This window comes from Budorcas taxicolor, chromosome 8 (genome assembly GCF_023091745.1).
Source record: "Budorcas taxicolor isolate Tak-1 chromosome 8, Takin1.1, whole genome shotgun sequence".
NCBI classification, from domain to species: domain Eukaryota; kingdom Metazoa; phylum Chordata; class Mammalia; order Artiodactyla; family Bovidae; genus Budorcas; species Budorcas taxicolor.
Genome location: NC_068917.1, coordinates 40,225,561 through 40,297,649, shown reverse-complemented (window position 1 = coordinate 40,297,649; position 72,089 = coordinate 40,225,561).

The window sequence follows — 72,089 nt, the reverse complement described above, 5'->3', positions numbered from 1 at the left end:
ATATTAATGCATGTATGTGGAATTTAGAAAGGTGGTAATGATGACCCTATATGTGAGACAGCAAAAGAGACACAGATGTAAAGAACAGACTTTTGGACTCTGTGGGAGAAGGCAAAGGTGGGATGATTTGAGAGAATAGCATTGAAACATGTCTATTCAGTTTAGTTCAGTTCAGTCGCTCAGTCATGTCCGACTCTTTGCGATCCCATGAATCGCAGCACGCCAGGCCTCCCTGTCCATCACCAACTCCCGAAGTTCACTCAAACTTATGTCCATTGAGTCAGTGATGCCATCCAGCCATCTCATTCTCCGTCGTCCCCTTTTCCTCCTGCCCCCAATCCCTCCCAGCATCAGAGTCTTTTCCAATGAGTCAACTCTTCGCATGAGGTGGCCTAAGTACTGGAGTTTCAGCTTTAGCATCATTCCTTCCAAAGAACACCCAGGACTGTTCTCCTTTGAATGGACTGGTTGGATGTCCTTGCAGTCCAAGGGACTCTCAAGAGTCTTCTCCAACACCACAGTTCAAAAGCATCAATTCTTCAGTGCTCAGCTTTCTTCACAGTCCAACTCGCACATCCATACAGGACTACTGGAAAAACCATAGCCTTGACTAGACATGTATATTACCATATGTGAAATAGATTGCCAGCCCTGAGACTGGGTGTTCAGGGCTGGTGCACTGGGATGACCCTGAGGGATGGGATGGGGAGGGAGGTGGGAGGGGATTCAGGATGGGGAACACATGTACACCCATGGCTGATTCATGTCAATATATGGCAAAAATCACTACAATATTGTAAAGTAATTAGCGTCCAATTAAAATAAATAAATAAGTTTTTAAAAAAGGCACTCCCTCACCCTCCCCTCAATTCTCTAGGAAAGTCAATGAACCAGAAATAGCTCAGATTTCACTGTACACATGTAAATGTGATATTAACATTACAAGATTAATAATGAGGAAAAAAAACAGGAAGCAGCCCAGACTTTTTTACTCAGTATATGCATATAAATAAATATAATATGTCTATCTGTGAAACTGCACTAAGTCTCGACACATGGAAATCTAATGGAATTTTGATAGCAAAGAACATGAGGATCAGTATGGAATGACAATGCTACTATACTCACGAATACCAAATGCATTAGTTACAGTTAATACTGTTACCATTACTGGCTAAAGAGGGGTGTCACGCCTCTAATAATTTGCTGAACAGGTTTCAGAGACTTTCCATCAAGCAGGAATAAAAAGCAAAATGCTTCCTGAGGTTCCAACTAGAGAGAAAGATAATGATGTTGGAATTGTGAGTTAAGCTTGAAGCAATGTTCATTTCCTGTATTATGTTTCAACTTAAGTAACACAGCCATGGGCAAGCATGTGAGAGGATCTTACTCTGTAGTCTTGAAATGGTTGAAGAAGGGTCATCCACATAGCTGAACTGTGGATGTCAGTTCTGGTTCCATATTCCCATACATTGCCTGCCACTCCCTGTTATTAGTGGGAAGCCGTATGGCCACTATATCATAGTTCTCATGTTGCCAAACAGCGGGGTTCAGGACAAATCTTGCCCCACCGCTGGGCTGATGCTTTTGGACTTTATAGAAGTGCTGGTGCTAATGCTCTGCAGTCCTATTCCTGCGTCTGTACCCCATGCGACATCCCCATGGGAAAGCTGAGCTGTTTTTCTGATTCTACCATGCCACAGGAAACTGAAGGTTTTGGCATTTTATGATACTGGTGTTTACCCATTTTAAGTATGAGAAAGTTGAAAGGCTCAGAAATTTTAGTAATCTATGACAATAAGGAAATGACAAAGCTAGGAGTCAAATGCAGGCTGACTTCAACATTCACCTACTAACTACACTCCTTTATATTTCTCCCTGTGTTCCGGAAACTGGGGCGCCTATATCATTGGTTCCCAGGCCTGACTGCCCAGGAGAAGCACCAGCAGGCTTATGACAAATGCAGATTCCTGAACAGTCTTCCTCCCTCTGTGTTTTGAGTAAGTAGATCTGGAGTAGAGCCCTGGAATCTGATATATTTTTAAGTTCCTGCCAAGAATTCTGAAGGATACCCAGGTTCAGGACATTGAACACAAAGTTGAGATTCATTCATTGTTTGTTTCAATAAATAACTGTTGAATGCTGACTGTCTACCAGGTACTGTTCTAGATGCTTAAGACAAGTCCCTGTGTTTGTGAAATTTACACTCTAGTTGGAAGAGCCAGAGATGAGAAAAAAACCAATATGTTCTACCAAGTAGTGATAAATGCTACATAGAAAAGCATAGCATTGATTGTTGTTGCTAAATTGTGTCTAGCTCTTTTGCGACCCTATGGACTGTAGCCCACCAGGTTTCCCTGTCCATGGGGTTTCCCAGGCAAAAGTACTGGAGTGGGTTGCCATTTCCTTCTCCAGGGGATCTTCCCAAGCCAGGGCTCCAACCTGTGTCTCCTGAATTGCAGGCAGATTCTTTACTGCTGAGCCATCAGGGAGGCTGCATAATATTCCACTGAGCATATGTACCACATCTTAAGTCATAAAAAGGAACAGAATTGGGTCATTTGTAGAGACTCGGATGGCTCTAGAGACTCTCATGCAGACTGAAATAAGTTAGAAAGAGAAAAGCAAATATTGTATATTAATGCATATATGTGGGCTCTAAAAAAAATGGTACAGATGGACCTATTTGCAGGGCAGGAATAGAGATGCAGATGTAGAAAACAGACGTGTGGATGTGGCATGGGGTGGGATGAGCTGGGAGAGTGGGATTGACACATACTGCCACGTGTAAAATAGATAGCTATTTGGAACCTGCTGTATAGCACAGGGAGCCTGACTCAGTGCTCTGTGGTGACCTAGATGGGTCACTTCATTGTACAGCAGAAACTAACACAATATTACAAAGTAACTGTACCCCAATAAGAAAAGAAAAACAGCATGAAATCTTGAGGAGATACTAACATTGTGACTGATGATAAAAATGAGCACGACTATAGGGAAAATGATAAGAGATGAATTTGGAGAGGTTGGAAGAAGTCAACAGATTCATGGACAACTTCCAAATAGGTTGATATTAAAGATATTTCCAGAAGAATATGAGGATGGTCTATCTTTTTTTCTCCAGCTGTTGTGGTGACTATAAAATGACAATACAATCTGTTCTTGTTGGGGAAGTAGGCTTCTTCGCATGTGGAATTCTGGACCCCACAGTCTCATCTCTGCCTTTTCAGGCAGCAAGAGAGAATTAGCTCAGCAGCACTGATGAATAACCACCCTTTGGGATCAAAGATAAAGTTCATTTTCTGACCAAAGATCCTGAGGGTGTTTTCAATGCCATTTGATTCTAAATGCTACTGAGAATCCTTTAGGTCTCCAACACAGCAGTGAATGAATCTCCACAGAGTGGTTCACAAATAGATCTTGGGAGATGCTCCTTCTACCTCATGGCAAACCTGGAGCCTATGCACACCCAGTCAGCACTTTCTGTAAGCCAGGACCCTCCAAGTACAAGTTCACTGTTTCCCCAAGGCATCTCCTGGGGTGTATCAGTAGTAAGCCTAATGCTTTGAAACTCAGTTTCTCCAAGATCCTTGGGGACTGAAGTCATCATGTATTCCTGAAGAATTTTGCAAAGTGTGTTTCCTCAAATTATTTCAGGTTGAGACTAGCAGCAAGTTATTTTAGTCCACATTTACTCAAGGCTGTGGCAGGTATATATGCAACTTCTCTGAGGTCCTCTCTGAATTTAGGGGAAGGATCAGGAAAAGGTGAGCCTCTCAGAGAGAGAGGAATGCATGTGATGAGGTGCATGGGTCACACACAGAAGTGCCTTACTCTCAGATTTCTAGCTGTTTTGCTGAGAAGACTCACAGACTAGGATGACCAGCATGTTGTCCCCAGGACTAAATTTGAATTTCATAAGGAGTTAACCTAAGTAGTAACACTGCTTTCTGCCAACTGGAAGTGGCAATGCTGTGGTAACTAAAGGGTAGTAGTCTTCATGGGAACTGGAAAAGGGGGAAATGGGGAAGAAGGATAAGGCTGTTTCTGATCCTGTCCAAGGAAGAGCACTTTGTCCACCTAGCACAAGCAACCATCTAACCTTTACCTGAAAATGGGTGTGTCTGGCCTTCAAATCTTGAAGGTTTAAAATCGTTGAGCTCCCTTGACTCTGAGCCAAGCACATGACAGTCCCAGAAGATTTGGGCATTCACGGAAAGGAGAATACACTGAGTGGTATCCTGGTTATTCTGAGCTTCTTGAAAGTTTGATTTTTTAAATCACTGAATTCATAATTTCTCAGTGTCAATTAATCATGTGTTATTTGATAAGAATGTGTCAGTCCCAAGAGCCTGAAAAAGTCTGACTGATAAAACTGGACTTCTGTACCACAAAGGAAATGATCCTATCTGAGGGCAGCTGGTCTATCTCTTTAACGTCATTCATCCAAATTTTACCTGGATCATTAGCTATGACCTACTCCAAGGCAGTTTTAGATTCAATTTTATGTATAATAATGTATGTAGTATATATATATTTGCACATATAATGATAGTGATTATATGTTCACAATAGTAACCTAAAGAAAAAGTAACACTGACTTTAGAGTCTGAAAAGGACTTTGCTATAGTCAGGGTAAAAGCTACACATACACACACGCATTCCAATACATACATATAAGGTGTATATACTGTTGATACATACATGCTGAGTGACTCACACATTATAATAAAATTGCATAGTGGAAAACTTGATGTTACGATCCAGTTCTCTGATCATCTAGCTAAATATCCTTTCTATTATCTCTACCATATTATTATAATCACACTATTCACTTTTATTTAGTCTGCTAGGGAAACAGACTTGACCAGAGACATGTATGCCATTTTATTACTCTTAGTAATGTAATCTGGAAGTCAGCTGCAATACAGATTCTATATACCAAGCAAGGAAGATTAATAAAGACATTTGAAAAAAAGAAGATAACCACTTTTATTTTTATCTTTATTTCAATCTTATTTTCTATTTTTCAGTTGATTTCGCCACCATTTTTTCCTTTAATAAGCTCACTTGCCAATTTTATCTTTTAGACAAGTTGTTTGTACTATCTGTTTTTTTTTAAAGTTCTCTCAAATGTTTATTACCTTTTAGTGCAGAATTATTTAGCCCCAGATTCTTTTGTTTGTGAATATAAGCACTTGGGTTATTTTAATGATTTGTCTTTCATAAGTTTATTTGGATTTATGTCAGCAGCATCTCTTTCCCAATTAAACTAAGTCACCCCAAGGTTTCCAAAACCATAAGATCAAGCTTATTGATGACTTCAATTCTTAAGAGCCAATCTTCTATTGCTGAGTGCAAAGCCTCAGCCCAGTAACAAGATCTTATTACAAAGAAAATGCATAAAATGGTCATTATAATGAATATTGCTGTGATAAGTTATTATAATCCCTGAGAGAATTGCAGGAATTTGTTTGGAGTTCTGCCATCAGTAACCTGCTTTAGATAAGCAACTGATTTAAATGGGACCAAAGTATCTAGTACATAGATGATATAGTGAGTTGTCCCAAAGAAAATATGAAATATGAATGGAAATATGAATGTGCCTTGAGTGATCAAATCAATACTCAGTGAATAAGGACAGAGATACAGGAAATCATCTTGAAGATTTAGAGATGATATAGAGTGATTCCCAGGATAGAGAGAATATCCTTACTGATTAGCACACTTGATAACAGTTAATACTGTTAGTATTAACACACTTGAACCATGGCTGAACCTAAGCAAAGGGATTGTTTAATCATAAAAATATAAGAAAGGGAATTTTCAAAGCCAGCAGTGCCCAGGAAGAAGGGAGTATGTGAATTGTACATCAGGTTTGATAGGCAGTATCCTGAGAAGCTCCCAAATCCCCATTGGCATAGAATTCTACCAATCTTATCTTTTAAAATGGAGATTAAGAGTGTTGTGGCCCAGGTACTTCAGCAACAACCAGTGAAAGAGGGACCCTTTAACACTCTTCTCTGTCCTCCTGAAAGCAGGATATAAATCTTTCCCTGTGAATGGTACACTCCCTGCACCTGGAGTTAGGACACCCTTATCACCAGAGATCAGAGACTTGGAGCCGAGAAGTCTGTATAAACAAACCTCATTTCTTCTTTAACTTACTACCCCAAACTTAAACTCTGTTTAGATTCTTCATTTATTAAGCATCCAAAGCGTAAATTTCTTTGTCCCATCAATTCCTCACAAATTTATTCTTTCTTTGTCTAAAAGCTAAAAGCTGACTGCTTTGGCAAGTTCCTGGGTCCTATTTCCATGAGACCTCTGTGTACAGAATTGAGATTTGTTTCTTTTCTCTCTTGTTAATCTGTCTTGTTTTCATTTTATTGTTAGCCCAGCCATAAGAATTCAAGAGTAGTTAGGGGAAAAATTTCCCCTCTCAACAACAGTATCAACTTCACAACATTGTAATAAAGTTCATATGAAATCCTGTATTAAAATTAGAATGATCTGAATGATATGTGTAAGTTCATTCTCTAAGTTTCCCTTTCCCATAAATCAGTTGAGCGCCTCTGTTGAGATTTTTACCATCGTAATATACACCTCTCCTATTACTTACTTGAAAATAGTTTCTTCCAGTTTTACTGAGAAATAATCAGCATACATCACTGTGTAAGTTTGAAGTGTGCAGCACGATTATTTGACTTATACATATCATGAAATGATGACTGCAGTAAGTTAGCATCCATCATCTCATATATTTATAAAATATAAGAAAAAGAAAAAAACTTTCTGTGTGACGAGAACTCTTAGGATTTAATTTATTAACTTTTATATGTAACATGTAGGGGGCTTGTATATATTTATTATCTTGTACATTACATCCCTAGTACTGATTTACCTTTGTTGTTGTTGTTCAGTTGCTAAGTCTCGTCCAACTCTTTGTGACTCTGTGGACTGCAGCATGCCAGGCTTCCCTGTCCTTCACTGTCTCCCAGAGTTTGCTCAGACTCATGTCCACTGAATCAGTGATGCCATCCAAACATCTCATCCTCTGTTGCCCTCTTCTCTTCCTGCCCTCAATCTTTCCTAGAGTCAAGGTCTTTCCCAGTGAGTTGGCTCTTCTCATCAGGTGGCCAGAGTACTGGAGCTTCAGCTTCAGCATCAGTCCTTCCAATGAATATTCAGGGTTAACTTCCTTTAGTATTGACTGGTTTGATCTCCCCACTGTCCAAGAGACTCTCAAGAGTCTTCTCCATGACCACAGTTTGAAAGCATCAATTCTTTGGCACCCCGCCTTCTTTATGGTCCAACTCTCCTATGCATACACGACTACTGGAAAAACCCTAGCTTTGACTTTATGGACCTTTGTCAGCAAAGTGATGTCTTTGCTTTTTAATACACTGTCTTGGTTTGTCATAGCTTTTCTTCCAAGAAGCAAGCATCTTTTAATTTCAGGCAATTTGTACATTTGACTACCTTCATCCAGTTCCCTGTCCTACCACATTCAACCTCTGGGAACCACAAATCTGATCTCTCTGAGTTTGGTTGGTTGGTTGCATGATTTTTGGAAGTATAATTGACCTATGACACTCGTGCCCAACGTAGTCATTTGATATTTCTGTACATTACAAAATAATCACCATGATAAGTTCTAGTTACCATCTGTTTCTATACAAAGATATTGCATTATTATTGAATAAGTACTAGGAATGTAATGAAAGGAAAAATATCATCCAGCAGCTTATTAGAAATGTAGAACCTCAGGCATTTTTTAGTTGATGAACTCTTATGTTTACTCCTTTATTGTAGTTCTTTGTTTACCAAGCAACCTCAACTGGTGAGTTGGTGGGAAGTAATATACTAGTAAATCATGCTACCTTCATGACAGAATATATACATTCCTATACATTAGTGAATGTATTAATAAATGAAGCCATTAATAAATGGCTGTCTGGGGAGGCCTTACAAATAGCTGTGAAAAGAAGAGAGGCAAAAAGCAAAGGAGAAAAGGAAAGATATAAGCATCTGAATGCAGAGTTCCAAAGAATAGTAAGAAGAGATAAGTAAGTCTTCTTTAGCGATCAATGCAAAGAAATAGAGGAAAACAACAGAATGGGAAAGACTAGAGATCTCTTCAAGAAAATTAGAGATACCAAGGGAACATTTCATGCAAAGATGGGCTCAATAAAGGACAGAAATTGTATGGACCTAACAGAAGCAGAAGATATTAAGAAGAGGTGGCAAGAATACATGGAAGAACTGTACAAAAAAGATCTTCACGACCCAGATAATCATGATGATATGATCACTCATCTAGAGCCAGACATCCTGGAATGTGAAATCAAGTGGACCTTAGAAAGCATCACTACGAACAAAGCTAGTGGAGGTGATGGCATTCCAGTTGGGCTATTTCAAATCCTGAAAGATGATGCTGTGAAAGTGCTGCACTCAATATGCCAGCAAATTTTGGAAAACTCAGCAGTGGCCACAGGACTGGAAAATGTCAGTTTTCATTCCAATCCCAAGGAAAGGCAATGCCAAACAATGCTCAAACTACCACACAATTGCACTCATCTCACATGCTAGTAAAATAATGCTCAAACTTCTCCAAGCCAGGCTTCAGCAATACGTGAACTATGAACTCCCTGATGTTCAAGTTGGTTTTAGAAAAGGCAGAGGAACCAGAGGTCAAATTGCCAACATCCGCTGGATCATGGAAAAAGGAAGAGAGTTCCAGAAAAACATCTATTTCTGCTTTATTGACTATGCCAAAGCCTTTGACTGTGTGGATCACAATAATGTGGAAACTTCTGAAAGAGATGGGAATACCAGACCACCTGACCTGCCTCTTGAGAAATCTGTATGCAGGTCAGGAAGCAACAGTTAGAACTGGACATGGAACAACAGAGTGGTTCCAAATAGGAAAAGGAGTACGTTAAGGCTGTATATTGTCACTCTGCTTATTTAACTTATATGCAGAGTACATCATGAGAAACGCTGGACTGGAAGAAGCACAAGCTAGAATCAAGATTGCCAGGAGAAATATCAGTCACCTCAGATATGCAGATGACACCACCCTTATGGCAGAAAGTGAAGAGGAGCTAAAAAGCCTCTTGATGAAAGTGAAAGAGGAGAGTGAAAAAGTTGGCTTAAAGCTCAACATTCAGAAAACGAAGATCATGGCATCTGGTCCCATCACTTCATGGGAAATAGATGGGGAAACAGTGCAAACAGTGTCAGACTTTACTTTTTTGGACTCCAAAATCACTGCAGATGGTGACTGCAGCCATGAAATTAAAAGACACTTATTCCTTGGAGGAAAAGTTATGACCAACCTAGATAGTATATTCAAAAGCAGAGACATTACTTTGCCGACTAAGGTCCGTCTAGCCAAGGCTATGGTTTTTCCTGTGGTCATGTATGGATGTAAGAGTTGGACTGTGAAGAAGGCTGAGCACTGAAGAATTGATGCTTTTGAACTGTGGCATTGGAGAAGACTCTTGAGAGTCCCTTGGACTGCAAGGATATCCAACCAGTCCATTCTGAAGGAGATCAGCCCTGGGATTTCTTTGGAAGGACTGATGCTAAAGCTGAAACTCCAGTACTTTGGCCACCTCATGTGAAGAGTTGACTCATTGGAAAAGACTTTAATGCTGGGAGGGATTGAGGGCAGGAGGAGAAGAGGACGACCGAGGATGAGATGGCTGGATGGTATCACAGACTCGATGGATGTGAGTCTGAGTGAACTCCGGGAGATGGTGATGGACAGGGAGGCCTGGCGTGCTGCGAGTCATGGGGTCGCAAAGAGTCGGACACAACTGAGTGACTGAACTGAATTGATACATTAATGAAGCTGACATCCAAGTTTTTATAGTAATCTCTGGGAACCTAGTTAATATCCATGTAGAGACTTATATATACTCTAGGTTTGTTGTCAAATCACATTTTTGAGCCTACAAGACCTCAAGTCTCACTGTGAACCGTGGTAAATGAACCAGGAAAATTCCACCTGGTGAAACCTGTTCTAAAGAGATTGACAGCCAACCTCTTCTTGTGCCACCCTGACCACAAATGTTCTTTTCTCATAAATAGGAACACCAAATCTACCTGGTTCTGAGATATGCCACCTGCAAATGATAAATAATTCATCAGCTTTGAGTTTCATGTAGAAGTATCAGCCTTCTTAAATTTTCAGTGCCGTGGCAACCCTAAAGTCTTCTGAGGCTTTGACTCACAAAGGGAGAGCTGGACCATCTAAAATACTCGTCCCAGTCATCTCAATTTAGGCTACTTAAAACAATGGGTCTTCATTGACTCCTGCCTCCTAAGCCAGCTTCCTCTATTAAGGTTTTGGGGACTGGCAGATCTGAGAAATCCATTTGGGCTGCACCTGTGATAATCAGACACTAAGGAAGGTAAATTTGGGTAGAAAAAGACTTTGGAGTCAAGAATAAGAGAACCAGAGAACCCAGGAGCCAGGACGGAATCTAGAAATCAGCCAAAGGAACCCCTTGGGGAACTGAGACCCAGAGAAATGAAAATATTGGCAAAGGTCATTGAGAGGGTAATTAAGTAACAGAGGTGGCATTACAATTAAGTCCAGTGACAGGCTCACTGCAGTGTATTCTTCATCACATAAGTGCATTGAACTGATTGCTGTTAAATAAAGCAGGAGAGGTGGTAGAGAAACCAGGCAAGTAGGAAAAAAAGAGGATAAGATTTCTGAACTTGATTTTCCCTGAAAAAACCTTCAGAGGTTGCTCTCACTTTGATACAGATAATGTATTCCTCTAGCAGTATTCTAGCTTCTCTTTTCCTTTCTCTGCTGCATATGGTTTAGCTGAAGGCTCTGGGACTTTTCTCCCATAACCATGGAACTATTTCCTAATCGCTATTCTGCATTCCTTTTCCATTTATCAAATAGTTCCACTGAGCATTGTCTGCCTCTCACTGAACTCTTTATCAGCATTCAGCCTTTCTTTCCACCTACTCTTCACCATATCTGACTGCACTATTTCATTGTTTCTTATGGCCTGTGGGCAGTCACCTATTCCCATCCCTCAGTGTCCCAGTCCCTGGTAGAATGTGACAGGGGATTTGGAAGAGAGGAGGGCACATAAATGAGAAATGATCCCTCTAAATTTCACATCAAAATTGGAATTTTCTATGGGATTTATGTATTATATAGGAATAAAGAGTTCATTCTTTTTGCTTATTGTTCCTAACATGATCTAAAATCAGAATGTTTTTGCAAAGCTTAGATACATAAATTGTTAAAAAAAAAACAAAAAAAAACTAATACTGAGTTTCCACTGGGTACAGACTATCTTAAATTCATTTCCATTTAAGGGATTAAAAGGAAAAAAAAGGAAAATGAAATCCTTTAAAGAAATTTGTCTTCCTTATCCTAGCAGATTTAATGCTCTGGGTTCTTTTTCTAAATTTTAGAGTCTTCAGTGTAATTCAGGAAATCCTGGACCTATTACATTTAGCTTTTCCAACCTCAAATGACTCCCATTAGGGCTTTGTGGCCCAAATGAAGTAGACGAAGCCAACCCTCAGAATGAGTTCTGTTCTATAAAACTCTTAATTTATACTTCATCAGCCAGAAATAGATGATTTAACTTTTTCCGCAATGACAGATCTTTTGGGTTTTGAGGAAAAAGATGCAATCACTGTGCTATCACTTATAAGACCCATCAAAATCCCAGTGGTTAGTGTTGCCCAGTAAATGAGTGGGAGAACCACAGGGGGCATGTTGGACCTGGGGTCATTCTGAACATAATCCCTCAGGAGAGATAAAATGGCACTGTAAAGAATTTAAAGAATGGCCATGGAAAATAAATATAGAGAAGAAAATGCAAAAAAAGAGAGAGAAGACTGAAAATTGAATAAAATTAAACAAATCAATATTTTGCCTAGAAAGATGAAACTAGATATATTTGAGGTCTGAAACATCAGTGTGGAGAGTACAGATCCTCATTTGATGAAGCATGTTACATGTCTGCTCAGTGTAAGGCTCTATGTTGAATCTGTGGGGGAAATAGATGAGTAAGACAAGGTTCATGCCATGGAGCTGTATGCGTTTTAGTGTTTTTTAATTTAGAAGTGTATTGGTAACATAAATATTGATAGAACATGGCACACGTCTTAAGAGGCATAGATAAAGCATTAGAGTATTTCAGGAGAACAGTGCTAAGTGAAAGCGTTGGGAAGGGAATAGTGAATAAAGTTGTATCTCAGTGATTGAGTACAATCAGACATACATATCTTGGAGAAAGGGGCATATGATATAGAAGAACTATAGCAGACAAATATACATCAGTGTATTAGTTAAGGTAAAGTTTGCTGGTATAGCAGATACACCAGAAAATTTTTAGAGAATAGAAGCTTTCAGAAAGCTTCTTTTCATTAAGATTTTTAAATTCTTGTTTTCATGAAGTCCAAAGGGGGCCTTCCTATTCATTGGGTGACTATCTGCAAAGTAGTGATTGAAGGACTAGGTTCTGTCTGTCTTTTGGCATCACCAACATTAACACCTCCAAGGTCACTATGTGCATCTTCATTAAGTTGGTAAAAGGAGAAAGAGAATGGAAGAAATGCTTGGGAGATTTACGTGGGGCAGGTCTGGAAGAGGAACATCACTTTGGCTCGAATTCTGTTCACTGGAACTTAGTCATATGGCCACACTTGACTGTGGGATGCTGGAAAATGTAGTATAGTAAGAATGGGTTTCATGAATGAATAATGAGTATATCTTTTCCACAGGTAGGGAAATCTAAATGGAGATGCAATTCAATTTGGTTGAAACAGAGGATAGGATATAAAAGTAAAGAAATGGGTGAAGAACATACTCATTTTTGATTTTTCTTTTATTCATTCAGTAAAATTTATTTAGCACCCACTATTTGCCAGATACCATACTAGATGTTGAGGATTTAATAAGGAATATGTCTAGTAGAGAAGACAGTTATAAGGGTAAATATTATAAGCACTGTAATAGAAGTATGCGTGAAATGCCATAAAAACACAAAAGAGAGGCAGTAACATGGCTGGAGGAATCTAGGACTGAAGCTCAATCAGAAAGTCTTTTTATGTGAGGAAGGTGGGCACTGGGGGTGTGAAGGGACTGTTCCTGGTAGAGGAGGCATCGTATGCAAATGCACAGGTACATGGAAAGGCATGGTGTGGTCACAGAGTCATGGGGAATATCAAACTTCTCACAGGATTCTAGGTTATTAGGAACTGGACCAACCCTGCAAGTCTGAAAAATATAAATTCAGGGAAAAAAGGAAAGAAATAACAGAAAATGCTGTATTTCACAGTGGATAATAAATTTACAAACTTTTTTTCCTTAAGAGGAAGGAAAAACTTTTTTCATTAAGCAGCTGGTGATGTACACACTTACCAGTAGGTTAAAGAGATAAATTCACAGTTGATATATTCACAGGATAGGAAGGGTTTATAGGTTTATCTGATCCCTTGCAATTAATGGTTTGCTCAGAATATGTTATTTGGAGTTGTTGTCAAGGACATGGGCTCTGAAGTCAGACAGACTTGAATTTGAATCATAGGTGCAGCCCTTGATAGTTGTGTGGTCTTGGGAAATTTTTTTCTGAGTCTTAGTTTTCCTTGTCTGTAAAATTGGGACATTGATATTATATACTCCAGTGTAACAGACTTTGTTGACCATAGTTCAGTAGCTTTAAAACCATTGGTTATCTCATGGTTCTGAGAGTTGACAATTTGGGTTGGGTTCAACTAAACAGTTTTTCTGCTGGCCCCACCTGGACTCATGCATGTGGCTGTATTCAGCTGGGGGATTGGTTGAGGTCTACAGTGGCCAAGTCCAGTGATTTGTCTGGCAGCCATTTGGTGCTGTTGGTCGAGGTTATGGGGATGGATGTATACATGTACCTAGCAGACTAATCTGGGCTTATTCATATAGTGGCACTCTTAAGATTTCCAGAAGCATCAAGATAGGGTAAGCTACAATGCTTAGAATCTTTGCAAGACTCTGTTTGTTATGTTATTATCCCACCAACTAATACAAGTCCTATTAGCCAAGCCCAGAGTCACATAACAGTTGACTATCCAAAGCCATGGATACAAGGAGATAAAAACAAATTGGAACTGCAGCAGTCTACCACATCCAATCATGGTGTTGCTGTATAGATTAAATAATATTATGTTTATCAAATTTATGGATGTAGTGAACAATTAATAAATGGGAATGATAAAGATAATGATGATTATGCATGGATCACTGCCAATGTAGAATATCTAATTGCCATTTACAGTTGAGGAAAATGTCTAATTGGGGATAGGAGATCTGCATACTGGTCTAGCTTTGCTGTTGTATGATCTAACGCAGAGATGTGAGACCAGAGGGACTAGGAGTGGTTTAGCTACAATAGTTGGCAAATGAATAACATTTCTTTGTTAATTGTGACTCCACTGCAATTCTTCCACCATCACTCCTACTTCATATCACATCCCACCATACTATATTGTCTCCCAAAACCCACCCCTTGCCCAGTTCACCACAACCACCCTTTTCTGCCCACCATTTCCACCACGGTACACATAGCTTACTATAGAACCTCTCACTCCATGTCAGATTTCTTGGGTACTTTTTCTTTCTGAATCTGTAACTGTATTTATTAGAATATTTATAGTTTCTTGTAACTAAATTATGAAGTGAAATGGCTTAAACAGTGAGAAATTATTGCCTCATGTAACAGCTATGCAGGAAGCAGTTACTGAGTTGACTGACTGATTAGAAGGCTGGATAAATGGTGTCAGTGCTCAAAGATGGCTTCTCTGAGATCCTCTTTGGTTTCCCCTCACTATTATTGCAAGACAGCATCTATAACTTCCTAGCATCTTCTCTCACAAGAAAATAGCTAAAGAAAAGAGAGAAGGACCACTTCCCAGTCTCCGCTTCTGGCCCTCACTCCCCTTTATTTGTCAAAGAGGTAAACTTCTCTCAAAACCTCCTCTCTTATTTCTCATTGGCTATAATGTGACCACATCTCCAAACCAATCAGAGGCAAAGGGGAAAAAGATTTTCATTAGCATGATTAGATCATATTCATCATAGTTTGTCTCCTAAAATTCAAAAGGGACCCATGTTTCCTGGATATATTGTGCAGAATGCATTGCTCAAGGATAATAATTTTTTAAACTATTTTTTTATATTGGGGTATAGTTGATTAATAAACAATATTGTGATAGTTTCAGGTGAACAGTGAAGGGATTCAATTGTTTTTTAAAGGTTAATCATGACTCTCATAAGGATATGAAATTAATAGGTGTCAAAGATTTAATTAAATTAATTAATTAAGGGGAAAACTATAAAAGAAGTTATCAGTTCAGGTCAGTCACTCAGTTGTGTCTGACTCTTTGCGACACCATGAATTGCAGCACACCAGGCCTCCCTGTCCATTCATCAACTCCTGGAGTTCACTCAAACTCATTTCCATCGAGTTGGTGATGCCATCCAGCCATCTCATCCTCTGTCATCCCCTTCTTCTCCTGCCCCCAATCCCTCTCAGCATCAGAGTCTTTTCCAATGAGTCAACTCTTTCCATGAGGTGGCTAAAGTATTCGAGTTTCAGCTTTAGCATCAGTCCTTCTAATGAACACCCAGGACTGATCTCCTTTAGGATGGACTGGTTGGATCTCCTTGCAGTCCAAGGGACTCTCAAGGGACACCACAGTTCAAAAGCATCAATTCTTCAGCGCTCAGCTTTCTTCACAGTCCAACTCTCACATCCATACATGACCACTGGAAAAACCATAGCCTTGACTAGACAGACCTTTGTTGGCAAAATAATGTCTCTGCTTTTTAATATGCTATCTAGGTTGGTCATAAAAGAAGTTATAGACAGTTCCAAGGAGAATCCAAAAACCAAGACAAATATTTATGATCTCATGATTTTTGAAATGCATTTATTTAATCAGTTCAAAACTGTTTTCCTGCACTGAAGAGGAAGAAAGTCAATTGACCCTTATGAAACAGAATTTATTTGCATATCTAGAGACAAGAAATACTTGTTTTACACCAGTTTTATACAAGTTAACTTCTATCTCTACACAGCTGTAGAAAACAATGAAAAGCACAAGTAACGTAAAGTCAGATGCCTTTGAGAGAGTGAGTTTCAATCAATACCCAATTTTCAACTGAAGACATTTTCTAGTCTTTCGGTCCACTTAGAGACCTTTCTATTTTTCCTTACAATATGCACAAAATCATGATTCATTAGCAAAGAATAAAGAGGAAATGACTGTTGTTGAGTAGACAACCAACAGTATCTGCCAATCACAGTGCTGAGAAGTAGGAGAAAAATAAGTGTATCATAATTTGCAGTGAGACTTTCATACTACTTTACAGGGATTCCTTTGGAGGTGAATGATAAGCCAGGAGGTACTGGTTGAGGCTGAGAAGGCCTGGCCACTTTCCCTGAGCCTAAACCTGAGCTTATAGTGGGGATGGGACAGCAGCTCATATCTTCCCTCCTGAAGAGTCGCTAAAATCATGTGTTAAGTAAGAGCTGTGACCAGAGGCACTTCTATCATGAAGGATGAGACTATGAATAATTCCTTTATGGAAGGTGCAGTTTTTAATTTTTCTAATGTACATGACCATTTTCTGTTCCCATTCTACCCCCTCCCTTGGTTCTTTCTGCATTTATTGTAAATTAAATTTCAAGGGAATAATACCAATAATCACATACAATTCATTTCAGTCTGTTGACAGGCAATTTTTCTGTAGTACCCTGCTGGGGATTTGATAGTGAGAGGGGGTGGTGTGAAAATGTGATATCTGATATTCGTACAGCCTTTGTCCCCAATCTGGTGTTTATGAGCTTCTTTTTTCCTGTTATACAATTTAGGATACTATATTTTTGTATCTTAATTAGTTTCAAAATTAATAAACCAAATGTTTTATATATATTTTAAAGTTCCAAACCACATAGTATGCTTGCTGGTACTGTTAGTGGCTCAGTAAGTCTGTCATGAGAAAAAAATCTAGTCAGGATTTTGCTAAATGCTACATTTCACATGTATACATTTTGCATATATAGTTCTGAGTTTGTCTGTGAGCAACCCCCTGGAGAAGGAAATAGCAACCTGTGCCAGTATTCTTGCATGAGAAATCCCATGGACAGAGGAGCCTGATGGGCTACAGTTTATGGGGCTGCAGAAGAGTGGGACATGATTTAGCAGCTAAATAGCAACAATTGCTCCTTGAGAAGGAATTGCTCACATTTTAGAGAAATAACATTTTTTACATGGTTCTGTTGTAACTACATATAGGTTCATTGGCCATTTCCATGACAGAGTTCAATTCTACCTGTGAAAACACTGCTTTCTCTTGGCTGCTGGCTCTTAACTATTAATTCCCATCATAATCACATGGCAGGGGCCACTTGTTACAACACAGATGGCTGTTCCCCACACCAGAGTTTCTGATTCAGTAGAACTGAATAAACCTAAGAATTGGCATTTCTGACAAGTTCCGAGGTAGTGCTGATGCTGCTGGCCTGGAGAAAATCATTTAAGAACCCGTGCTCTGGGCCATGTACCTTCAGGTTAGAAAAGATTCTCAGTCCAGGAGACAGCCACAATCTACACATGACAGAAAAGGGAAGATATTTTGTTAATACAGGGAAATATTTTTCACCCTTCAAAGGAACCTATTTGCACTTCCAATATCTTCATCCAGTGAAAAATTGATGTGAATAACTCAAAATGGGAGGCCATTAAAAAAAAAATCACATTGGAATCAATCTAGGAAAGTCACCTGATGACTCAGATGGTAAATAATCCACCTGCCATGTTGGAGACCTGGGTTCAATCCCTTAGTTGGGAAGATCTCCTGGAGGAGGACATGGCAACCCACCTCAGTATTCTTGCCTGGAGAATCCCCATGGACAGAGGAGCCTGGAGGGCTGCAGTCCACGAGACTGCAAAGAGTTGGGGGTGGCTGAGCAACTAAGCACACAGTCTTAGTGTATCCTGACTGTATCACTTAGGCCAACCAGTGATTGTAAATTTCATTAGTAGACAAAGATTGTGGACTGTTGATTGCTAAGTTCCTTTCTAGCCCTATTCTTCCACGAATCTGACCCTAACCAGATGTCCAAAGAGTTCCCCAGCTTTATCTGCTGGTGTGGACATCTTGAGCCAAGACATGTAGCAGAAGAGGGGGCAGCATCTGCCTCTGAACCCACAGCAACAGTTTTGCCAACCCTGATGTCATAGAGTAAAGTTCAGTGGAATTTCAAGGAATTCAAGACTATGTGACCCAGGCAAAATTGATCTGATGAGCAGGGTATAAAAATTCCTCTTCAGGAGAGCTGTCAGGGGGTTACTCCTGACCTCAGCTGCCTGACTGCATTGTATGCCTTTCCACAAGTATGTCCTCAGCGTTTTTTTCAGAACTAAAGTTCCTTGATTAAGAGAAAATCGCCATCTCTACCTTTTCACTGGAAACTCTGGGGAATCTTCCCATGATGTGTTTTGGGTAACTGCAAGCATCTGAAAGGTTACAAGAGAGAAACAGATTGCTTTCCTTTTTTTATTTTTATTTTTTTAATTTTTAAATTATTTATTAATTATTATTATTTTTATTTTTAACTTTATAATATTGTATTGGTTTTGCCACACATCAACATGAATCCACCACGGGTGTACACATATTCCCAATCCCAAGCCCCCCTCCCATTTCTCCCCCCACACCATCCCTCTGGGTCATCCCAGTGCACCAGCCCTGAGCATCCTGCACCCTGCATTGAACCTAGACTGGTGATTTGTTTCTTACATGATATTATACATGTTTCAATGCCATTCTCCCAAATCTTCCCACCCTCTCCCTCTCCCACAGAGTCCAAAATACTGTTCTATACATCTGTGTCTCTTTTGCTGTCTCGCATACAGGGTTATCATTACCATCTTTCTGAATTCCATATATATGTGTTAGTATACTGTATTGGTGTTTTTCTTTCTGGCTTACTTCACTCTGTATAATAGGCTCCAGTTCCATCCACCTCATTAGAACTGATTCAAATGTATTCTTTTTGATGGCTGAGTAATACTCCATTGTGTATATGTACCACAGCTTTCTTATCCATTCATCTACTGATGGACATCTTGGTTGCTTCCATGTCCTGGCTATTATAAACAGTGCTGCGATGAACACTGGGGTACACGTGTCTCTTTCAGTTCTGGTTTCCTCGGTGTGTATGCCCAGCAGTGGGATTGCTGGATCATAAGGCAGTTCAATTTCCAGTTTTTTAAGGAATCTCCACACTGTTCTCCATAGTGGCTGTACTAGTTTGCATTCCCACCAACAGTGTAAGAGGGTTCCCTTTTCTCCACACCCTCTCCAGCATTTATTGCTTGTAGACTTTTGGATCACAGCCATTCTGATTGGCGTGAAATAGTACCTCATTGTGGTTTTGATTTGCATTTCTCTGATAATGAGTAATGTTGCGCATCTTTTCATGTGCTTGTTAGCCATCTGTATGACACTAATAGATGGAGAAATGTACCATGTTCATGGATTGAAAGAATCAATATATTGAAAATGAGTATACTACCCAAAGCAATCTATAGATTCAATGCAATCCCTATCAAGCTACCAGTGGTATTTTTCACAGAGCTAGAACAAATAATTTCACAATTTGTATGGAAATACAAAAAACCTCGAATAGCCAAAGCAATCTTGAGAAAGAAGAATGGAACTGGAGAAATCAACTTGCCTGACTTCAGGCTCTACTACAAAACCACAGTCATCAAGACAGTATGGTACTGGCACAAAGACAGAAATATAGATCAATGGAACAAAATACAAAGCCCAGAGATAAATCCACACACATATGGACACCTTATCTTCGACAAAGGAGGTAAGAATATACAATGGAGTAAAGACAATCTGTTTAACAAGTGGTACTGGGAAAACTGGTCAACCACTTGTAAAAGAATGAAACTAGATCATTTTCTAACACCATACACAAAAATAAACTCAAAATGGATTAAAGATCTAAACGCAAGACCAGAAACTATGAAACTCCTAGAGGAGAACATAGGCAAAACACTCTCTGACATAAATCACAGCAGAATCTTCTATGACCCACCTCCCAGAATACTGGAAATAAAAGCAAAAATAATCAAATGGGACCTAATTAAAATTACAAACTTCTGCACAACAAAGGAAACTGTAAGCAAGGTGAAAAGACAGCCTTCTGAATGGGAGAAAATAACAGCAAATGAGGCAACTGACAAACAACTAATCTCAAAAATATACAAGCAACTCCTGCAGCTCAATTCCAGAAAAATAAAGCAACCCAATCAAAAAATGGGCCAAAGAACTAAATAAACATTTCTCCAAAGAAAACTGGTTGCTTTCTATTTCACCTCAGAGTCTTAGAGTTCTATGCAAGCTTAAGGCAAGTAGATAGGAGAAAGCAGGCTATTGGAAAGGAAAACTGTTGCTGCATCTTGTGGACAGTTGCGTATGTGTGCATATGTGTCTCCTCTGCAAAACTCTGGGCTTTTAGCTAAAGGGCTGTGCTTTTTCTCCCTCTTTGCCTTATTAATGAGTTTGTCTGTTGAGAGGACTTGGAACAGAAGTGCTTCATAAGGTTTGCTGAGTGGATAAATATGTAGAATATTGCTGTGTGCATGGAGTTATTTTGTTGGTTTACATCTTCTTTCAGAAAAGTCTCCAAGGTCAATAAAAGTACTAGAAAAAAAGAAAGTGAAGTCACTCAGTCGTGTCTGACTCTTTGCAACCACATGGACTGTAGCCTACCAGGCTTCTCTGTCCATGAGATTTTCCAAGCAAGAGTACTGGAGTGATTGTCATTTCTTTCTCCAGGAGATCTTCCCGACCCAGGGATTGAACCTGGGTCTCCCGCATTGTAGGCAGATGCTTTACCGTCTGAGCCACCAGGGAAGTCCAAAAGTACTAATGAATGAATAAATAAGTGATTTTTAAATATATAAAACAAAGTTATGCTGAAGGCTCAGAAACTACATTGCCTCAATAAGGAGCCACTGTGTGGATGGGTGAATGAATTTTTTCTATAGAAGCATCAGTGAAAATGGGGTTGTTTCATGGCTTGCAAAACTAATATCTGAATTTCTAAGTCTTGATAAACTTTCAGTGGGTTCCAAAGGCAACTATGCTGTAATACATAAATAAGTAAATGATATCTCCCTGATCTTGATTCTTTGAGTCATATAAATTTTTATTCCTCCTTATAGTTTAATTATTATAATAAAGCAGTAACAATAATGATAATAATAGCTAACTTCAATTAGGCAGTGAGACTCAAACTCTGTGCAAGCCTTTTTGTTGTTGTTATTTAATACTTGTAGCAATCTGAGAAGTAGTTACTATATTATCCTCAGAAAGACTGTGTAGCTTACTCAAGGGCATCTAGCTGGTGATGGGTGGAGGCAAACTTTTTGCCAAGGAATTCTGACCATAGTATTCTGCTTCTCATCACTGCACTGTATCAGAAGCACGGATGATAAATGAACCTTTGGAGAAATAGCTTGTGGTAGATTGAATAATGGCCTCCAAACATTTCTATGTCTTCCTGCTTGAAACTTGTGAATAAATGACCTCACATGGAGAAGGGGACTTTATGGTTGTGATCAAATGAAGGACCTTGAGATGAGGAAATTATCCTGGATTATCCAGATGTGTTTGCAATCACAAAGCTCCTTATAAGAAGGTAAACAAGGGGGCCAGAGTAAGACAATGCAATGTGGTGACAGAAGCAGAGGTCAGAGTGGTGTGCCAGAAGAAAGGTACTTCTGCTGACCCATTTGGGACTTCTGACCTCCAGAACTGTTAGATAATAAATCTGTGTTGCTTAATGCCACTAAGTAGTTATTATTGCAAATATTCTTTTTTTTAGTTTGTTAGAGTAGGTGAAAGAAACTGATACCCAGTCTATATAACCTGATGATGGTCACCCTCTGCCCTTGGTGGGAAGATGCTAACACAAGGCCCCATATCTGCTATAATGGCGTCACAGACCTTACTCTGCAGAGAAACACTCTGTTGGTTTTGAGGTTTTCTGGTTTGCCTGCTGCTGTATTTATCAGTACATAAATACATGCCATTTCAGAAAGTGGGTGCCGTTCCCCAACATATTCACAGCAATCGAAATAGCAAAACAGACTGAAAATTGCCATAATAGCGCTTTATTCTTGTCCTCACATTGGCTTATAAAATGACATGCTCACAAGATTTATAAAAATCTCTGCTTCTCTTTGCTTCTCCCCACCCCTTCCTTCTAGATCTTTCTTATCTCTCTCTGCTAAGAAATTAAGCCCCTTAGTGGGTTTTCCATTCACGGAAATATATTGCGAGCTTTGTTTTTCTTACTTTTTAAGTGAGCATATTTTTTCCCCTTTAATTATTTTTATGACATGTGTTGGGTGAGCAACAAAAGGGAACTTTGAAATGACAAACATAAACATGAGAAATGCAGACTCTAAATTAATTTCCCCTCTGATTCAGAGGAAACCATGCTTGGTCCCTATTTGAGTTTATGAAAATTATGCAGTATGGGAAGTAGAATTGTTTTAAACATTCAAAAGAAGAGAAGGAAACTAATGTCTTTTAGATATTTGCTGTAGGTTTAATGCTTTATGTGGGCTAGCATGTATATGTCTTACAACTTGTAAATGCTAGGTATTTCCTCCATTTTTTTTTGAAGAAGAGTACATAACTGTGCAAGGGCTCCTTTCATCACAGGCTACCATCAGATAGCTTTTGGAGAACTTTCTGGTGCCTGGGAGCTGGTGAGGGTCCTGCTTCTTGTGTTGCTGCCATTTCCCTATTTGGAAGTTTTCTGCCCTCAGATCCGTTGCTTCACATCTAAGCCTCCTCTTGTCCTCTAAGTTGTGGAAGGTGCTCCTGCTCATTGATTCAGATTTTTGCCTGTGCTTTTCCCTCTCATGAATATGTCCTGATTGATGGAGATGGAATGTTTGGCAGACAAGGCTTTTGTGATATTACCATGGCAAACCTGGTCCATCCATATCATGTTTCATCTCCCAATATGATGGTTTCTCACCCACTGGTGAAACAAGATTGTTCTCCTTAGTGTCTCTTGGCATTAGTTTCAAATGTTGGTGCCCATTACAAATATACCTGGTAAAGATAACTCTATTGTTATAATGCTATCTAATATTGATATATATACTGGGTTGGCCAGTCAGTTTGGGTTTTTCCATAAGATGTAACAGAAAAACCTGAACAGACTTTTTGGCCAATCTGATATAAAGAGACAGAGTATAATTTAGGATAAGCAAGTATAGGGGGATAGAAACAGAATACTGGGATACAGGAAAGTCATAAAGGGAGACATAAATAAGAAAAAGAAAATCATGATTTCATGTTAATCAAAGCTAGATAAGTTAAAACTAAGCATATTTGGAGATGTGGCAAATAGTCTCCTGAAAAGGGTGGGATCTCATTCTCCCATTGCACTTTGTAGGTATGGACTTCATTTGCTAACTAAAACTGAAATGGAATCCTGCTGAAGACAAGAGAAAGAACATTTGATGGACAGTAGATTGTCTCAGTACAGTTGCTCTTCTCCTTTTGTCCTATCACCTCTCCCTGATTCACTTTCTGTCCTACTCTGAGCTCCTCCAGCCTGAACCTTTGGACCACAGCCTCCAGACTTCTATGGCTTCATCTTTTCATTGTGTTCTGCCAATGACGGTTACTTGTGGGAGATTTTAGGATGGAGGAAAAGAAGAGTTAGGGAATTTCTTGCTTGCTTTCTTTCTGTTAAATGTTACAGGTCTTGTGATGTCTACACTCTTCAGTTACTATTGGGTTGTTGTTGTTTAGTCCCTAAGTTGTGTCTGACTCTTGTAACCCCATGGAATGTAGCCCACCAGACTCCTCTGCCCACGGGATTTCCTAGGCAAGAATACTGGAGTGGGTTGCTCTTTCCTACTTCAGGGGATCTTCCCAACCCAGGGATCGAACCCACATGTTCTGTGTCTCCTGCATTGGTAGGTGGATTCTTTACCACTGTGCCATCTGGGAAGCCCTAGATATTGGGCCCTTCTGCATAAATCTGTCACTCACTGGGCTTCACAATCTCTTTCTTTTGCCCCTTTATATGCACAAGTAGTCATGAGTTTCCACTATTGCTGAGCTTTGGGTACCTCAGCCTCCCTAGCTGGTCACCTAAAGCTGCCCGCTTTTAATGCAAATAGTCCCTTCATTAAAATCTCTTCAACTCAACCATCTGTTATGAATTCTGTTTCCTGCTGACACCTCAACTGAGGCACAATTCCCTTTTCAGAACCTTCTGAATAGAGAATTTTCCTGCAAAAAAATGATTATTTAGTTTCCCTGTTTTGTCCCAGTATCAGAGCTAGCCATGTTTTTAAATCTTAAGTTCCTTTATTTGCTTGTTTTCTTTTGTAAATGGAGAAGTGATGCTGGCTGTTCCTTAGGAAAAAATAAGGAAAAGTAATACCTCTTTAAAAGTGGCATGAGTCTTTGTTCCCCTGGAGGGCCTAATCAGTGCATCTCTGGAAATAATTTCCATTTTTCATACAGGACCCTGCAGTATGCGCTCTTACCTTAGTGCCACATCTCTTGGGCAGAGGTTTTGTCTTATAACATCAGGGTGACAGTGAGACTCCACCATGCTCAAGTATAGGCCCTACAGTGTCACTCTTAAGCACAATACCTATGTCCCTAAATGTCCCAGATAGTTTTAGAAAATTTAACATAGCCATCTGTTATAAAATGTTATAAAGAGTTGGAGTCTTACCTCCACCAGGCAAAAGCCTGATTAAAAAGATCTTGTGCTGGCCCTGAAGGTCAGTATTTATGGCACTATATTATTTATAAATAATGTGAGAATTATTATAGTAATAAAAGTTGGCATTCCAAAGAATGGGCATATTAGGGATGGCTAAATTATGGTGACATTGAGATCGTGGGTCACATCTGAAGCTTTCTTTCAAACCTATGGAAAATTAGCACCAACTTGACTGCAAAGGCATAAAAAACAGTGGGGAAGAGTAAGGACAGCTAGGTTGATCCAAGGGGCTGGGAGTTTCTTACCAAGAAATGAATAATTCAGCACCCTTTCTCAGTCTCAGGATTGGCAACATTTCTACTTAACTCTATCCTCTCTGAATCTGAGTAGAGTCCTGATACAGTCAGAATTCTAGAATCTCAAATAGAGATACACAGCTGAAGGAACCCCTGTAGGAGGATGAGATTGGATGCTGTGTGTTTCATCCTTCCCAAAGAAAAAATGCTAGCTTAATCACAAATCACAAATTGGACCTTAGCCTACAAACCTCTCCTCTTCTGTAAAAGATTGGTCAGATGCATGGCCAAGGCTCAGACAATTGATAAGTTTAAAGAACACTTGGGGGGAAGTCTCTTACTTCTTAAAGGAAAGTTCTAGAACTACATAATGGTTGGAACACTCTTTGGAACTCTCTCTAGGAAGATAGGGTCCACTTGATAGTTGCAGAACACAATTTTATCACAAGATCTATGAGTTTTAAAAAGTAACACTCACAAAGAAAGATTGTCCTTTATGATGTTCCTACTTCACTCCTTTGCTGATTTAAATACCTCAAACCCAAAGATCAGTTTTCATTCAAAAATGGAATTTACAGGTGTTTATTTCACTAGAAATCAAGTCAGTTTTCGCAGTTCAACTATGCTTCTGACTGATTCTGAAACTTCTGAGACGGGAAGGAGCCCAGAAAAGACTTTTCAAAACCAGTGTTCTAATCATACTGTTTCTGGCTATGGGCAAGAGATTGATTTAGTCAAGAAAAATCATTCTTGTGGCATCTGTAATCTGCCAGTAGGGTCTCTCTCTGCTGGACAATCTCTTTGCCCAAAAAGCATCAGAGATGCAAGCAAATTTCTGAGCAGTTGAGGGGAAGCAAAATAAACCTCTAGTCTTTTAATAGACCGCCATTTCCCTATTTTGTTTTTCTTGTGCTTTGGCATTCTGAATGTTTGTTTTCTTTTCTTGGGGTTCATTTCACACAGTGTAAAATTTCTGTAAATATTTTTTCTTTCTTTAGGGAAAATTCATACTTCTTATAGGTCTGGTAAAGTTCTTCAGCAACCTTTAAACTACTAATTATGTGGAGATTATAGCAGGTAGATTCAATTCAAGGATGATTACCATGTAATCTGGAGAGCATAAATAATAATGTACTTAGTGCAGAAGAGTTACAAAATGCGCAGCCACTTCTTGGCTCTGTGTGCCTGGGGAAAGAATAAGAAACTAAATGTTTGTGATTTATAATTCCTTCATCTCTGTTGGGAGTTGTCTTATATATATTTCTAATCTTTTCCCCATGGGGATAAAAATAATCTTCAGCATTGCATCTTTCTTCTTCTCTTGACTTTCTGTACGCGTGAGGTCAGGTCAGGCTGCTCAGCACTGGAATTTGAGGACAGCATTGTGAGAAAGCAGAAGCAGAGGCTCTAGATTTGCTTGGCTGGAGGGAAAGCTGTACCCTGTATTTTTATAAACTGTATTCTATATTATTTTCATGTTCTTCTATACGTTTTTTTGCACTGCGGAGATTCAGAAAGCTCTGGTTTCTTAGATTCAGGATGTAAGGTTTCACTGTTTGCAAATTCATTGTGCGCACTCCTGTGGTTTCAAATCCCTCTGCTCAAATTAATAGTGGATTGAGATACTAAGGAAAGGTGTTTAAAAACTGGCAGTCAATTGAGACTCCTCTCATTATGGAATGTGAAGAATTCCAAGGTATTGCAAAGAGAAAACTGACAAGTCTGTCAAGTACTGATACATTTTTATGGATTTTCTAATCTTAAGAAATCTAAATAGTCTCTCTCATCTCACTAAAATAGAGAGGATATAATGCATAGTGTATTATTCTTAATTGTGGTGACATTTAATTGATCTTGAATATATGGATTATTTCCCCGATTGCTTCATAATATTTATAAACCAGATGGCCTGTCTTTCATTTTCTTCTATCTGTACCTCAGTGCTGTACGTATGTTTTTATGTATACAAAACTGACACAAATCTCTGAAGACAAATTATAGTTCATTGTAATAATTCAGAAAATGTACTGTCAGTCAGAATAGGCTAGGATATGCTGCAGCAACACATGATCTGAAAATATCAGCCGCATCTAACAAACATCCTCAACTTCACCCTGGTTGTCACCCTGGGATTTAAACAAATATCCCTCAAAGAGAGGGATTTAAAATGCTTCTATATGAAGCATTGCTTATGTCATAGTAGGGAAAATGAGAGACACTTAACCAAGTGTTGGCTCTTAGAGCTTCTCCTTCAAGGGGATAAGCATCACTTCTACATATATTTCATTGGTCAGCATAAGTCTTGTGCCTACTAACTGAAGGTAGAGAAAATAAAATCCTGGGAAAATCATAATGTAATCTTCCACAGGAGACTTAGGAGTTGAAAACACACACACACACACACACTGGAACATTATTATTGTATATATCCTCCCAGTCCTAAGCCAAGCACTTAGCAGCCATTTTTCACCACTTTCTGTCTCTCCTAACCTTGGGTATGATTAAATTAATTAGTTAAGGAAAGCTGGTATGTATTTCATATGATTAATGCCTTGGAAAACAATTGTAGTATATTGCATTGATTTGTTTCATTTTACATGCTTGAAATTAGAGGCTTATGAAGTCTACATGCAAATTTATGCAAAGTGGGATGCAAATTCATATTGTGAGCCAGGAGTCCTGGCATTCCCCTCCCCTCTAGAAAAAGAACTGCACCATTGAATATGCATGTGCTGCATATGGTACTGCTCTTTTCAAATAGCAGCTCAGAGCCAGCAGCCAAATAAATCCCAGTGACATCAACCAAGCAACAAACAAAAGTTTAAAGTCATTTAGAAACAAAAATTGAGCTCCAAAGTCTCAATATTTTCAGGGTCAACATTTTCAAGCAAAATTTAAGTTAACAAATGCACTGTCCTTTAGCTTTCAAACTCTGTATGGGTAGGGGGCAGAGGCCTACAATACAAAAAATGTATTGGTGGAACCCACTCTGGAATTTTGTTCTCTTGATTACTTGCTTCTGGTGATCACTTGGCTGGCTGAATCAAATAAATCTTCATTGCCACGAGCCAGTGCCCATGTGTGCTGACATATTTCTCCCTCATTTGTACCCATCAGTGGGGGATTCTGGTTCCAAGATTCAGACAGAGAGTTATTATTAAGATAGTCTCAAAGAGAGGAACAAATTTTGCACCTGAGTGCTTGGAAGTCAGGCATAGGGGAAAATTAACCACTTGTAGGAATGCCAATTAGAATCAATATCTTGATTGGCCTGCAGGTGGTACTCAGATTATTCACTGAACTCATTCTGCTCTTGTGAGACCCCAATTTTGCTTTGATACTAAATACATGTAAAATATTTTGGTGAATGTTTATAAATAAACAGATATGGGGCACAGTCTCATGCAGATTCTTCTAATTTGATGCTAATGAATTCAGCATGTAGTTATTCACTCATTTATCAAGTATCTTTTTGGTTATCCTCCAAGAACTGGGCAGGGACCTGAGGCATATCAGAATGAATAATAGGCATTCCCTGCCCTTGGGGAGCACCAGCCCATCTCCTGAGCTCCTGGAGCTTTGTGTAGTGTCAGGGACACTGTCTCTGGATGACTTTTCACAGTAAATGCATGTGAATCATGTTGAGAAATACACCAGATGGGAGGAGGGAATAATGAGATCCTTTGATGTGATGGAGCCCTTCATTACAGCAACTGCTTTTATAAAATTCTAGTCAGGAAAATATTTCTCAGCCATGGCTTAGGTTTCAAACAACATTTCATACAACAAAATTTCAATACAACAAATGCACTTCAAATGTCCCTTGGAGTTTGTCATAATGGGGTTTGCGCTATGAATTTTAAAAATATGCCCAGTGGTTTAGATATTTTACTTATAAAACTTTCCTGCAGCAAAGGTAAAAGGGAAATGCAGAGACTGTGTTGGAATTATAAAGTGACCTAGGGGCTAAGGGACCTATTCTTTTTTTATTTACCCTTGGAGTGTGGCCTTCAAAATTATTCACAATAATTGGCATGCCAGTAACAAATGTGTCAGGGTTCCCCATGTATCAGTGCAAAAGAGTAAAGTCAAGTTTCCATATAGGTGGGGATACTCAATAAAGAAAATGACAATCATCAAAAGATGGATAATAGAAATAATAGCAATCATTATAATGGCACTGGGTCATATTTATCAAATGTTTATGCAGTAAGCACTGGGATAAGAGCATTTATTTGTTCCATCAGCTCAGTATTCCTATTTTACAGATTAGGACACTGAGCTTCAGACAGTATGTTAATGACAAAACCTGGTATTTGGTATAATAGAACCCACAGCTTCTTCTTTCCCTTGGTGTTAAACCTCTGCTTAGGAGAGCCTCCTTCCCTCAGCTGCAATAAGGAGGCTGTCAGAGCAGGCATGTCCACATCATCTTACTTTCAGTGAAGGGCAGCCTGAAGAAGGCTGCTCACATCTGGCTTGTCAATGAGCACAGCTGATTCAATCCAAGGACCAAAAGAATTGCTTCTTTTATGCCTGTGACTAGAAAAAATCATGGAAGCAGGAGATTGGAAGGGACCTCTTTGTGGCTTCCCACCCTTAGCTTGTTTCAAGTTTGTGGATAGTATATAGAGTGGATTAAATTTTCAGGTCTTAACCCTGGTACCTGTGACTGTGGCCTTATTTGGAAATAGAAACTCGGCTGATGTGATGAACTAAGATAAAGTGATACTCAAGTAGAGTGGACTCTAAATCCAGTGACTGGTGTGTTCCTAAGAGAAAGCAGATGGAGATCTGAACACAGCAGGGAGAAGGCCAGACAGAAACAGAGGCAGGGACTATTAACAATGCAAGTGACCAGCACGGAACAGCAAATATGGCTGACAACAACCAGAAATTAGGACAGAGATGTGAAAGGATTCTTCTCTAGAACCTTCAGAGAAAGCAAGGCTCTACTAACACCGTGGTTTTGAACTTCTACCTTCAGAGCTAGAATAGAATAAATTTCTGCTCTTTTAAGCCACATGGTTTGTGGTACCTTTTTATGGCAGCCCCAAGAGTCTAAATACCATACCTCTTATCTCTCCATTGAATCCTATTTTGTTATCATGAGCACCACCCAGCTTAGACCTTTGTCTCCATCAGTTGAACTCTTGCAGTGGTGTTTTGTCTTGTCTGGCCATAAAATATTTCTACCCTTGTGCAGTACATCTTTCCCAGTGCTGCCAGAATCATTTTTCAGAAGTCCAGTTCCAATTGTGTTACATTGCTGCTGTGTGAAGTTTTCAGTCATCCCCCAACATACAGCACCCACAGCCTGGGACCCAAAACTGTGTGCTAGCTTCCTTGGTCTTCAGTTACTGTAATGGCTCTTCTTATTGTCTCATTCTGTACTAGATTTTGAGCTCCTCAAGGTTGGGGTCTGCAATTAACTCACCTTTGATTTCTCTGCAGGGCTTAACGTAGTGGGAAAGGCTCTGGGTCAGGAGACTGGATGTGTGAGTTTTAGACTTGACTCTGCTATGAAGCAGTACTGTGGCTTTGACCAGTTGTATCACCTTTGTAACTCTCTGCAAGCCACTCTGACTATACATGGCAACTATTACAATGGCTCAGAGCTCAAACTTAGGAGAACAACGTGCATTGATGTAACAGAAATTAATTAAGAGCAAGTCTAGCCATGGTCAAAACACTGAGACAAACCAGAAGACATGGGTTCATGGATGAAATGTCCATTTGATTAGTTGTTGTTTTGTTCAGAAACATTGCTTTAAGCTTAAACACTCTCATATAAGAACCCCCGTAAAACAGAGACAGATTATTTGCTAAAAGCAAGTCTGCTTAATCTTTCTCTATTGTCACTTTAAATCAGATGGGCTTTCTATTTTTAACAAGTCTTCTTTTATTAAAACAAACTCCCAACATGTGATGTAAGGCATAAGATTTAGCAGTAGATTTTAAGGCCACTTTTAAGACAGCTTGGGTAGTATTGAGATGTTTGAAGATCATAATTAAAATTAGACATTAAAAACAAAAAAGATTTCTCAGCTCTTCAACCATCAAAACATTTGGCATTCCTTTCTTTCCTGGGCCCCAAATAGCCATGTAATCATCGCTCTGTGTTTTACATGTAATTCTGCAGCTAAGTACATCATTATTTAGACTCCACAGATTATATGGTAATCATGGATTTACTGTAAACCCAATTTAATTTCTACGGAATTACTGACTTTAAGGTTGCAAAACAATATTGTTTACAAGGCAGTATAATAGCACTCAGAGTGAATGCTGATTAGAGCTAATAAAGAAAGGAATGTATAGCTCTCAGGACTAAGCCTAAATAGTTAAAATGATCGATATGGTAATCAAGTGTTTTTAAGAGAATACCTGTTGAATACCTACTACAGTCTCCACACAATAAAACTAAAAAGGTGGACAAAAACCAAAAGTCATTAAAAAATTCTAGAATAAATTGCTATAATGGGTCATCTCATTTTTTTAAAATTTGCTTATTCTAACTAATAACTCTGAGAATACATTTGGGATTTCAATTTTTAACTAATAACCAAAATGTTAAATTCTTGGATAGGTTAGTCATAGATGCATCTCTTTGAAACCTAAATGGTGCACAGTCAATTCATTGCACATTGAATTTGCTCCTGTTATACTTTTCCCTGTAACCAGTTAAATGTGTCTGAATTAGATGTACAGGTGGGGATTTGCATAGATAAATGAATACTCCCCAATTCAACAAACTTTGAGGTGTAGTGGACAAGAGGAAGGACATTGTTTAAAGTTCCTTGTGCTTATTGGTCATAATCTCTGGTGAATAAACTTTGATTGCTGAACAGAGGTGAGAAGTAGCCTAAGGCATGGGCTCAGCCTTTTGATAGGCCTAGCTAGAGATGCGGTAGGAGGTGTAGGAGGAGCACTTATGTAAACATTACGGTACAAACAGAACTTTAGCAGACTTCAGAGTAATCTAGATTGTAATTTAAAGAAATGAAGAAAGGTGGAAGTTTCCAAAAAAAAAAAAAAAAAAAGGAGATGAGGAGATGCAATTCTATGATTTTGTTTTCCTAACCTTTTTCCTTGTGATGGGAATTGTATTCAAAAAGTATCAAGCTATTGGGAAATGATGAACCTTTTTTTAATTTAGTAAGGATTGCATATGATAGAAAAAAGTTGCCAAGAGGTCAGAGGTGGAGAGAAGGAAGATAAGCCTCTTTTGGAAACAAGTTTTCCTTCAGACTTTTCCACTCATCAGGCTAAAAGTGTTAGTCACTCAGTCATGTCCATCTCTTTGTGACCCCATGGACTTTAGCTCACCAGGCTCCTCTGTCCATGGAATTCTCCCAGGCAAGATATTGGACTGGATTGCCATTCACCTCTCCAGCTTCCCTTCTCAGGAATCAAACCAGGTCTCCTGCATTGCTGATAGATTCTTTACCATCTGAGCCACCAGGGAAGCCCATCATCAGGCTTAAATGTCCCTGGAAATTCATGTCAACAATCCAATTGACTCCAGATAGTGAATCAGTTCTAAACAAAAAGTTCCTTGAGGAGAAGCATTCTACTGTGTGTTATTTTTTCCATGCATTCACTCGACCAATATTTAATAAGCTCCTCAGATCAGTTCAGTTGCTCAGTCATGTCCGACTCTTTGCGACCCCATGAATTGCAGCACGCCAAGCCTCCCTGTCTATCATCAACTCCCGGAGTTCACCCAAACTCATGTCCATCGAGTCAGTGATGCCATCCAGTCATCTCATCCTCTGTTGTCCCCTTCTCCTCCTGCCTCCAATCCCTCCCAGCATCAGAGTCTTTTCCAATGAGTCAACTCTTCGCATGAGGTGGTCAAAGTATTGGAGTTTCAGCTTTAGCATCATTCCTTCCAAGGAACACCCAGGGCTGATCTCCTTTACAGTGGACTGGCTGGATGTCCTTGCAGTCCAAGGGACTCTCAAGAGTCTTCTTCAGCACCGCAGTTCAAAAGCATCAATTCTTCCGTGCTCAGCTTTCTTCACAGTCCAACTTTCACATCCATACATGGCCACTGGAAAAACCATAGCCTTGACTAGATGGATCTTTGTTGGCAAAGTAATGTCTCTGCTTTTGAATATGCTATCTAGGTTGGTCATAACTTTCCTTCCAAGGAGTAAGCATCTTTTAATTTCATGGCTGCAATCATCATCTGCAGTGATCTTGGAGCCCCCAAAAATAAAGTCAGACACTGTTTCTGCATGGCAAACACTGTGCTAGATGCTGGGGATTTAAAAATCAAAAGATATATGTGATTTTTCCTTCCTCAAAGTCTTCAGCCTTATAGAGAAGGCAGATAACCAACAAGTTATGTCAAAAAATTGTGTATGTGTTGGCTTTACTCATGATTCTTTTAGTTATAAGAGACAAAGACCAAATTCTAATTGGCCAGATCAAAGAGCATAAATGGCTCACAGATAAAAACAGGGGGTTCAGGATATATATTCTACCTTGATCTCCCTCTCTCCACTTTTCTTCTGTAATGGTTCTGTACTCAGGCAGACTTTCTCCTGGGGTGACAAAATGGTTTCCAGTAGCTCTAGCCTTAGATTTATCTTCTTAGATAATTCTCTTACCCTCACAGAAATAATTTCTCTTCTACTGAAGTTTCACAGAAATCTTGGGCTTAATTTGTGTTTTTCAAAATTGGGTCACTCACCCATTTCTGAACTGGTCATTGGAGTTAATGCAATGCTCAGAACAAGGACCACCCTGAACTAGAGTGTGAGCAACTCCAATCAAATGTTATAACATGGAGAAAGGAGGGATGTTTTCATAAGGTAAATTTGGGTGAATTACTAGAAAAGGGTGGAAAAACTAGAAATGATAGGGATCCAGCCCAAGTCTCATGATGTTGAAGTAATGGATGTGCTCTTACCTCTTTCTTCATGCACACAGGAGGTGTATTTTTGATGCTGGTTGTATCAAATCATTCTAAAAGGTACTTTTGAGCATTTCTTGTGATCTGTGATGTTAACTTTGTGTCAGCCTGGCTGTGCAGATGGATGTCCAGATAGTTGATAAAACATTATTTCTGGGTGTGCCTATGAGAACATTTCTGCAAGAGATTAGTATCTGAATAAGAAGACAGAATGAATAAGATCACTGCCTCTTGGAGGAGGTCGTTGAGAAGACATGATGGCAGGTTGACCCAAGGGCTGGACCACACAATGGGGGTCTCCTTACCACCTGCTCTATCCTTAGAATGTGCATCCCCTTGCCCTTCCTGAACACAAGAAGCTCCAAAGACTTAGCCTTGAGATATATTCTTGAGACCATCTGGACTGTACATGTAACTGAATCCAGTTAAGGCCTCTATATAAATTTTTAAGATTCTGATGAGTTAGTGCCAAGATCTATTTATCTCACAGTTGCCCAAGATAGCCTTATATACAGGTTCCCTTGCTTTTTAAAACTGCCACCTATCACCCTGGAGTGGTCTTGCCTCTTCCTTCAGTCTTTCCTTGCTCTCCATGTATGGGGGCATTTTGCAAACCAGCACCCTCACCAATGTGGGTGGGCATCACCTAACCTATTGAAAGTGAAAGTATTCATTGCTCAGTCGTGTCTGACTCTTTGTGACCCCATGGATCGTAGTCTGCCAATCTCCGCTATCCTTGGGGTTCTTTAGGCAAGAATACTGGAATGGGCTGCCATTCACTTCTCCAGGGGGATCTTCTTGACCAGGGATTGAGGGCCTGAATAAAAAAAAAAGGCAAAGGTCAGGCAAATTTGCTCCTCTTCTTAAGCTGGGCATCCATCTTATCCTGTCCTGGAACACTGGTTCTCTCTGCTCTTGGGCCTTTGAGTTTGGATCTGGACCATTGACTTCTGGTTCTCAGGCCTTTGGGTTTCGACTAGAACTACACTCCACTGGCTTTCCTGTGCCTCCATAATCACTTGAGCCAATCTCTCATAATACGTCTCTTTCTTTGTATCTATATGAATCCTCTTGGCTCTGTTTCTCTTCATGACTCTGGCTAACACATAGAATATGATTTGTAAGATACCAAATGAAGAAAAGCCAAAAGCTTGGAGTCTGTTTTAAACACAAAATATCAATATCACCTGCAACAATCTAAGAGTTCCAACTTGTGTAAAGTGATGCATTACAGTTTAAATCCTTGAGTGCAAGTAAGGCATGGAGACATTATGCTTCACTCTAATAATTAAACTTAGCAACTATTATTTGTCTAGTATGTCATGTTTTAAAAGCATTTTTGTGCCTAAAATCTCAGTTGATTTTGATGTGATCTCTGTCAGCTTACTGGGGGCTATTTTCATGACCTGCCTTTTTTATATGAGACAGCTGAAAGGAAGGGGCACACAAGTTCTCAGTGAAGCTGAACAGATCGAGGGGTGTGCAATTCTGACTGTTGATGTTTCCTCTTGTTTCAAGAAGGATCTGCTCCCAAAACCTCCCAGCAGTGGACATTCTTAGAGTCTGAGAGTCTGAAAGCATAGCCAGAGTGCCCTGTCACAAAAGGGTTCCTGTTTTTCTTTTAAAAGCTCATGTTAGCTTAAAAATACATGTTCAGCTTCAATTCAGTTGCTCATTGTGTCTGACTCTTTGCGACCCCATGGACTGCAGCACGCTAGGCCTCCCTGTCCGTCACCAACTTCTGGAGTTTACCCAAACTCATGTCCATTGAATCGGTGATGCCATCCAACCATCTCATCTTCTGTTGTCGCCTGCTCCTCCCGCCCTCAATCTTTCCTAAAATCAGGGTCATTTCAAATGAGTCAGCTCTTCCCATCAGGTGTTCAAAGTACTGGAGTTTCAGCTTCAATATCAGTCTTTCCAATGAACCCCCAGAATTGATCTCCTTTAGGATGGACAGGTTGAATCTCCTTCTAGTCCAAGGGACTCTCAAGAGTCTTCTCCAACACCACACTTCAAAAGCATCAATTCTTCGGCGCTCAGCTTTCTTTACAGTCCAACTCTCACATCCATACATGACCACTGGAAAAACCATAGCCTTGACTAGACGGACCTTTATTGACAAAGTAATGTCTCTGTTTTTGAATAAGCTATCTAGGTTGGTCATAACTTTCCTTCCAAGGAGTAAGTGTCTTTTAATTTCGTGGCTGCAGTCACCATCTGCAGTGATTTTGGAGCACAAAAAAATAAAGTCAGCAACTGTTTCTACTGTTTCCCCATCTATTTGTCATGAAGTGATGGGACCGGATCCCATGATCTTCGTTTTCAGAATGTTGAGCTTTAAGCCAATGCTTTCACTCTTCTCTTTCACTTTCATTAAGAGGCTCTTTAGTTCTTCTTCACTTTCTGCCCTAAGGGTGGTGTCATCTGCATATCTGAGGTGATTGATATTTCTCCTGGCAATCTTGATTCCAGCTTGTGCTTCTTCCAGCCCAGGGTTTCTCATGATATACTCTGCATATAAGTTAAATAAGTAGGGTGACAACATACAGCCTTGATGTACTCCTTTTCCTATTTGGAACCAGTCTGTTGTTCCATGTCCAGTTCTAATTGTTGCTTCCTGACCTGCATACAGGTTTCTCAAGAGGCAGGTCAGGTGGTCTGGTATTCCCATCTCTTGAAGAATTTTCCACAATTTATTATGATCCACACAGTCAAAGGCTTTGGCAGTCAATAAAGCAGAAATAGATGTTTTTCTGGAACTCTCTTGCTTTTTCGATGATACAGCAGACGTTGGCGATTTAATTTCTGGTTCCTCTGCCTTTTCTAAAACCAGCTTGAACATCTGGAAGTCCATGGTTCACGTATTGCTGAAGCCTGGCTTGGAGAATTTTGAGCATTACTTTACTAGCGTGTGAGATGAGTGCAACTGTCTGGTAGTTTCAGCTTCTTTGGCATTGTCTTTCTTTGGGATTGGAATGAAAACTGACCATTTTCAGTCCTGTGGCCACTGCTGAGTGTTCCAAATTTGCTGGCATACTGAGTTCACTTTCACAGCATCATGTTTCAGGATTTGAAATAGCTCAACTGAAATTCTATCACCTCCACTAGCTTTGTTCATAGAAATGCTTCCTAAGGCCCACTTGACTTCACATTCCAGGATGTCTGGCTCTAGGTGAGTGATCACAACATCGTGATCATCTGGATCATGAAGCTCTTTTTTGTACAGTTCTTCTGTGTACTCTTGCCACCTCTTCTTAATATCTTCTGCTTCTCTTAGGTCCATACCATTTCTGTCCTTTATTGGGCCCATCTTTGCATGAAATGTTCCCTTGATGTCTCTAATTTTCTTAAAGAGATCTCTAGTCTTTTCCATTTATTGTTTTCCTCTATTTCTTTGCATTGATCACCGAGGAAGGCTTTCTTATGTCTCCTTGCTATTCTTTGAAACTCTGCATTTATTTGGGTATATCTTTCCTTTTCACTTCTCCTCTTTTCACAGCTGTTTGTAAGGCCTCCTCAGACAGCCGTTTTGCTTTTTTACATTTCTTTTTCTTGGGGATTGTCTTTATTCCTGTCTCCTGTATAATGTCATGAACCTCCGTTCATAGTTCATCAGGCACTCTATCTATCAGATCTAGTCCCTTAAATCTATATCTCACTTCCACTGTATAATCGTAAGGGATTTGATTTAGGTCATACCTAAGTGGTCTAGTGATTTTCTCCACTTTCTTCCATTTAGGTCTGAATTTGGCAATAAGGAGTTCATGATCTGAGCCACAGTCAGCTCCCGGTCTTGTTTTTGCTGACTGTTTAGAGCTCATATTTAGTTGCTTTTTTTCCATAATGTATCTGCACTCCTTTTAATGCTGTAAACATTTTGCTTCTAACTCTGACCCTGGCTAATTTGTGCCTGAGTGTCCCTAGTGCACTCTTTGCCATGAACTCACACAGATTCACAAAACACGGCAGACAGTTGTAGGGATGTTGTGGTGACCAGTGATGTGATTTCTTGACTGGGGGTGGGGGTGGAGCAGGAATTGTCATTTTCAAACTTGGGGAATGTGTCTAACAGAGAAATCATTTTAGGTCACAAAGTAGTGCCATCTCTTGAACAGCAGTAACAAGAGAATAATTCAAGTCCCTTCTCATCCTCAAAAGTCCTTGAAAAGGAAGCTCAAGCCCAGTGGGAGAATCTGTATTTAGCGAGTTTCTACTATTTTGTATGAAACATCCATATGCTTCTTTGTGTTATCACGTTTGCTCCCTTTCACAAAGAGATAAATCGCACAGTATGTTCTACAGGTTTCAAGTTCGCTAAAAACAAACACAATTTCACAGCTTTCCAGAATACTTTATTGTTTCGTATCTTCCAGGACTTTGTATTCACTAAGTATCTTACAGTTTATTCCTTAATCATCACAGAATCCTTGAAGCAGTTTGGCCTGATATATTGCTAGTTCTGCTTTACGGATGGAGAATCTAAAGGGAAATGATGTTCAAAGTTACATACAAGGACCAAAGTTAGAACCCGTAAGTCTCAATTACAAGTATGTTGCATTGACTCTGGCTTCCTTCCTGCATTTCAACCTTGGGTTTTTCCATAACCTCTTTAAGTTAGGTCAAAAGGACAAGTCTGTGTCTGATTCTACCTGACCTGTGTTCTAATACTGTCACTCAGTAGTCTAGTGACAAAGGATATGTCATACAACTTAAAACAAGCCTCAATGTTGTTACCTGTAAAAGGGCGGGGGGGGGGGGGGGGGGGCGGAGATTAAGTCTGTGTTTCAAGTTGTGATTATCTGTAACAAATGATCATTGTTGGAATTAAAAGTCAACATAATTTCTCCAATTTTCTTATTCTTCCTTGTGATAGAGCATAAACCCCTGGGGACACAGACTGCCACTTACAAACTGCTTTATAACAGTGATTCTCAGCCTTAATTGCACTCAAGAATCATTTGGGCAACCTTTTGAAATTATCCATTTCTTTTTTTTTTTTTTCACTGCAGATCAATTAAATAGAAATAAATAAGAGGTGGTCTCAAACATTATACTTTTAAAAATCTCCCCAGATAGATTCTGTCATGCAGACATCATATAAGGTGAATGATGACTTACAGAGGTGATTTTGACTTCCCTCTATTTTATATACTAGTTTTAAAGTACTTATAAACTCTGGCATTTTATTATTCATTTCAGTTCAGTTGCTCAGTTGTGTCCGACTTTTTGTGACCCCATGAATCGCAACACACCAGGCCTTCCTGTCCATCACCATCTCCCAGAGTTCACTCAAACTCATGTCTATCGACGGTGATGTCATCCAGCCATCTCATCCTCTGTCGTCCCCTTTTCCTTCAGCCCCCAATCCCACTCAGCATCAGAGTCTTTTCCAATGAATCTACTCTTCGCATGAGGTGGCCAAAGTACTGGAGTTTCAGCTTTAGCATCATTCCTTCCAAAGAAATCCCAGGGCTGATCTCCTTTAGAATGGACTGGTTGGATCTCCTTGCAGTCCAAGGGACTCTCAAGAGTCTTCTCCAACACCACAGTTCAAAAGCATCAATTCTTTGATGCTCAGCTTTCTTCAGAGTCCAATTCTCACATCCATACATGACCACTGGAAAAACCATAGCTTGACTAGATGGACCTTAGTTGGCAAAGTAATGTCTCTGCTTTTCAATATGCTGTCTATGTTGGTCATAACTTTTCTTCCAAGGAGTAAGTGTTTTTTAATTTCATGGCTGCAGTCACCATCTGCAGTGATTTTGGAGCCCCCAAAAATAAAGTTTGACACTATTTCCACTGTTTCCCCATCTATTTCCCTTGAAGTGGTGGGACCAGATGCCATGATCTTAATTTTCTGAATGTTGAGCTTTAAGCCAACTTTTTCACTCTCCTCTTTCACTTTCATCAAGAGGCTTTTTAGTTCCTCTTCACTTTCTGCCATAAGGGTGGTGTCATCTGCATATCTGAGGTGATTGATATTTCTCCTGGCAATCTTGATTCCAGCTTGTGCTTCTTCCAGCCCAAGGTTTCTCATGATGTACTCTGCATATAAGTTAAATAAGCAGGGTGACAATATACAACCTTGATGTACTCCTTTTCCTATTTGGAACCAGTCTGTTGTTCCATGTCCAGTTCTAACTGTTGCTTCCTGACCTGCATACAGGTTTCTCAAGAGGCAGGTCAGGTGGTCTGGTATTCCCATCTCTTTCAGAATTTTCCACAGTTTATTATGATCCATACAGTCAAAGGCTTTGGCATAGTCAATAAAGCAGAAATAGATGTTTTTTTTTTTCTTGAACTCTCTTCCTTTTTTGATGATCCAGCAGATGCTGGCAATTTGATCTCTGGTTCTTCTGCCTTTTCTAAAACCAGCTAAACATCTGGAAGTTCACAGTTCATGTATTGTTGAAGCCTGGCTTGAAGAATTTTAAGCATTTTATTATTAGCAATAGTAAATTATTTTGCACCTGATTGATAGAATAGTCAACTCAGTTGGAACTGTTCATTCCTGGATAGGGTAACTAATCCTGGATGGGGTTTGGGAAAGGATGGGTGGGGAGAAGTAGTTGATGCAAATTTAAGTACCTGGATGCATGAGATGGAATTAATAGAGATGGGGAATGCAGCAAGAACATTATTTTGTTATGATGAATCAGTGAACACCAGGTATAATCTGCTAGGGACTTTGAACTATATTTAAGAATCAAGACCCTAAAATCTTCAGAGTATAGATATGAATCAGCCCATAGCCTGAGTCTCCTTTATTTATTTAAGTCTATTCAGGAGAGTGCAGTAGTTAGAGAGTCACTGGAGTCAGAGTGCCTGAGTTTGAGTTCTGTCAATACAGTTTCCTAGCTTTGTGACCCTGCACAATGACTTAACATTTCTGTGCCTCAATTTCTATATCTGTCAAATGGGGGAAATTATAATATCTGTTTCCTAGGTTACTTAGAGGGGAAAAAAATGAGCAGATTCTTTCCAAGTGCTTAGAACAGTTCCTGGCATATAATAAGTAACTAGTTAGTGCTATAATTATTTATTTATTACAGAGATATTTAGTGTTGATGGTACGCTAGGTACCATACAAACAGTGCTGAGCAAAGCACATTTATTTCCACCCTCATAGAGCTTAGAGAGGAATGATGAGATCTAAAATAAGAAATACTGACAGCAGTCATGATTGATTCTGAAGAGGGAAAAATGGGAATCTGTATTACCATACTGGGAGTTTTCTTATGAGTTAATGTGCTTAAATATATGCAAACAATTAATGTATATAAAGATGCATGTGTAGGGGGAGAGAAGTGCACATCATAAAGGCAGATGTATAAAGAAAATAGTCAAGGAAGCTAAAGACCTGAATGAGGTGAGAACTGCAAAGCTTGCAAAAACAGCTAATGGGGACATTTTCAGAGCAAAACAGGTGACGAAGTAAAATAAAAAACAAATACCCAAACCAGACAAAGATACCGTAAGAAAACAAAAACATAGACCAATATTCCTAATAAATAGAAATAGAAAAATCTTCAATGAAATATTAGGAAATAGAATCCAGCAATACATTAAAAGGATATTATTCCCCATGATTAAGAAATGCAAGTATAGTTCACATTAAAAAAGAAAAAAAGATCTATCAATGTAATGCACTGTGAAGGGGAGAAATAAACCCAATCATCTCAATAGACATGGAGAAGCACTTGAAAAAATTCAGACCCTTCATGATAAAAATACTTAGCAAACTAAGAATGAAAAGTAATTTTCTTAGCACGATAAAGAGTATCTATGAAAAATCCACAGTTGACATCATACTCACCTCCTATTCAGTGGTGAAAGACTAAAAAGTTTTCCCCTAAGCTCAGAAATGACATCCTCCACTTCCTAGTTAACATTTCATTGGAAGTCCTAGCAAGGGCAGTAAGGCAGTAAAAAGAAATGAAAGACATTCAGATTGGAAAGGAGAAAGTAAAACTTTCTCTATTCCCAGATGAAATGATTCCACGTATGAAAATCCCAAAGAAACCACAAAAAAATTACTAGAGCCAATGAATGAATTCAGCAGAGTTCTGAGGTAGAATATCAACACATACAAAAACTTGGTTGTGCTTCTTTACACTAGCAAGGAACAATTCAAAAAGGAAATTAAGAAAATAATTCCATTTATCATTGCATCCAAAATAATAAAATATCTAGAAATAAATTTAATCAATAAAATGTAAAACTTACATGATGAGAACTACAAAACATTACTGAAAGAAATTAAACAAGGCCTAATTAAATGGAGACATCCCATGTTCATGGATTGAAAGACATACTATTTACTATTTAAAATGGCAATACTCCCCCAGACAATCTACAGATTCAGTGTAGTCCCTATCAAAATTCCAGTGCCCCCCTTTTTTTGCATAAAGGAGAAACCCAACTCTCATATTTATCTGGAATTACAAGGAGTTCCAAATAGCCAAAACAATACTGAAGAATAAAAAGTTTGAGGACTCACACTTCTCAATTTTAAAATTTACTGCAAAGCTGAAATAATATCATACTGACATATGGTAGATATTTGGACTGATGGAATACAATTATGAGCTGAGAAATTAATTATCTATGGTCAACTTATTTTTGATATGGGTGCTCAGTTCAGTCCAGTCGCTCAGTTGTATCTGACTCTTTGTGACCTCATGGACTGCAGCACGCCAGGCCTCCCTGTCCATCACCAACTCCCAGAGTTGACTCAAACTCATGTCCATTGAGCTGGTGATGCCATCCAACCATCTCATCCTCTGTCATTCCCTTCTCCTCCCGCCTTCAATCTTTCCAAGCATCAGGGTCTTTTCCAATGAGTCAGTTCTTTGCATCAGATATATGGGTGCTAAGGACATTCAATAGGGAGAAAATAGTCTCTTCAACAAATGATCCAGAGATAGTTGGATAAGCATATCATAAAGAGTAAATTCGGAGCCTACTTCATTCCATTTGCAAAAAATCAACTCAGCATGGATCAACAGTGTAAGTGTGAGAGAGGGAAGGACTGGATGCCTGCTTGGATATAGATAATGCAAGTGAATAAGGAGTGGTGAACAGCCAGGTTTCTTCAGTTGTAAAGTATAAGACAGACATTTTAAAAAGAGAAATGGAGGTCAGGTTGCTAAACTAGGTGATGATCCCCAACAGAATTTCCCAGTAGATATTATATAGGCAGTTTATAAGAGGTGGCATATAGGAACCAACGTGGACCACCTAAGCAGAGTTAACAAGTCAAACCATGATTTACATTTTGCAAGTAGTTTACCAGGCCAGAAAATTAGGGGAATGCTATAGATCTGAGAAAGCTAAATTTATCAAGGCATTAAAGAAGACTTATCTTTCTAATAAAGTGAAAAAAAATATTTGATGTGGGATAATAGTAGGTTAATTGCTGGTAGAATAATTGTTAATTTAATTGTGTTGAATATTCAAGAAGTGTTGATTAATAGATGGACACCAAACTGAAAGGAGACCTCAGTGATCATGTTCTGGGGCCCTATTCTATTGCTTATTCCAATTCAACTTATAATTTAAGTTCTAAGAGTATAGGATTCTAGTAAAAGAGCTCATTGAAAGAGTAAAAAGTTTTTAGTTCAGATTTTAAAAACTAATCAGTGCAATTACAAATGGGAAAGTTTTACTCAATAGCCTTTCTTATGAGAATGCTTTCATTCCTCACATGTTCCATGAGTGTCCGGTGTTTGCCAGGCACTCTACTAGCTGGTCAGCATGTAAAAATGTGGTTGCTCCAGGAATCTGCAGCAGACTAGCCACCACAGAGCCTTCCCTGAAATCTTAGTGGTTTGCCTCTTGCCCAAGTCCGATAACAATGTAGGTCAATAGAGACACTCTTTCAAGTAGGCTTTCAGGGAGCGGGGCTTCACCATCCCTAGAACCTCCAGTCTCCCTCCATCTGGCCAGCAGACAAAGAAGGAAAGAGCATGTGGAGGATCATGGCCCCTCCTGCCTTGCCCATATCACTCTCTGTCACTTCTGACTACTAAGGAACCTGGGAAGTAGAGTCTTGCTGTGTGCCTAGGAGGGAAAGTGAAAATCTGTTTGGGCAACAACTTGCCAGTCTCTACCACAGGGGAAAGACAGACACATAAAACAACACAGTAAATAAAACTGGTATTAGAGATACATACCAATTTTATTTACTGCGTTGTTTTATGTGGTGTGCTTTCCCCCAGGGGATCTTCCTGACCCAGGGATGGAGACCAAATCTCCTGCATTGGCAGGTGGGTTCTTTAACACTAGCACCATCTGAGAAGCCTCATTAGAGATATATAGAAGGTGCTTAACACATACACACACAGCACACAGACACAGACACACACACACACACACCCCATATACACACCAAAAAGCCGCTGAAGCATCTTGGGCCAGAGTAATCAGAGAAGATATCCCTAAGGGGAGATCTTATGGGTGCCAGTGGTGAATCTCTGACAGTTGTGAAATAATAGATAGGGGTTAGCCACACAAAGAGGAGAGGGCATTAAAAGAGAGAAACTGAGAAACTACCAACAAAGGAGAAAGACTGTGGAGGAACTCAGCCCAAGGGAACTGGCAGCCTGCCCGGAGTGGACAGTGGTTCCCTTGGGTCTCCTGTAATTCTCGGCATTTGAAACAAATGGCTGCTTGAATAGGCAGGGGGCATACTCTTCTGTTCTACAGTCCAGTTCCCAGAGCTCCTTTTGGGGACAGCCACCGGGACACGGTCCCTTTCTATGATGTGTCTTGTCTTGTAAAGTATCGTGTAACTGCTCCCACAGCACTGCCCTGTGGGTGTCAGTGGCTGCTGTTCCACCAGCCAAAGCCTGGAAAGCAGCTTGACACAAACCCACCATTATGTTCTGTTGAGAACAGGGTTTCAGTTTCCACTCCCCAAGGAGAGGGAGTAGAGATGTGAGCTCCGTTGAAAGCCATAGTATCTGTGAGAAAAGGAAATCTCAAAGCGGATGAATCTATACTTCAGGTCCACAATCCCTGATGACAGAAACTGAGATGAGACTACCCACAAGCCCCGGGAGAACGAGCCAGGACCCATGGAGCTCTACCCAGTTAGGACGGCCTGGGCAGCTCTGTCCCAGGCCTAGGAGTCTTGCTGGGAAGCACAAAACTGAAAGCCATTCTGCTATACTCACACCCTCAGACAAAAGGAGACCAAGGCTAGTGCTGTTTCCACACCAGGGCGGTCTCGCTAGCAAGCAGTGCTGCTGGGACAGTCTCCACAGCTCTTGGCTTTGAGGTCATTTCTTGGTCTCCTGGTCTTAGTCACTCAGCTGTTTGCTGTATAGAAAGGAATTTTAAGAACAGATAGGAGCTAGGCAGCCTCAAAGTGGATGCTTAGACCTTAATTTCCAAATCCTACTGGTTCCCAAATGGAAAACCAAGGTCCCAGATGTCGAGGTGCATGCAGAACTTTCATGTCTCAAGGCCTGGAATGGTGATTCTTGGCTCTATATCAAATAAAATATAAATGGTATTTTTATACAGAATGGAGACTACAAGATTAGATGCTTAAAACAAAAATTAAACATCACGTATGCAGACCTCATCAAGACCCATAGTCCCACTTTTTGTTCCTTTGCCCTGACAAAGGAGGCAGAGAGTAGTGGAAACGGCACATATCTCAATGTCAGGGTGACATATGTTCAAAGCCAGGTCTTTTGAACTGTATGACTTTGGACAGGTGACTGAATTTCTCTCCATTTTGATTTCCTGGCTATAAAATGGCAATGAGAATACCTACCTCATTGTAGCACTGTGAATACTGATAAAACAGCTCTGCTTCAGAAATGGCATACTGTAATTCTCAATGAAAATTATTCTGCCCTTTTGTTTCTCCTTGTAAACCTTCAATATCCTCTATTGCACCAGTTGTGGGAAACTCCCAAATCTCTGTCTCTTGATGGCATCTCAGACTCAATAGATCCAAAAATGAGAGTGTTCCCTTTACTTCTAAACCAGCTCTCCCTCTCAACATCCGTCTGTAAATGGTATCACCATGGTCTCAATTAATTAGACTCAGTTTTATTGTCCCTCTTCACTCACCAAGACCTGTTCGATTTTCCTCTCTGGTGTCTGCAACAGCCTCATTACACCTTGTAAATCCATACTTTTAAAGTTATGGAAACATTACAAATGTCATAGGAGTCACTGAAGTGTTTGGAATAGAATCCTGACCTGGTGAAGTCAGTGTTTAAAGATTTTTTTTTTCTCCCAGTGTGCTGCCTTTAGAGGTGTGACTGTGAACTGCTAAAGAGATGAGAATCAGATTGAAAGAATCAAACAGAAACAAAGCCAGACAAATGAGAAAATGATAACAAGGAAAATTTTAGTGGAAGTTGAGAGTTTGGATGGGCTTTGGACTTGTCAATCCAATGGTTCTGAGATATTCTTCCGTACAGTTGCACCCTACCCTTTGCTCTGAGCTTTTTGCCTGCTGAGCTAAGGATCATCACTTTATTTTCATCTGCCACCCCATTTAATATTTGAGAGTGCCAAAGTCCAGAGAATTAACAGGACTTGTCCAAAGTTATCCAGCAGGTCAGTCAATGACACTTTATTTGTTCTGTGTGTCCTCTCCTTGGAGCTTTGCTCTCTGCAAGCCAATCTAAAATAAATCAAATGTCTTACACCTTAGTACTTTTTGAGTACAAATGCTGACCCACCAACATTAATGCCCAAATTTATATAACCTATTTCCTCACCTGAATAAATTGTAGGACCTTAGCTGACATCCCCCGGAAGATTCTACTGGTTATTCCTAAGAGAACCAAGGGAATAGTCAGCTTACATAAATGCAAGGACAGTTCCACTCTCGTCTGTGTTCAGTTAAGTCGCTCATTGTGTCCGACTCTTTGCAACCCCGTGAACCACAGCACGCCAGGCCTCCCTGCCCATCACCAACTCCTGGAGTCCAACTAAACCCATGTCCATTGAGTCGGTGATGCCATCCAACCATCTCATCCTGTCGTCCCCTTCTCCTCCTGCCCTCAATCTTTCCCAGCATCAGGGTCTTTTCTAATGAGTCAGCTCTTCGCATCAGGTAGCCAAAGTATTGGAGTTTCAGCTTCAACATCAGTCCTACCAATGAATCCCCAGGACTGATCTCCTTTAGGATGGACTGGTTGGATCTCCTTGCAGTCCAAGGGACTCTCAAGAGTCTTCTCCAACATCATAGTTCAAAAGCATCAATTCTTCAGCGCTCAGCTTTCTTTATAGTCCAACTCTCACATCCATACATGATCACTAGAAAAACCATAGCCTTGACTAGACAGACCTTTGTTAACAAAGTAATGTCTCTGCTTTTTAATATGCTGTCTAGGTTGGTCATAACTTTCTCCAAGGAGTAAGCGTCTTTTAATTTCATGGCTACAGTCAACATCTGCAGTGATTCTGGAGCCCAGAAAAATAAAGTCAGCCACTGTTTCCCCATCTATTTGCCATGAAGTGATGGGATTGGATGCCATGTCTGTGTTAGATTGTGTCAAACTGCCTGCCAGGCATTTCAGAGAATCATGGACCTTGTGCCACTGCTGAGTGATGCCTTTCCTCCTGCTGGTTCCCAGGACTCAGAAATTCACTGCTGGTCTTTCCAAGCCTTTAGGGTGTGGTGGCTACATAAAACCAACAGTGGCATATGGATGATGATGAGAAATTCCCTTTTCCCAACTCAGTTTCAAATTAGCTTACCTGGGCTATGAAGCAATACTACTTGTGCCTGAGGTCTTGCACAGTTCCCAAGGGCTTTCAGTTTCTGGCCCTGGTTCCTCCTCCTCCTTTCCTAGTTGAAATAAATAAACAATCTACCAAATAAGCAAATGCCAGTTCCCTAGGAAGGACAGATACCATATGTCTCTTCTGTTGATACCACTGCTCCTCTATGCTCTTCAAAAAATACCAAAACAAAACAAAACAAAACACCACAAATCTTTACTCTTTTTTTCCAAATATGTACTTAGGCAGAGGGGTGTTCCCAAGTTGTACTTGGTATGGATTTGTGATGCTTAGCTCCAACTCAGACAGATTCCTATTCATCCTGCAAAACTCCTGCGTGAGAGCAAAGATGTGTATTTGTGGGCTAGTATTTGTCATTCTTTCTCAATACTTAGCCAAGTTCCTACCCTATGTATAGGAGAGGTTCAATGAAGACTTGCCTTTTAGAAAAGGTTTCCTGGTGTCACCAACCTTCCAAAGACATGTCATTATCTTTGGTATTCTGATTCCATAGAGACCAATCATGTATACAATAGCAAAACTGTGAGCCTACACTTTGACCAAGAGATCTATATTTGAGAAGGTCTGTTGGGATGGGAAATCATGTGTAGGAGATGTTGTGTGATTTATAATAAGTATATATTTGGTCTTTGTCTTGTCCCCATCTCTGACACAGAGTTCATCAGATCATTGGAATTTCCAGTGTTGAGAGTGATAAATGTACCTTTTGTTATGTTGATGAAGTAACTTTCGGAGAGCACCTAAGCATGGGAGCTGATGGTCCCTGTGTGTGTGTGTGCTAAGTCACTGCAGTTGTATCTGACTATGACCCTATGGACTGTATCCTGCCAGGCTTCTCTGTCCACTGGATTCTCCAGGCAGGAATACTGGAGTGGGTTACCATTTCCTCCTCCAGGGGATCTTCCTGACCCAGGGACTGAACATGTGTCTCTTCTATCTTCTGCCTTGGCAGGTGGGTTCTTTACCAGTAGCACCACTTGGGAAGCCCCAACCATATGATTAGAGGATTGCAACTTTCTCTTCCTATGTCCTGACCTCCAGGAAGAGGAGAGAGGCTGGAGATGGAGTTCCATCAACCAATGGCCTGTAGTTTAATCAACCATGCTTATGGTTGCAAGTGGACTTGGAACTAGCATTCTGAATTGGAAAGGGTCACTGGAACCTCCAATTTGTAGCTGGTCAGTCAGAAGCACAGGTGACAATCTGGGCTTGGAGCTAACATCTAAAGTGTGTGTGTGTGTGTGTGTGTGTGTGTGTTTGTTGAGGGAGGGCAGTCCTGTGGGACTGAGCCTTAAGCTGTGGGATCTGATGCTCTCTCTGGGTCGGTAACATCATAACTGAGTTGAATATAGGACACCCAGCTGGTGTGCCAAGAATTGCTTGTTGGTGTGGGGAACTCCCTCCCCAGTGTGGGTTAGAATTGGGATCTGAGCAATTTTAGGTGTGTACCCTTAATACTCAGCTCAGGCAGTACTTCCTCCAGGAATCCTACCCTGATTTCCCAGTATAAACTAGGTGGCCTCCACAGCATTGCACTGCAGCCTTAACTTGTCTTCATCATAGTCCTTATAATTCTGTGCCATGATTTTTGCTTAATTACATATTATCTTCCCCTGGACTATGAGCCCTTGTGGGTAAGAAAAGAGTCTACTTGCCTTTGTTAATTCAGAGTCTAATATAAGACTTGCCACTTGAGGAATTTGATGGTTTTCCATTGCTATTATAAAAAATTAAAATCAAAACACTCAACATGGATTATAAATTCCCTACCCTCTTTATCCCTGCCTGCTTCACCAACTTTATCTTTCTCTTTGCTCATTTTTCAAAACTCAAGTATAGTGACTTCTTTCAGTTCATTTGATTATGGCCTGGTCATTCCACCAGAAGGGAGTTTTCCCATTTTGGCCTCCATCATCTAAGATCTCAGCTCATATTGCAGTTTCCCAGGAAAGCCTTATTGAATGCCCCTCATTCCAACCTAGACAACCACCATTGCTTCTGACCTCCCTTCATTCCTGGTCCAAATTAGGTTCCTTTGTTGCAAGAGCTCACAGAACCATGTTCTGTTCCCTTTAGTCACTCAGTTTGTGCTTCTGCATTCCACAGGTAGACTTTAATGATAAGTTCTCCTCTCCCTCTTATCATTCAATTTTAATTCCCCCCAAAAGAGAGTATTCTCAGTACATATATTCCAAGTGATCAGCACCATGCCTGGGTGTATAGAATGTACCATGTTAATACCATGCATCGGAAACAATGTTTGATGAATGAGTGAATGAATGAACTAGTAAATTCAGATTAAGTATATTAAGCCTTTAAAGGCAGAAGGAGTTAGAGATCAAAATACAGTAAATTTTATCCTTTCATTTCACTAAATCCAGATAACTGACCTTTTGATGAGCACCAAAAGCAAATTTGCTTAGTTATTACAGGTTCACCATGAAAACATTTATGAAATGTATTTTCTAGAATGAGAAAATAAAACTCAGGTTAATTTTTAAATTAATAGCATGACTAAGGCAAAGACCTAATATAGTTTTTATCTATATATAAATGTATTCAAAAAGTGCACAGGTAGAATTAATGGTGTGTTCATGATTTGCAAATGCTGCCTACGGATACACGCAGACAATATGAAAGAACATTTAATTGGATATAATTTAACTACTAAGATACTTAAAGTAATGATACTTTTAAGAATAAAATCACAGAGGAATCTGAGGAGCCAATTCAAAGAACATACAACTCAGTGATTATACTGGCAGAACTAATGCTTGTAATTAAAATAGAATACTAGTATTTTCTACAACAAAGACCCCTGTTATCTGAAGGAAGCTCATAATTAGGCAGAAAGAACCAGATAAATTTCAGTGCCAGAAAAACCTAGGTTCGAATCCTGATTCCACTACTCACTGGCTGTATGAATTTGAGCAAGACAGCTAGATTGGCTTCTTTTCTTTTCTTTGAAATGTAAAGGTCTCCCTCTGCTTCAAGGATTTTGCCTTTGTTCTTTCCCTGCCCTTATGCATGGCTGGCTCCTTCTCATCTTTTAGATTTCAAATCATATGTTCTTTGCAAGGAGAGGCTGATTTTGGCCATGTTCCTTGGGCAGCAGATTCTGAGGCACAGGTGTGTGTACAGAAAGTTGATTGAGAACACCTTTAGGAAGAATACCTGGAATGGGGTTGAGGGAAGCCGAATTGGACCGAGAGAGAAGCTGAGCTGTGATGCAGTCATGGAAGAAGCCTCAGCCAATCCCACTGGGAGTTCTGGAGCTGGGAATGGCACTTCAGAATTGCACTGTATCGAGGCAAAGAGGCACCCTCCTATCAATCAGGCATTGCATGTAGGCTGTTTCTGGGCAGGCATAGTAATGCAGGTCCCTTCAGCTGAGGACAGTTCCTAGAGGGCCTCAGCTGTGAGCCTATCATGGCAAATGTTCCTGCAACTGAGGGGATTACAGACGGCTCAGGTCAAGAAGGGAGGGTCAAAGCGTTCTTTAAACAGGCCTTGCCTAACCATGCTGTATTGATTAGTTTACCACCTTTGCACACTGCTTTCTATGAACTACCCTGTCCACTTCATTGCTATTTCATCATACATTTTAAAATTGATGTGTCCTTTTGTTCATTACTCACATTCTCCACATGGGTAAATACATGATCTGTCATAGAACAATGTGTAGTTGACAGTTCTGGTTGAAAAAAAATTGAATGTGTGAATGCATGATGCAGGTTGATAACATAAACTCTACATCACTTGCTGTGGCAATCAGGGTGCCCCAAGTTTCTACATAGAGTGAGGAGTCATTTTATAAAGGAGGTAAGTCTGGAGTATTATGAAAGAGTAAAAGAACATTAAAATCCCATCCTCATTCTGAAAGTAGAAACAGGATGGGATCTCAAAGTGTAATATCAGATGCATTATAATTTTCAACCAACTTTTTCAAAGGAAAAAAAATTACATGTTTTACTCTAATTAGTAAAGAAATGGATGTTTATTGTGGAAAATGTATAGGAGGCAAGCTATAAATAATAAAATAAGATTCATCTATAGCCCAAATACAGAGAAATGATGGCCAATGTTAGCATATTCTAGTATGTTCCCTATCAGTTTTTCTCTGTTTGTATTTTCTATATAATTGAGATCATAATACTGCTTAGTTTTATATCTTTCAGTTTTTTTCCCTCAACATTTTAAGTTTCTGAGGTCATTGAAATCCCTTGGGAACCTTCTTTTAAAAGATCTGTTCTTACAGTTGCAACATTATTATTTAACCATACCACCATGACTGGATAATTAGGTTGTTTTCAATTTTTGTGTGATTATAAACAATTCCAAGTAAACCTTTTTAAATAACAAGATTTATTAAAGATTATTCTCTTACATGCTCAGATGATTTAATTTGCTAATCACATGCCTCATTTGTCAGTTAGATCAAATCATTCCTTTTCATTAAGGTCTTTTACCAGAAATAATAAAGTAGAACCAATCACTAAGCTAAAAGCAAGAAATCGTGGGTTCTATCCCAGGTTGGAAATGATGCAGCCTTGGGGAAGCAATATGCTTTTGACACTGAGCCTCAGTTTCTTTGCTTGTAAAATGGAATGGTTGGGCCAGATCATCTTTAAAATCCCTTTTAGCTCTAGTATCTTTTCCTATTATGACTGCTTCTTGCCTCTCTTCAAGAATCAGCTTCATGGGCTCAATTTCAGGCCTCTTTAACATTTCGAATTACCTACAAATCTTTTCTGATTTCCTGTATTTCTGATTTAATTTCCTTCCTTTTATCCAATTTTGGCTATTCCTTAATCTTCTTATCTAGGTCTTACTTTTGTTCCATCTTTCATTGCCATCCATTAAGCTGAGATGAACCCTCTGTTCTTGATCTTTTACCCACTCAGTACATGATTTTTCTTTAAATCCTTTCTCAACACTTAATTTTTATCCTGCTAATCCTTTTGCTGTTCAGTATTCACAAAGATTGTTCAGCCCTCTACTTTCTCTTTTTTCTGCAAAAATAAATGAAAATGAAAAGTTGGGTAAAATAATGAAAGAAAGTGAAGTTAAACCCAGTAACATGATACAGCACATATCATGGGTTTTAGTATATTATCTATAACAATCTATATGTAGCGTGGGGTTTAGTGGGGAGGGTAAAGGAAGGGGGCAGTATGTGCTAATGGCTGGCTTTTAAGGCCAAAGGATATTTCAGTCAGCAAGGTTAGTGAGGAGCCATATGCTGAATTACTCTTAATCTTATAATAAAAATGATGATAGTAATTAGTAATTGATAATATTTTAAGTTGCTTTTCATGTTATAGACATTATACTAAGCACATTGACATGCCATGTCTCCTTAAATCTTCAGAAACCCCAGTGAGGTAGGGATTATTACCCCCGATCTGTCAATAGGGAAGCTGATGTATTGAAATAATTTTTTCTGTATTATAACAAACAAATTTATAAGCATTATATCAAATCCCTAGAAGGTGTTCAGTGTAATGACAGGCATGGGTTATATAATGTGTCAGTTAGAATGTAGGAAATATTCTTAAATTGGGTTTGCGCCAAATTCAGAACCTGAGACAAGAACTTTGCAGGTGATTCTTGAAATCAGAAGGGAAGGAGTGAGGAAAGAGAGAGAGGGAAGGAGGGTATGCTCTTGAGGCCACTGCTACAGGTTCCTGGGGAGTGGAATCTGCCTCAGTACCTCCAGATCAACCCCTGGAATTGTGCAGATGGACACCCTCCCTTTGGTTGTACTATCCTTTCTGCAAGCGGGGTTTCAGAAAAATACTTTGGGAGCTGTTGATAGGAAAGGTATAACAAACTAAAAGAATGATTCAATCAAATAAATTTAAGAAACACTACAGGAAAATAGGAAAAGAAAAGAGAGGGACTTACTGCCTCCTCTAACCTTTTCCTTCATTATCCCATTCTATCTTCCCCGCAAGGATAAGAAATGCCCAGCGTTTCCATTTTATGGGTGAAGACATGGGGGCTCAGAGAAATTATGTAACCAGGATAGGATACCCACACATAGGGCAAGAGTAGGTACTGGAACTGACCCCCGCCTGACCTGAGCATCCATGCTCTGATCTGAATACTCCCTTGTCTACAGGAGTTAGTGCCCGATGTTATTTTCTTGTGGGGAAAGGTCACTCCCTGCTCTCTTATGAGCTGTCAAGATACCGGTCTGCTCAGCCATAGGACTCAAGAAGTTTGTTGAAGGTCTGCCCTGCTGGGCAGCTGTCTCGGTCCCACTGGAGCTGTTTGTCAACATTAAACCCATAGGCCAGTTTTTGTAAAACACAGTTTGTGGAACTTGTCCCAGATGTGTACTCTGCACACCAACCCTCTGCACTCCTGCCTTGCTGGTTGTCCCCATCTGTGGCTCCTCCCTTCTTTCTGGGGTAGTCATCTGTCAGATACTGCTTCCTACCAAATTGGTGTTTTCCAAAGACCCAAAGGGAAAGGAAGTTCTTAGTAAATAAGGGTAAAGTATGTCATATTTCTTTCAAACTAGCTTCCATGTGAAAATCTACCTGATTTACTATCATTCCTAGATGTAGAGAGGCATGGGTGTTTCACAGCTGCTACTCAGATGATCCAGAAATACTATATGGGGCCATAATTTTAGTTTCTCCTTGACCAAAGTGTGAACTGTGTTGGCTGACCGGAAAACCCCAAATAAACTTGGATTTCACTCTCTTCTCTTCAGGGGAGCATAGGCTTCAGAGAAAGATAAGCGTGTTTTCAAATCCAGCTCTGTCTTAGACCAGCTGTGTAACTTTGGGCATGTTAATCAAGCTCTCTAGTCTGTCAGCATAGAATGGGCATACAGTAGTAATGGTCAGAATTACCTGGTGGGGTTTCTTTCTGAATATGAAAGAAGCAACGTGTAAAGCATTTAGCAAATTTCCTGTCACCAGCAGGCACTCAAATCTTAACTTCCATTCTGTCCCCTCCAACCCCCCTCCCCTTATCCTAATAAAATTAGCAACGGACTGAGAAAGGTGTGTGTTTGTAGACAATAACAATCAACGCTTCTAGATTTTTTCGCAGTGTCACAGTTGTGACTGCAGTTAGCATGGAGCTCCCAGATTAGGGAATGAAGCAAAAATCCAACTCAGATACTCAGATACTGTTTGTTACTGGGAGAGAACTCTGTATCTTATTAAATACCAACTACTGCGCTATTCTCTCCAGAAAATGATTGGTTGAATTAGGTGTCCAGGGAGTTAGAATTGAATAGAGCCGGGAAAACAGCTGTGTCTCGATGGAGGCAGCAGGCTTCTAGCTCTGGCTGATTCATTTCTCTGGCATTTTTTTACTTAAGAAAACCATCCATAATTCATGGTTACAGGACTGTATAGAAGGCAAATCACCCAAACTGGGAGCATTACAAGCATCACACATTGACTTTTCCAATTCTGGGAAGTACATGATGAGCTGCCTATGATTTTTCTAGCAGGAACGTGAGAGAAAAAGAAATACAGTTACTGAAACAAAGAAATGTGAAAAATGACTGATTTTCTGTCCTAGTAGGCTTTCACCATCCTTCCAATAAGACTTAATTATGATTAATTAATTCTACAAGCATTTGTTAAACATCTACTGTGTGGCTAGGCACAAGGTGAAGTATTGGGTGTTCAGAAGGGAGCTAGATTGCCTTGATCCCTGCCCTTCATGGAGTTTGCAGCCTAGTGGATCCAATAAACATGTCATAAAATAAATATGTATTTTCAATTAGATGAAAGTGCTGTGAAGCTGGAACACAGTGGAAACCTGATTAGAGGTGCGAGCAGCCATTAAATGGAGCCTACGACACGAAGAGCCAGGCCCGAAAATGCTAAGAGCATGCTAAGTGTGCACGACTCTGCACACTGTCAGCTGTGCAAAATCTCTGGGAGGCCAAATCTTGGTTTTCTCTGGAAGTTAAGAGGAAGCCATGTGACTAAAGCAAAGCTAGCAAGGGACAATGGCATGAATGGGAAGCTGGAGATGGAATCAGGAGCTCATTGGCCATGCACAGAATGAGGCTTTTATTGTGAGGTTAATGTGAAACCATTTTAAGGTTTGACTCAGGGGAATGGCATAATCAGATTTACAATTTCAAAAGATCATCCTGGTGACTTGGTGAGAGAAACATTTGTGTAGAAAGGACACAAGATTTGTAGCCAGTTAGCGGGCTTATTGGGGAGAAGGCAATGGCACCCCACTCCAGTACTCTTGCCTGGAAAATCCCATGGACGGAGGAGCCTGGTGGGCTGCAGTCCATGGGGTCGCTAAGAGTCAGACACAACTGAGCGACTTCACTTTCACTTTTCACTTTCATGCATTGGAGAAGGAAATGGCAACTCACTCCAGTGTTCTTGCCTGGAGAATCCCAGGGACAGGGAGCTTGGTGGGCTGCCGTCTATGGGGTCACACAGAGTCAGACACAACTGAAGCAACTTAGCAGCAGCAGTGGGCTTATTGACGTTCCAGTCATGGAATGATGGTATGGAGGGAAGGCAGGAAAGGGATGCCGAGGCAGGTGGAGAGAAGTAGAACAGGAGATGCTCACTGGAGGTAGAATTGAGTTGGGTGGTTTGAGAATGACAAAGAGGAGAATCAAGGATAATTAAGTTTGGAATGGTTCAAGGGAATGGGAGTGTGTTGGCACCATTTACCACCTTGGGAAAGACTACAAAAGTAGCAAAAGGATGTTCCAGACTTTCTCTGGGCCCCTTGAGAACTCTGTACCTATCTTTGTTAGGTATAAACCACACTATGCCTTGGTTTATTTTCTCCCTAATTGCTTTCTCTGTCAGCTTGTTCATCCCATTGGGTGAGAAGCATAGGATTGAGAACAGAGTCAGAGTCAGATCTGTGCACTATCAGTCATTCGCTGTGTGGCCTTGAGCAGGTTACTTAACCTCAGAGTCTAGGTTTCCTCCTTTGTCATTAGGCTCTAATAACACCTATCTCAAGGGTTGGTAGGTTAAATGAGAGAAATTATAAATGTGCCCAGTACTTAGTATGGAATCAGTGCATGTTAACTATTGTTAGTTATCACTGGACTCTTTGATAGTCTTGGTCCATTGTAGAGACTATGTAAGTATTTATGGAATAAATGAATGAACAGGCTAGAATCCATTTAGGTGCTCACTGAAAAAATAACTAAATCAGATCTGGATTATAATTTTAAGTCTATGATTAACCAACTAATTACTGTTGATTTTAACTTCTCTGGATTAAACTTAAACTCAGTTTCCTCATCTGTGAATTGAAGCAGAGATATATGAGGGAAGGGTAGTTGTATGTTAGACTGCAGAGTTTCTTAAGCTTCTAAATTTAAACTTCCCATAATATTCTTAGTTCTTCGTTTTAATATACCTATTTAGTCATCTATTAAAGGCAATGGCAACCCACTCCAGTATTCTTGCCTGGAGAATCCCAGGGACAGAGGAGCCTGTTGGGCTGCCGTCTGTGGGGTCGCACAGAGTCGGACATGACTGACATAACTTAGCAGTAGCAGCAGCAAAGGGTACCTAAGAATTCATTAAATTCTTATCTGCTTTCTCAGTTGATGCTTAAAATTATCACCTATCACTGAGGTGGCTGATAGACCAAATGACATGATTCTTGGCTAACAGATGGGAAAGTTGATGTGAAATAACTTGTCTGTGGTCAGTACTTGAATTCAGACCTCATGACACAGACTATTATCATTTTTCCACTTTGCCTCACTGCTTCTCAGACTAGGTGGTAGTCCTTATATGCAGACAGGAAGAAGTCATTTCTAAGAATGATACTGTCTGAAAATAACTGTTTAAAAATGTTGGGTCATCCTAGGCTTAATATTCATTCTAGGAAAAAGATTCAAATTGAGTTCAGAGCTATGAGAAATCCAGTATACAAGTAAGACTTCCAGTATGCTCTTACTTAGATATTCTTGTCTGTATTATGTTGTCCAAAGGATATTTAATGTGAGCCCCATATGTAATTTAAAGTTTTCTAGCAGCCACATTGAAAAGTTTAAAAGAAATAGATGAAATTAATTTTATTATCAAATTTTATTTAATTCCATACTTCTAAAATAATATCATTTCAATATGTAACCAATTTAAACACTTTACAGATCTTTTATTTTTTCATTCAGAGTCTTCTAAGTCTAAAAACGCAATATGTGTACTTACAACATGTTTTGACTCAGCCTGGCCATATTTCAGATGCTCAGTAGTCACATGTGGCTCTTGGCTACTGTGCTGGATAGCACAGGTAATTCAATTAGTATAATCACCCAGTCACCAGTTAGGTCTTAAAGGTTTCATGTAATCCTTACAATAAAAGCCACATTCTGTACAGGGCCAACCAGTTCCTGCTTTTCTCTCCACCTTCCTGTTCATGTCATTTTCCTTTGCTAACTTGATATTTCCCAGAGGACAAATACATAGATCATAGAATGCTGTCATATAGAATGGCTGTGTTGTGTGGTACATCAATTAATATGGCTATAGTATAAAAAGACCAATCCAGCTAGTCAAACTTGGTATTTCACTTGAAACAAATTATACTAACCCATTTTATCTCAAATTCAGTTACCTAAAAAAGATCTTAATTCAAGAAATTTTCAGAACATTAGAACCAGAACCCCGTGTAGTAATTCTCAATATATGTAGCTCCCAGCAAAAAGGTCCATAAACATATGCTTATATATACATAGAAAACTTTTGAAAGAATTTCTAAGACATGATCTCAATATTGACTTTGGAGAATAAGAGAAGTAAGATGGATTGGAAGAGAGAATACTTTTTTTTAATATATGTTTTTATAGTGTTTTAAGTTTCTATCAAAATTTCCAACAACAACAAAAAAAAAACATTTCTTTTTCAAACAAAATTATTACAATACACTAAAATTGCACTTTTAGGTAACTATCAAACAAAAAGATAACATACATCAGAGAGGAATAAAATTCCATTGGTGTTTTGCTTTTCATTTTTTTCAGTAGGGCCCTTTCTTCAGCTGGAAAATTTAGAAATTGCAGTGGCATGTTATCCAAGGATATAATCAGTGTATACACCCAAGATGGGTTCAACCATATCACTTCAGCAGAGGAGACAGACATAGTCTGTCGAAGAGTTCCTGTGAATTTGATGGGATTTGTAGCCCTACATCACCCATGGGTTCAGGCTGTCAAGCAACCAGAGAAAATCAATAAAGACTCCTTACTTGTGCTCAGAATTGCAGGACATGTTTGATGTGCTACCAGCCACCTGGCCTGAACCACATTCTGGCAGATTGTGATCATGTCATTGCACTGTTCTAGATCGATCAAAATCTGTCTTTTGGAGGTAACGTAGTTTGTGTAGTATTTATTTCTGAAAGCAAATAAGTCACTGAACACTGATTCTGAGAGTCACTCTTTTTAACAACTAGTAAAAGTTTCTATTTACTACATTACCTTCTTGGAAAATGACAATCAGCCTCAACTTATTAATGCCTCAGATAAGTCTTGTAATAAACCTTTTGATGATGTTTAATTCAGCATTTGCCAAGCTAGTGTGATCAGGCAACTTCTAGTTTCTTTGGGGAAATGCTTAACTGACACACCTGGGCATACTTTGGAACCCTCTGGTTTACTTATAAGTGGACCTTACTTATTGTTTACATGATCCTGGTCAAGTGACTTAGTTTTCTTAGGCTTTCTTATAAATTGGGGATAATAATATATGAAGACTAACTGAATTTAATGAAATAATTTATGGAGGAAGTATCTTCATAATGGCCACACATAGAAGAGGCACACAGGAGCTCAACCAATACTGATTTATTCTTTTCTACTTTCCTGCCCTTCCCTGTTCCTCTGTTATTAGGTAAACTCTCATGCAAAGAATGTAATCTGTAGAAAATAAAATTTCTAAAGCTTAACTATTGGAAAAATAAGAAACTTAGAAACTTATGGTACACTTTTCCAGCATGTCTAGGACATGAAGTGTGCAGATGAAATGGAAAATGAGAGTGGACTAAAAAATGTGAACCACCCTTGAATGTGTTACTTTAATCAAGTTTTCAGCACACAAAAAAATTCTGTAGATATTCTTTAAAGTAGGAATTTTGCCAATTTTCTGCTTTTTTAATTGAAAAGAATCTTATAAATTTAGAAATTCTTAAACTAAATATAAGAATATGAAATTTACAGGGTCCTGGATTAAGATCCATTTGAACTTGAAATTTTATGCATTTACAGACAGTCCACTTATTAGTGTGATGAATTATTGCCTAGGTTCCCAGTGTTTACAATTTAAATTTCCAAACCTTGTCTTATTGTTTGATACACATCCCACTTTTAGAAGTGAAATAATATATGCATATTTTGGAAATTTTGGGTCTAAATGTTTAAACCACATGAAAATACCAGATACTTGGTATCAGTTGGGGTCATTTCTCCTTAAGATCTGTGGGTGTGTGTGTTCAATAGTGTCCGACTCTTTGTGACTCCATGGACTGTAGCCCACCAGGCTCCCCTGTCCATGGGATTCTCCATGCAAGAATACTGGAGTGGGCTGCAGTTTCCTTCTCCAGGGAATCTTGCCAACCTAGGAATCAAACGCGCATCTCTTAGTTTTCTGTATTGGCAGGCAGATTCTTTACCACCGAGCCACCTGCAAAGCCCTTCTTAAGATCTCAATAAGATCAATTCACAACCCCAGTCTGCATCCTGTGGAAGACCCAGTGCCATCAGTAAGTGTGTTTGTGAATCCCCAACAGGCTTTATTTACATTTCATGGCCACTTGCAGCTCCATGTCATGCTTTTGCTGACATGGTTGAGTTATGCATTTTCTTTTCATTCCAAATGAGCTGTCCTCCAGACTCATAGCATCAACCCAGATGTAAAACTCTGTCCCTTTTCTTGATGTCCAAACAGAAACAGTAAATATACATGTGCGCACGCACACACATACACACAAGTTCATTATGAGGATTTTATGGGCATAAAATAATATTTAAGGAAAAGGAGGAGATTTACATTTCAGAAACATAAGCAAAATAAACATTAAATAGTCAACATTTCTTTTTCAAAGTCTTGTGGCCATTTCTGCAATACAGAGCTTCAGGGTCCCTCCCTGTGGCTAAACTCTGACCTCTCACACTTTATTTTCTGATTGTCTCTATTACCACTTCCTGAGGAGCCAAGGAGGGGAAAAAAAAAATCCCCCTGCTTCCAAAATAACCCAATATTAGGTGATGTCCTTATTGTTCAGGCAGTCAATAAATCTCTACTGCCCTTTGTCCTACTTAAGGGGCCCATGTGAAAAGCAGCTTCAAGTGGAAATCAACCCCATGATTGTACCATCTGTCCCCTAGACGTTCATTTTCAACTTGGGTTTCATATTCAAACCCCTTGTCTATGACATGTCAACATGTTTGTACCAAGGGACAGTTCTTAGTTTGGAGGATAACTGTTTAAATAAATAGTTTAAATAAATATTTAACATGTCACCCAGGGCCCTTCACATTGAATTTTGTAGGAGCTACATAGACTGATATTTTAAGCTGTATGGTGCTAAGTCGCTTCAGTTGTGTCTGACTCTTTGAGATCCTGTGGACTATAGCCTGCCAGGCTCCTCTGTCCATGGTATTTCCCAGGCAAGAATTCTGGAGTGGGTTGCCATATCCTCCTCCAGGGGATCTTCCTGACCCAGGGAGCAAACTCGTGGCTCCTGCAGCTCCTGCTTCACAGGTAGATTTTTTATTGCTGAGCCACCGGGGAGGCCCATATGTTAGGCTGGACGATCCTAAATTTACTTTTCCAGCTTATTGAACATCTATCCAATTATTTGTATAGGATATAGACACAGTTGGAAACAATTGTATCTATATATATAAAGATATGTAAGTATATGAATCAGCAGTAGATGTGATAAATACTATAATGTAAACCATCATTATTTAGTTTTGTCACCTCATCTTTTAAAATTCATTTTATTTATACAAACATTCATTTGGCATCAAAAGGGAAATGAGATGTTCATTGTAGTCAAGTAATTAATGTTACTCTTTCATAAGAAGTGACAAAATTTTATTAAAACACTCTCAAATTATTTCTAAAGTACATATGTCTATCATAAATACACTCATATTACAGTAATTTGGGATGAAAACAAGGGGAGACGGGGCAGGGAGACATACCATTGGAGCAATTTTATAGAGCATCATTATTCAAAATTGGAGTTGGAAAGTCAATTTGAGGAGTCTCTACCAATGATGAAATAGAATGGAATAAAGAATAGTAAAAAAAAAAGTATATTACATATTATATGATCAATTACTTTCCTGTGAAGTGTAGTTTTTTAGATGTTTATGTGCATGTGTGTTTATGTGTGTGCCCTTGGATGCAATGTAAAATATTTTTTATCATGGGTTACAGTCAAAGACATTTGAAAGTCATTAGTATGGAGGCCAAGCTGCACTGGGGCAGCATATGAGTGTGGTCACCACAGTACAGAGCCTGGTCCTCCCCCCTGCAGGTAAGAATTGGAATTTTCTTTGTACATTGAACCTTAATACTGTTTTCTTAAAAAAAAAAAAAAAAAAAAGTCTAAAGTCAGGTTCAAGTTGAGGGTTGTATGAATCAGACCTGGTATCTCTCTCTTGGGCCAGCCAAAATGGGCTTTGAAATTGGACAACTGGGTTCAAATCTTGGCTCCACCACTTACTAGTAGGACACCTTGGGCAGAGTACTTAACTCTCCAACTCTTGGGTTCCTCGCCTGTAAAGTGGAGTTAATAATTGTATTTTTTATTTCCAAAGATTACTGTGAGGGATATATGAGATTATTTATCAACATTTTTGCTATAAAGTCTTCACATAGTAAGCTATGTTAACTATGATAATTATTTTACTTTCCACAGCCAATTATATTCAGTATGAGCATTGGCCCTTACTGTATATATTGTGTGTCTGTGTGTGCATATAGAGTAAGGGGATAGTGATCTTACGATAGAAAAAGTCATAAAATTTACCAGAAAACCACTGACTTGCTATATTTTTTGTCATTGTCTTTCTATCACCCATATTCTGCCTTCAAGTACTGTGATCTCTAGTCAGGAGACCCAGAGTAGACGGATATTGGAAAAAAGAAAATACAGGCTATACATAGGAGTTTTAACCTCTTACATCAAATAATCTGTCCATGAAATGTGTGAAATAAAAGGATCAATGAAAAACAACCTGCATATTCTTCTGCTTGGGATAGACTGTTTGAAAAAAATAAGTACATATGTGCTTTGACAGTCATCTTAGGAGGATATGTGTGTTCTTTCCTGTTGCCTATTGCAGCTTTGGCATCCAGTGCAGTCAGGGAGAGCCATGTTGAAACTAACCTCAGCAAATAAAGTGTACTTCCTCTCATGCTGACTATAGTTAAGATTCAGTTCAGTTCAGTCGCTCAGTTGTGTCCAGCTTTTTTCAGCCCCATGAATCACAGCACGCCAGGCCTCCCTGTCCATCACCAACTCCTGGAGTTCACCCAAACTCACGTCCATTGAGTCAGTGATGCCATCCAGCCATCTCATCCTCTGTCGTCCCCTTTTCCTCCTGCCCCCAATCCCTTCCAGCATCAGAATCTTTTCCAATGAATAATCTTTATCTTTAAAAAACCCTCTCTGTTAAAATGAAAACCATTATATGCTCACTTTTAATCATTTCTCTAAGATTATTATTTTAATTTCACCCTATTGAGCTAAATTTCTTCAACCTTATTAAATTATGGCTCCCTCCTTAATTAATACCAAAAAACAAATGTTAAAGTAGCAGTGATTTTAGGAACCTTAGAGTCAAATCACCATCTTTAATAAAAGAAAAAATAAAAATAAATCATAGAAATGAAAAAAAATATTGCCAAGATTATACAACTAGCTATCAGCAGAGCTTATATCAAAATCCATGCTTCTTGAATACTCAGTTTGGAGTTATGCACCCTTCTCTCATCCACTTTCATTTTAGGACTGTGATAGAAGAGCTAAGGAAACATTACTTTAAACCATTATCTTCTAGGAATATTTGCTTTCTGAAGACAAGGCACCATGTTGTCTTGCTCTCTAGGCAGAACTAGGGTGCTTTGAGTCTCCCTGGAGTTTTCCCATAACAGTGGTGCTCCAGTGCCTTTTTTCTGTTTGTTATCTGTCCTGTTGATTCATTTCGATTTAAACTTCATGTTTTGTGTAGCTCGTATGGTTCTTTTCTGGCCAGCAGGGTTCTGTTTCCAACATTCTGGAAATAATAAAAATGCAGGACACACCTTAAGGGGATTGTGCTGGGGATTAGTAAAGGGAAGGGTGGGTTGTTATGGCAGAATTAACTGCAGCTGTTGAAAACGCAGCTGAGTGGAGAGTATCAGGTCACAGACAGTGCGCAAATGGCACACACATATACACATGCACATAGACACATTCTCATTGCAGTACAGGGTAGTGGTTGTCCTATGGCAGGTATTGTACGTACAGAGAGTAACTGAGATGTGTGGGTGTGTGTGGCCAGAGTAGAGAATGGTGGAGACTAAGAGGATGGCAATGCTAAAGAATGCTCAAACTGCCTCACAATTGCACTCATCTCACACACTAGCAAAGTAATGCTCAAAATTCTCCAAGCCAAGCCTCAACAGTACAAGAACCATGAACTTCCAGATGTTCAAGGTGGATTTACAAAAGGCAGAGGAACCAGAGATCAAATTGCCAACATCCACTGGATCATCGGAAAAGCAAGAGAGTTCCAGGAAAACATCTACTTCTGCTTTATTGACTATGCCAAAGTCTTTGACTGTGTGGATCACAACAAACTGTGGAAAATTCTGAAAGATATGGGAATCCCAGACCACCTTATCTGCCTCCTGAGAAATCAGTATGCAGGTCAGGAAGCAACAGTTAGAACTGGACATGGAACAACAGACTGGTTCCAAATAGGAAAAGGAGTACGTCAAGGCTGTATATTGTCACCCTGCTTCTTTAACTTATATGCAGAGTACATCATGCAAATGCCAGGCTGGATGAAGCTCAGGCTGGAATCAAGATTGCTGGGAGAAATGTCGATAACTTCAGATATGCAGATGACACCACCCCTAGGGCAGAAAGTGAAGAAGAACTAAAGAGCCTCTTTCATGAAAGAGGAAAGTAAAAATTTGACTTAAAGCTCAACATTCAGAAAACTAAGATCATGGCATCCAGTCCCATCACTTTATGGCAAATAGATGGGGAAACAATGGAAACAGTGACAGACTTTATTTTGGGGGGCTCCAAAATCACTGCAGATGGTGACTGCAGCCATGAAATTAAAAGATGCTTGCTCTTTGGAAGAAAAGCTATGACCAATCTAGATAGCATATTAAAAATCAGAGACATTACTTTGCCAACAAAGATCCATGTAGTCAAAGCTATGTTTTTTCCAGTAGTCATGTATGGATGTGAGTGTTGGACTATACAGAAAGCTGAGCACCAAAGAACTGATGCCTTCTAACTGTGGTGTTGGAGAAGACTCTTGAGAATCCCTTGGACTGCAAGGAGATCCAATCAGTCCATCCCAAAGGAAATGAGTCCTGAATATTCATTGGTAGGACTGATGCTAAAGCTGAAACTCCGATACTTTGGCCACCTTATACAAAGAACTGACTCCTTGGAAAAGAACCTGATGCTGGGAAAGATTGAAGGTGGGAGGAGAAGGGGATGACAGAGGATGAGATGGTTGGATGGCATCACTAACTTGATGGACATGAGTTTGAGTAGGCTCCGGGAGTTGGTGACGGACAGGGAAGCCTGGCGTACTGCAGTCCATGGGGTCACAAAGAGTCAACAACTGAGTGTCTGAACTGAACTGAAGAGGATGGCAGCTGGGTGCCAAATTTTTTGGTCACATGTGTTATGAGAAAGGTTTGGGAAGTATAATGACCTAAAGAGACGCAGAGGATGGAGAGAAGACACGGCAGTAGATGCCGTTGAGCATAACTACCTTTGTTATAAGTGTCCAAACAGACATTTTTTTTTCCCTCTCATCTATTGTGAGTCACTTTTCTTTCTATCCTCTGTTAAAAATCTGTAATTATTTATAAATTTAATATCTGGAATGTTTTTTTATCTAAACCTTACTGAGTATTATTATGCGGTAGACATGTTATCTCTATCTCAGAACCTTGTAAACACTATAAAGGATATCAACAGCCTCCATATAACATCACAGGAAAAGGCGACATTTACCGCGGGTATATTTTCTGTAAGGTTTTAACATATAAGTGTCAATATTCAACTTTTCTGAATGATACAAAGACAATATCATATTGCTTTATTTGTCGGGGTTAGTAGCAAAGAGACACACATGAACAGGTTGCTGTGTGAGCGGTCATTTAGGATTGACTTTTGCTGCCCCCCTTCCAGAGTATGTGTGTACAGAAGGTACCATGGAGCTTTGCTATCTAACAGGCCTCAGTTTCAGCCCGGGTGTTTTCATTATGTTGTTTGTGATCTTGAACTCATTTTATAGCTTCTCTAAAACTTAACTTTTTTCACTTATAAAATGAACATTGCAACAGAACCAACTGCATTTGTTCTTTCTTGATATATTAACAGATTCTCTCAGAACTTAGTGGGTTAAAAAACACAAGCATTTGTTATCTCATAGTTTCTGTGAGGTGGGAATTCTGGAGCTGCTTAGCTCAATAATTCTGGTTCAGGATCTCTCCTGAGGTTGTGTCAGGATGTTGACTGGAGTTTGAACCATCTAAAGGTTAGACTGGGGCTACAGAGTCTATTCACTTGTGTGGACGATGAGTTGGTGCTGGCTGTTAGCAGGAGGTCTCAGTTCTCCGCCATATAGACTTCTTTATAGGGCTGCTTAAGTGTCCTAACCACTTGGCAGCTACCACCTTCCAGACTGAGTAATTCAAAGAGAGCAACATATTTTATGACATAGCCTCAGAAGTCATACATCATCTTTTCCACAATATCCTATTGGTTATGTAGCTCAGCCCTGTTCAGTGTGAGAGCTACACAAGAGTGCACGCCAGGAGACAAGATAGGCCATCTTGATGGCTCACTACCACACCAGCTAAGCTGAAGTACAGAAGTATTTAGCTTGGCATGTATCAGGCACATTTTGAGCCCTAATTAAACATTAACTATTATTACCATTCTTAATTTGTTGCCTGCATGCATGTATACTCAGTTGTGTCTAACTCTTTGCGACCCTATGGACTGTAGCCTGCTAGGCTCCTTTGTCCATGGGATTTTCCAGGCAAGAGTACTGGAGTGGGTTGGCATTTTCTCCTCCAGGGGATCTTCCCAACCCAGGGATCAAACCCAAGGCTCCTGAGTCTCTTGAATTGCAGGTGGATTCTATACTGCTTGAGCCATCAAGGAAGCCCCATTAATTTGTAGAAAGTAGTTTAAAAGTTAAGGCATAATTTCTGTTCAGAATTTGGAGATTGTTGAAGCACAGAGCAGAAATTTTAAATAAATAGAAAAACCCCATTTCTTACTTATTTCTACCTTTCTCACCTAGAATAGTACATATAAAATAAAACAGTGAGATTTGTCAAAATAAAATGAAACATCAGAATCCTTATAGTGGCTATTTTTTAAAAGTTTTGTTAACTTCAAACACTAGGTCCTCTTCAGTATAATCTCGCATTTAGTTTACATCATTCATTTGAGATTATAAATAAACAAGAAAGAGATTAAGAATAACTTCAGTTCAATATGATAAATGTTCCTCAGTGTTCTGTAAGTTCATAAATTCCTCCTTTTCTTCTGAATACAATAAATGTTTCATTTAAAAGACATATTTTGATTTTAAATGGCAGAAATCAATTAAGTCTATTTTGGGAGAACAGGGGACATTAATGGCTCACATAATTGTTACAGGTGGAACAGTGTATGAAAATAGCCAGACCCAGGGGTTCAAATGGGTCATTTGGTCATTCAAATGGGTCATCAGATCATTTCCTAACTTGTCTTGTTTTCCCCCTTGTGGTGGGCAACATGATTACCAGTATTCCCATACCACCACCTTTATAGCATCACAGTAAAAGAGAAAGAAGACCCTTCCTTCCTACCTCCCAGCTTGAAGTCACATGTTCACTCTGAGCCAATCACTGTAGTTACGGAGATGAGCATTCTGATTGGCCAGCCTGGTTGATGGATGTATGTGAGATGACAGTGATAATGGTGTTGGTGAGGGCTAGTCATTGGGGTGGAATTGAGGGGCACTGTAATTTTTATTTCCACTAGCTTAGCAAAGGAACCAGAAGAAAATGGTTGGAAAGTGTGTAGAAAAAGGAAAGTTATACCTACCATAGTTGATTATGAATAAGAATTTATGATAGATATAGTCTATAAAATGAATTAAAAAAGAAATTCCAGAATAACTATATTTCCTAATTATATACAGGGAGACTTTAGAGACATTGCGCATTTATTTCCAGACCACAACAATGAAGTGCGTGCATGCATGCTAAGTCACTTCAGCTGAGCCATTCAAGTATTTTGGTTTCCCAGTGCATATAAAAGTTATATTTATATTATATTGAGAAGTCTATTAATTGTGCAATAGCATTAAGTCTAAAAAATGTGTATACCATAAGTAAAAAATACTATATTGCTAAAAAATGCTAACCATCAACTGAGCTTTTCTCAAGTCAAAATCTTTTTGCAGTAGTATCATCAAAGATCATAATCACAGATTGTTGTAACACTTATAATAATAATGAAAAGTTTGAAATTTTGGAAGAAGTACCAAAATGTGACACAGAGACATGAAGTAAGCAAATGCTGTTGGAAAAATGGTGCTGATAGACTTCTTGACACAGAATTGCCACAACTTTTCAGCTTGTAAAAAATGCAAAATCTGTGAAGCATAATTAAACAATGAAGCACAATAAAATAAAGTATACCTGTATATAAAATTTTATTTTAGATTTTATAAAGGAAGTAAGTGGAGGGTATTACTTTGCCGACTAAGGTCCGTCTAGTTAAGGCTATGGTTTTTCCAGTGGTCATGTATGGATACGAGAGTTGGACTGTGAAGAAGGCTGAGCACCGAAGAATTGATGCTTTTGAACTGTGGTGTTGGAGAAGACTCTTGAGAGTCCCTTGGACTGCCAGGAGATCCAACCAGTCCATTCTGAAGGAGATCAGCCCTGGGATTTCTTTGGAAGGAATGATGCTAAAGCTGAAACTCCAGTGCTTTGGCCACCTCATGGGAAGAGTTGACTCATTGGAAAAGGCTTTTATGCTGGGAGGGATTGAGGGAAGGAGAAGAAGGGGACGACAGAGGATGTGATGGCTGGATGGCATCACTGACTCGATGGACGTAAGTCTGAGTGAACTCTGGGAATTGATGATGGACAGGGAGGCCTGGCGTGCTGCGATTCATGGGATCACAAAGAGTTGGACACGACTGAGTGACTGAACTGAACTGAACTGAACTGAAGTGGAGGGTATGCATATCTTACGGCTAAAAGATTAAAATGTATCTCCTTCATGAGGAAAAAGTATTTCCTGCTTGTTTTTAGAAAGGTGAGCCATGCTAAAGTTAACTTTTTAATAACTCATGATTCTAAAATATAACATCTTGAAGTGTAGAAAGCTGTACAGGAATCTTGTGAAGCTTTTACAGACAAATAGTTTTAAATTAGGTTAAGAGAAATTGATTCAAGAACTATTTGTTGCTGAAGGATGTTGGAGATGCAAAGGAAAGGAATTCTCAACACCTCTAATCTCTCTGTTTTATCTGGACGGGTCCTATATGAGTGTTTCTTTGAAGGGAAGGTTCTGTTACTAAGAAACTAGTTTAGAAAACTGGTGTCATGTAAAAGATAGTTCTAGAGTTTTAGAATCTATATATATTTATACATCCATTAGTCATTCAACAAACATTTGTTTAGTGTTCACTATACACAATGGTGGGCACACAAGCAAAACACATTGCTCTTGTGTCTTAGAGCCAAGAATTTAATATACATTTGTTGCTGTTTTAGGGTTCTTATAAGCTCAGACCAGAAATGCTCCAAGTCTACTAACATTTGACAGATATTTAGCATGTTTCAGGGCCTTCTCTGGTGGCTCAGGCAGTAAAGAATCTGCCTGCAATGCAGGAGACCTAGGTTCGATCCCTGGGTCAGGAAGATCCCCTGAAGAAGAAAATGACTACCCACTCCAGTATTCCTGCTTGGAGAATTCCCTGAACAGAGGACCCTGATGGGCTACAGTCTATGGGGCTGCAAAGAGTCTGAAGTGACTAACACTTTCACTTTTCTTTTTTCACCAGCAAGTTTCTATTACATGCCAGGTAGTAGATAGAGCTGTGTTACAGGTGGGTATACCGGGAATGCCAAGATGAATAACAGTCTCTGCTCTCAGAAAATCAAAGATCAATACTTTGCTTCTTGGTCTCAAGGATGGTGGACTTTTGACCTCCTCTTACACTTTCATTTTCAGTGAAGGAGGAAATATGAAGTAGTGTTATCTTCCATATTTCTCATTTCCCCTTCTCAACAATGAAATTCCTTCTGTAAGGTTTAAGGGACCTCTATGAAGAAAAATGACAGCAATATAATAGCTCTTGGGTGGCCAAATCACAACTCATGGACTCTTTGTAGATCCCAAGAGGACTATTCAGTATCAACCTCATTCTTAACAATGGAACAATATTTCAAATGCAGAGCTTTCTTGGAGGGAAAAACTACATGTTTTTATTTATAGCATCTATACTTTAATGCAAAATTCTTAGAATAGAATTTCTGAAAGTGTGGATCACCTTTGTTAGAATCACATAGGAAAGTTTTTGAAAATGTAGATTTCTATAGCCATCCTAGAACTTCCAAGAATCAGCAGACTTAGAGTTCAGCGGTTTAAACAAAGACTCTAAGTGGGCCATAGACACGCTGAAGTTTCAGACATAATACTTAAAAAACTTAAGTTGCTGTATAAGATATCAGATGGGTAGCCAATTGTACTCTGGAATGTATCCATTCACTGTTATAAGTATGCAGCTTTAATAAACTCCATTAAAACATCAGCAGCTCATCAATATACCATTAAATAAAGCCATTTTGGCCTCATAGCTATTAAGGAGTTCCTCTCCACACATCAGTTTTCTATTCTAACCCAGATCAGTGACTGTTGGTTTGATAGTAGCAAACCCACGTTGTTCCTTGTCACAATGATCTAGGGATGCAATGAAGTTAACAGCGTATCCCTCTGGCTCTTTGCCAAGCGATCCCATCCCTTCCTAGATTCCTCCTGTGACATCTAGGAGGTACCTATGTGCTCGCATCTGGTCCCTTGATGGCCTCATCTCCTTTCTTGCTTTCACGTTTGCAATAATATTGCTCTGACACTAACACTGTTGTGTCCAGCAGCTCTCCAGGATGCTGTGATTTTCTGCTCCCAACTTTTCCAAACCCAGTGGCTCAGTTTGGTCCAGCTTTCATAACTGCAGTTCCAACAGGCTACCCTGCCAGTGTGGAGTGCTTGCTTCCTAGCGCTGTGTTGCCTTCTGCAGCACAAAGATAGTGGATTTGCTCTTACTCTCAGTGGTTTTCCAGAGAGTGGAGTGGTGTGATTCTTAATTGGTTACATATTCCTATGAGTGGAAGTTGATCAGAAGTCATTTATGGTAGGATTTAGGAAGTTGGGTAGGGAGTTGATGACACTCCACTTGATCATATATATATTTTTTTTACAAAAGTTCTTCAACTTCATATCAGTTTTGTTAACCTCAATATCTTCCCTCATAGGCTGAGTTTATTTTTGCCATAGGATGTTTTAATATTAACAAGATACTTTCATTTTAACTATGCCATCTAGGACTCAAGGCTTTCTACCTTCTATAGCTCATTGGCTTGTCCTCACACTGGTTCTCTCTGTGGTCACAGGATGGCTACAGTAGTGCCAGGCATCAACTCTAGACCCAATATTCAAAAGAAGAGCATCCATCCCTTCTTGTATGTCTGTTTTAATACTGAGTAAACCTGTCTGACAAAATTTGCAGCAAGTTATCCCTTAATTTCATGGGCTGGAACTGGGTTGCATACTCACCCTTAAACCAGTCAGATTAAACCGCTGGATTTTTTTCCTTAGAATATTCAGTATTTCCTCCCTGAAAGCTAGACACATGAATAAAGTTGGGATGTTCCTAGTTAAGAAAAAAAGAGGTAGGTTTGAATAGGCAACCAAGAGTCTCTATAGAAAGATGATGAAAACCATTGACTCTTGAAAACC